Source organism: Megalops cyprinoides, chromosome 22 (assembly GCF_013368585.1).
Source record: "Megalops cyprinoides isolate fMegCyp1 chromosome 22, fMegCyp1.pri, whole genome shotgun sequence".
Classification (NCBI taxonomy): domain Eukaryota; kingdom Metazoa; phylum Chordata; class Actinopteri; order Elopiformes; family Megalopidae; genus Megalops; species Megalops cyprinoides.
In genome coordinates this window covers 7,192,299-7,264,387 of record NC_050604.1, presented here as the reverse complement: position 1 = coordinate 7,264,387, position 72,089 = coordinate 7,192,299, and the positions used below count along the sequence as shown (strand labels likewise).

Sequence of the window (72,089 nt, the reverse complement as noted above, 5' to 3'; positions counted from 1 at the left end):
CTCAGTACCTCTATGATTAAGACTGTGCCATCCACTTCTGGTCAAAATCAATGGACCAGTCATGACGTCTTTTAGAAAGAAGGCACCATCTGGTTATGAAGAAAGCATATCTCTTCTGCAACATTCAGGTGCAATACATGGCAAAAACAGAAATCTCTCCAATATTCTTGTTGCGCAATATGGATGATTCTTTGACATGAATTGTGGTCAAAGAACGTCTTTTGTTGTTGGTTCTGACCTATGTGGGATGTATAGGATACGTGACAAGGGTGGTAATACTTTTGCCTAGGCATTTTAAAAGCACATGTTCATGTCAATTGTGTCTTCTAGATGCGCAAATGATTGTAAAGTGAGTGATGAATGGTAGGAAGGTACATTAAATTTGTGCTACAGATGGTTCTGACGTCGCCTTCTGCACCAGCACGCTGCAACTCTTGTTACTATAGGAAAATTAGATTTCGCTTTGAGGAAATCAATAGTGACATGAATCCCTTCTGTTGACTTCAATTAAGGAATTGAATGCATATGAAAACACAAAGTTAAGTGCTGATACACAATACCCATGGCCTGCCAAGGTGGGTGGCGGGTGAGGGTGTGACAAGACCCAGCTGCAGGCAGTTAAGATGAGGTGAATCATAAGGTGGGTACGAATAGGTGTTGCTGGGAGAGGAGGTGTATGCATCTATATCTAAAAAAAGATAAATGAAAGACAGTGAATGCAGTGGGAAAGGACTGTACTCTGCAAGCAGAGAGACGGACACCAGGAGAGGGAGAGGTCAGCTCTGGCCACCTCCGCATGCTCTGTCTGTTCAAATCAGCAGAAGGTTTCAGGAACAGAGCTGAAGCTGGGCAGAAACAGAGCCAAAAGAGGGTGGAAGCAGGGTCCAAGGAGCAAAGAAACTGAGCAAAACGGACCTGGAAGAAGACAGAAGCAGAGCTGAAGCTCAACACAGCAAAAAACTGGAACAGAAACAAAGCACAGCAAAAACTAAAAATCCAAAATTGTGCAAAACTGTACAAAAGCAGCGCAGACACATCTGAAAAAGAACTGAAATGTGGCAGAAACAGAAATGGAGAAACGGAGATGCAGAAGTGGAGCTCGAATAGTGTGGAAACAGCTGGAACAGCCAAAGGAGGGACATGAACAGCTGAAATAGGACTTAAACAAGTGGTAATGAGGGCAAATGAGACAGAGCTGAAGCAGATCTGAAACAGGGCAACGATGTCCTGTCTTGAGACAAGGACCACATGCCACGGTCAGACCCAGTACACCGGTCATTTTAGGCAAAGTAATGGGATCCTACACTTAGACTGGCTCACTGCCCTGCAGCACATACCCTGCTGGCCTCAGAGGACAAGTCCACAACGTTTGCATAGCAACCATTCACTCTTTGCTTTGGGAATGTCTGCACACAGTGTCCCAGCCTTTCAACTCTTGCTACAGTAGTTATCACTCATTGTCCTCTCTTGGTAGAACTGTTTCAGTGTGAATCAATCAGTTCCCTACAGGGGAAGCAAAGTGTAGCAGGGTTTTTTTTTTTTTTGGGGGGGGGGGGTTTGGGGGGATTAACTGGTAAAAAATGTTGGAGAATCAGTCAGTAGTCGAGGGCCAATTGTGTTTGATGACCTCAATACCCTGAGGTTTATTACACTTTTATTACACACCTGAGAATGAGGCTGTGCGGTTAATCATTGCAATTTTCTCAGACAGCTGACAGAATGTTTATGCTTTTACATACAAAAAAAAAAAATCATTCTCGACTAACACGGCTGCTTCCAGTCAAGAACCCTTGTGCTTTACTAAGGCAATTACTCAGTTTGGTGCTTGCATAAAATATGGCATCGTTTAGCAGGTCCGACCTTGTTATTTTCCATCACAAAAAAGAGGTGCACAAAAAGAATTCCCTTTCCCCTTACTGCAACAAAAAGTCAACTTTTTTAGTTTTTTAGTTTGTTTTCGCCATTGATATTAAAATGACATAGTCAACCTTACATGGCATTATATCTGTAATAACGCCCAAATCAGTTTTCAGTGCAGAAATTGTGATATGTGCTCTGCTATGATGGCAATACTATACATTATCCATTGTCTTAAGCATGCACAACAACATCAGTGTTACTGAATTCTGATCATTTTCATGTATTGTTATGTCCAGAGGCCAGTTACTGTATCTTAATAACTTGCTTACAACCACACATGTCCAAGTTATTCAATTTTAATGAGGATACCATAATAGTGTCCTTTTATGTATCATTGTAATTGTATGCCAGTCAGGGAGAGAATTTCATGTGTGAGTTTTCATCTTTAATGGCAGATACCAAAGGGCCAAAAACCCTGACAGCATACAGTTTAATGCACCACTAAACACCGATGTATCCGTTTCCATCAAATACAATGTTCAAGTTTTATACATGCACCCCACTTTTAGACTAATTGTTACTACTTTTTTAGAAATACTATATCTATGCAAATGTAGGTTAAGTAAGAAATCAATATATAATTCTTGATGTTGAAGATAGCATGTAGCTAATATAGCTTAGAGGGTCACTCATCTGCCTATAGACGACTCATATTGTGGTGTGCAACTGTTTGAAGGTTACACAAAGAAACCTTCAGAACATACCGCAAGTCAATTCCATTTCCTCTTCTTCTTCATCGTCTTCTTTTCCTTCTCATCTATATAGCACCTTTTTTTAGAGTGCACTTCTGGTACTACTTGTCTGTGGTCGATGGTAAAGTGCCATGCTGCACTTTGCTGGAGCAGTATAACTTTTTAAAGGTCTGGCTGCACCCATTACAGCACCCAGACGCAACACATGGGGAGTGTGAGCCTGAACTTGGAATCGTGTCACCATGGCTAATATTGTGGAAAAAGAACATAGTTATTTCCCAGTTGCTGCAGCTGTCTTGGTGGCGAGCTCTACTTCATATTCTTCTGCGTCTTTTTTAGCCACTACAATCGTACGGGCATAAACTGTAAATAGGATAAGGTTTATATTATGAAGATGTGGTCAGTGCAGTTCTGTAACCACTAATGAATTTGTTTACTCGGAACAGAGCCATACCCTCAGCTGCTTAACAATTTGATGCACAAGCCAACTTCATGTCTAATGAGTCAAGACAAATGTAGCGTTGCGTCAGTTCCACATCCTGGGAGTTAACACAAATGTGACATTGCATCAGAAATGCTTTCTGAGGGACATTTCTGCTGGACATTGAATTCGATCCCTGAGCCCGTACTCCTGAACAGCAGCGGTAATTATGAAACAGCTGCTTCCTTTTAAAATACACCCTGTACATTCTGCCCAGAATCAGCTTAACAGATGGCTGTTAATCCATTGTAGAGTCTAAATTTCCCGGGGAAGAAAAAAAAAAAAAAACAAGAGAAATAAGTGGAGAGGCCATAAAGCAATAATAGCCATTTGTTTTGAAGACTCTTTGGCACAGCAGGAAAGCTCAGTTAGCAACAATACATAATAATGAGTGGTATTTAATTTAAAATGTATTATTTAATAAACACTGTTGATAAGAAACTGTTGCTGTGAAACTTTTTTTTTATATACCTTACATTTAATGACCAAATCGATTTATTGTGGTTAAATCCATGAACAGGAACCATATGACATAGAGTGATAGCTAATCCTGTGGTGAATAGGAACAAACTCATACCGCGTCAGGAGGAATAACAGTTTTCTTTCCATATGAAAGTTGAAGTAGGATATTGTGCCACTTGCAGTAAGCAGGTTTTAAACCTAGAGTTTAGATATATGAGGTTAGGGACAGATGTTCCCATTTTAAAAGGGTTTGGCAGTCCAGTGGTAAGAGCATGAAGTATACTGTATATTCCTGTGTGGTATATTTTTGTGTGTGTGTGTGTACACAATTCATACACTTATGATGGCAGGACATACTCTCAATGGAAGGAGCTTAGACAAAGTCAAGATCAGTTAAAACGAATATGTCAACAGAGAAGTGAAACTAGAGGGAGCGCATCATGACCAAGCAAGCCATTGTACATGGTCTGGTACACACCAGAAAACCAGTGGGACCAGGTGGCTCCCACAATGAAAAGCAAAGGGGGAGGCGCACTATAAGACCTGCGGAGTCTGAGGGAAAGATCCTGGGGGGTTCCGCAGATGACGGGGAACTCCGCTTTGGTACTGAGCTTAGCAGAAGGAGCCTTCAGCAGACCTGTTCGACTCGGAGCTGGAGGGGTTTTAGCGTGGGGCGATGCTTCGTGCCGAGTGGGCCGCCTGCGACTGAGGCGAGTGTGGGAGGGGACTGTGACTCAGACCTCCTTAGCGGACGCTGGTTAGACCGGGAACCGAGTGGGCTGGAGCACGGAGGTCCTACAGCTGAATCAGAGTGGGGAGTCTGACCAGCGTGAAACAGAGCAGACACAAGCGATGTAAAGGGCCTGCTGCTGCATCAGAGCAGGGAATCTGACCGGCGTGAAACAGAACAGACACCCGCAATTTAAAGGGCCTGCTGTTCAACCAGAGAGGTGAGTCTGACCTGTGAGAAACAGAGCCGACACACCAGATGTAAAGGGCCTGCTGCTGTCAGCGCATGCATTCAGTCCTTGCTTGAACATTATATACGTAGTTAGGGTCACACCTTTGAAAGAACACGCATGTTCTGAAATAAAGAAAACATTCCACAAGGAGTTGAACAAAGGAATATTAAATATTCCATGGTCTCACTTGACTCCACAGCTCTGGAATATTTTAAAGAATTCTTAGTGCCATCAGGTTTTTCTGTTTAAATCCTTAATGCCTAAGTGTTCGGGAGCCATTTTGGGTGTGTGTATGTGTGTATATGTGTGTGTGTGTGTGTGTGTGTGTGTGCGTCTGTGTGCATGTATGTGCATGCGCTGATGCTTTAGACAATGAGTACTATAAATTTACTAAACCTTTGAGAGGGGTTTAATTCCCCCAAATCCATCATCTCGCACAAGAGAGGGCCTGAGTGTATTCAGCCACCACGGTTTTCTGCTGCATGTGCCCTTTGGGGAGCACAGTATGCTAATAAACGCGATGGAAAAGCCTGATGTGATTTTTCAAGACCAGGAGCGATTGCAGCCGAGGTCACGGCGTGTGCACTCTAACACCTGGGGGAAGCAGGTGTTAACACAGGTTCAGGCGCTAGAACATTGTCCTGACCGCTCAGGCATGAGAGTGTGAGAGTGTCGTCCAGGCCTCTTTAATTGTAGCGAGAGGTAGGCAAGCTATCAGCGAGAGAGGGAGAATACAACTGCAAAAGGCAGAGGGCGTCCTCCATTATCTGAATATCCGTCTTAGAGATGTCTGAACGAAACAAAATCAAAAGGGGTCAGCTGGCAGGGCACGCTATGCTAGGGGGATTGAATGAGATCAGAGGTGATGTGCCCTTTCCCCTCTGATGCCCCAGTAGCGCCCAAACGGAGAGTCCCGAAGAGCCAAAGATTTATAAGAACCTGTCCGGGGATCTATAAAAAAGCTTATTTTTACTGCCTCATATGATTGCCACACTATCTTCCAATTTCATAATGTGGGGCAGGAAGCGATAAAGCTATTCATTTGTCTAGACGTTATTTTTTACGTGTGACTGCAGCTGAGAAGATAAGCTCCATCCTGCAGAGGAAGCTATTGACATGCTTCTCAGATATTAGAGTTAACAGATTCGGCTGTACCTATCGAGGAGATATTGCATCATGAATATTTGATGCAGGCACTCCATGCTAGACTGATTAGCTGGCTGTTTGAAAATAGGATTTGGCACTGAATGAACAAGTGTGGCCAAATATTTACCGTACATGAATCGACTTCTGACATCTCTGGGTGTGTCTGATTCTTTTGTTGGACCTGAGCACAATTTGGAGTGTAATGTAAATAGCCTTGGTGATAGCATATCCACTTCTTTCCAGCCATTCTACTGCTCAGAGGACATTCAAATGACATTTGCACCACTTAATGCTTAGTATCTTTGGCTGGCATAGTGGGTTTGATTAATATTTTCATTTGTTGAGCAAGTAATGAATGACATGGTATTTCTGACAAAAGTGATTTTCCCTAATCTTTTTCAATGATTACATGTACAAGTTTTGAAAGAGAATGTCACCTTGGATGCTGTTTCCGTGGATAAATAGGTGTAACCAAACTACAGTTCCACAGGGAGGGTGTGACACGTGCTCAACCAGAAATGTAGCTGATGGAAAAAAAAACAAAACAATATTTACCTTGGCTTTGCCATTTGGAGAGGGACCCATTTCACGACTGAGAAACTGTTTGCTCATGCCCCGAGAGTATTTTTAACTGGCTTCTCTTACACTTCTTAAAACATTTATATCTTGCTGCAAAGACAGAAACAGAGAAAAAAACAATGGAAATAATACATACACTTCTTCTCTTGCAGGACTCTTAGGTTTATTTTTATATGATTGCCTTTGCCATTTTCTAAATAGCACAAAGATCAAATGCAGTGTTTCCAGAGCACCAGAGGGACTGTGACCTGCTTAAAGGCCCAACTTGCCTGTAGACTTTATGTAAAGGTTTCCAAGGTGATGCTCAGGTTTTCCATGAGAGAGGCCTGCTGTTTCCCCAGCAGGTTGAGAATTTGTGCTGCCCGCCTGACTCCGGATCAGCCTCACAGGGGAGCTCAGAATGCAAAGAGCTTTCCGACACCCCGCTCCAGGCCCGAATTTCCCACCTCCCCACCAGTGTAGGCCAAGCCCTGGGGCCCGTGAACGAGACGCTGTGGGCGGAATACTGACTGAGGATTCTCTCCCCAAGGTAAAAATCCCTCATGAGTAGAGGAACGCAATTATCAGAGTGATGCCTCGCGAAGATCTGGGTTCCACCTACGACAGTGGAGATGTCAGCAGGTAGCTGGCTCATCGCAAGCTTCCTCCATTTCAGATCAGAGCAGATATCACAGAGACCTGGGAAACAGACCCACCAGGGCAAACAGTTAATGTTCCTCACCATCTCTTGCTTTGTTCAGTATCGTGTCACAGACGTCTGTTCGGACCCAATACAATACAAGTGACTCTCTTTCACAACAAAACAACTGACTTGAAAACAGGACACCGCATTCCAGTCAAGAAACACCAAACATAAAACATTTTTTTGGTAATTCTTTCCCTCTGTAGCTCTGGTGTGGTGGGAAATATTCATAAATCATTATTCTATTTTACTGGATCGCATTTTACTGTCCAACAATGTCTGTACAGTATATCCACAGCAGCTTTCATTACAGAGCCCTTGTGTGCACTCAGCCCCACAAAGCAATACATTAAAAACAGATGGAGAAAGAAGGGGCCGGGGGTTCATTTAAACAGGGACACAGAGAGTCCGATCCTGTGCTGGCTCAACAGTACACCGGCGGTATTGCTTACATTACATTTATTTATTTGCTGAGCCAGACTCCCTTATCCATGGCAGCTTAAAAAGCTTGCATTTTTCACATTACACATTTTGTACATCTGGATATTTACTCTAGTAATTCACATATCGTGCTTAAGGTCACAGCTAGAGAGCATCAGACCCTACAGCTTTACAACTACAAGCCTAGCATTTTAGACCCAAGTTTAGGCCCAAGTACTACTGATACTCTGAACCAGGCTGGCTCATCATACCCTTTTCCACTGTCCATCTGAAACCAGGTTAACTCATTATACCCATTTTCCATAGAGGTGGAAATAGGCTGGATTGTTATACCACTTTTATAGTGTAGAGCTGAACCAGCCTGGTTCATTATACCCCTTTAGCACTCTTTGTTTTTGATATAGGCATATAAGCATAAGGGAGAAAGAAGCATGCTGACATACAGTAGTTCACAGCAAGTAATGATAAGAATATAGTAATAATATGGAGTATATTAGTTGCTTTTTGGCTGACAGTCAGGTCAGCCAGCTTTAGCTTCAGCTCATGCCAGAAGTATAAATGAAAGAGGTATTAGTGGTACTGATCCAGACCAGACCAGCACAGGGGAGTTCTTGCCCTGGTATGCCAGGTGAGCTATACTTCCCCACCTGTCTGACGCCAATCTCTGGACCTTTATTTTCACCACGCAGCCATGCGCGGGTTCTCTTATTAGCAATTTTACGGCTCAGCACCCACGACAAGCCAACAGCGTGCCAGGAGGCTCGGCCCGTCAGCCAATGGCTATGGCCTGTGAGGCATGGCAGATGTTCTGCCCGTCGTTTGCGGGCAGTAAGGGCAAGACGGGGCTCCGGGAAGGAAATGGCAGATGGCAGCTCCATGAATAATGAGGCACGTTTGAACGTTTTGATATATGGCTTGCTGTCAGCCACAAACCTCCGTCAGCATCAGGGACAAGCGGTCGCGTCCATGAGGTCGGCACGATCCGAGGGGATGCGCACCCCATCTGAGGAGGGGTCAGTAATGAAAATTACCTCCAATAAAAATTCACCAAGCCTCCCCGCAATGCAAAACTGCACACGCAAACAGTGTGACTTTCGCACAGAGTGATATGACTTGGGGAGGAATTTATGCTGCTTGATTTCTATCGATCCCTGGTTTAAGTCTGCGGCAGCATTCAGCTATTAGTAGTAGGACGTGTGAAGTGCTGTCCTAGCATCATTTGTATGATGCGCAAGTATGATGCACTGGCATTAATGCATGAAGCCCTGAATGTAATTACATGCTGCAGTACTCTTGAATTTGATTACAGGCCCCGTGATGATGGCTACCTACAGTGAAGCAATTACCCATGATTCACTGGGTCCCCTTTGCCTTGACATTTTATGTAAGACCTGCATTATTAAGCCAGCCCACTGCATATGCAAGAGCCGCAATCAAACCAATTTCTGGGCTCTCTCGGCGCTGATGTGGTTGAACACGCACCTTTCACTCAGAGAGGCATTCGGGTGGAAACTCTGCTGTGTGTTTTATTTAGATGGTTAAGTCTTGGTCCATGTCAAGGGTAGCAGCTGAATAGAGATGCATCGGGTGAAAGCAGCTGGGGGTGATTATGACATCACATTTGAGCTATGACACGGCCTTTTGATACTGAAGTGAGGCTATCAAATCTGGCAATGGGGGGAGGTTTGAATGCCTGTGAATCACTTTATTTTTACACTGGTAAATAGGTGAGGTCACACAGACACAGCCGGTTTCAGTGAGGCCACAAGGGGAGCCAAGCATTGTTCTGATGGTGGGGGCACAGTGGGCAGGGCCAATGCAGATCAAAGAGATATCTCCCTCTACCGCAGTAAACACCTGGATGTGGGCTGTCCATCAAATCTGCTGTCATGCCAACCACAGCACTGGCTTAGTGACATCTGGTAACCACTGTGACTCGGTGCATGCTTTATGCAGGGTGCTCTAGGTGCTCAGATGAGATGGCAGGAGCACAGCATAGTCAACAGATCTGTATCAAATAGGATAGGCCAATAGATGTGTGCTTACAGAAACTCTGGTGCTTACAGATGTGTGCTTACAGAAACTCTGGTGCTCACAGATATGTGCTTACAGAAACACTGGTGCTTACAGATGTATGCTTACAGAGATGCTGTGGTAGACAAAGCTTGTTCAGATTGCATTCATGAAGGGTTCCTTATTACAAAATGCATGATAGAAAAAAAGCAGATAAACAAAGAAATATAACATTCATGAAGACAAAAGCAGCTTGTGGGGCCACAACAGAGACAGCCTATTCTGGAGCAGTGGAGGGAAAACCAGGGGAGACAGAGCTGGCTCAAACAACCCACAACCCAGGCCAACACGGAACACATTCTCAAGAACACAAGCATGAATGTGGAATGCCTTTTGCCGAAACGACATTAATCGTTAAGTTTTATTTTTAGTATTTTCCTTTTATGAATTTAATTTTTTGAGGAGTGGCATGCATTGCATTGTGGTTTGACATTTAATGTTAATGTTTAATGGAATGCTTTGGTATTTAATGTTAAGGTTTAATGGAATGGTTGGGTATTTAGTGATAATATTTTTCTTTGAATGGTTTTTATCCTGATCCTTACGGTTTGTCTAATCCTCAGTTATGCTGACTGCGTTCTTTGTCATAACTAATTTTCAGCGGAAAAAAAGATGAAAAATAACTGGAGAAGCATTTTGTCTTTAGCTTCATCTGAAAATACCATTGGAATAAATCAAAACTGTCTTCCTGCACACAGATATATCTCTGTATACCATGTTTATTTTAAATATTCCCCCAGGATCAAAGTCACAGGTCAAATGTGACCCAGAAATATTTCCCAGGCTTAAGTCACAACAGACAAAAAAGGGTGACACACAAGATTCTGTCTGTAGAGTTTGGGTAGGTGTCTGAAACAGGTCTCCCTGATTAAACATTTAATGCTGTGGCATTAAGGCACAGATTTGAAAATGGCAATAATAGCAAAAATACACCAAGTTTAATAAATATAAATCTGATGGGTGGACATTTGTCATTTCACAGGTCAAAACCAACAACAACAGGACATCCCAAGTGCAAGTTACTCTCAGACTCAAAACAATCCCACATCCCAACATTTTAAAATGTTTTAACGCAGGCTTTTCTGTTTAAAAAAGTGACAGCATTGGAAATCAAAATATTACATATGTTACTCCATAATCTGGAACACTGAATCTTTCTGGTGATGGTCAAAAGTGATCTTTCATGACCGTTCTGCCGTGGGGATGATTGTAAAAAATGCAATCTTGTACACCCTGCTTCAACAGATGCAGTGCTGGTGTTCCTTGGCTGTGCATAGCTAGCATGCCACAGATGGGGCAGATAAAGAGCGAGCTCTGCTCAGTCTCTGTGGTGTCAGTGTGCTAGATATGCTGCTGTGTCCCACCACTCCCCAGTGACCTCTTGCTCCGCATTCATGTACCACAATGATGCCACCCGATAATTTCTTGCGGTCAGCCGGCCCAGACGCCGAGCCAATAAGAAGCCCCGCCCTGCACAGCAAACACAAAATTAGAATTAATGGATGTGGTTTTGCTCGGAATGGCACCAAAGATTTGAATTTCTGAAATTGCACCCTGCGCATATTATCTGTCATTTATTACTGTGGCTGGGGAATTTATTTAAAAGATTTATGCATTTTTATTAAGATTATTAAGTTATTTACACATTACTTTTTTTTTTCAGGCCACTCTTTCCTTTGGAAAAGGCAGTGCGTTTTCAATGCTGGGATTCTTCTTTATCTTTAAGTACCCCGTTCCCAACGTGACGTTGGCCAGCCTGGCTCTCCATCCTCAGGAAAGGTGGACGTCAGCCTGTCATGGGAGCGGGGCCAGCGTTCTTACATATGGGAAGAGCTCACATTTCACCTTGACAGTAAATCAATAGCTTGAGATAATATTGCAGCATAAAAAAGGGAAAGAACCTGCTCTCGGACAACCTTTGCCTTTTTCAGTTCTGCTGGGATGTTTGGGCTGCGAGTGAGCACGCCGTCATTTGATTGTCAAAAAGAAGCTTCTGTGGAGAAAGTTTTTGATGGTGATTTTGATGGTGATTGCCACCATCAAAATCTGTCAGTCTCTGTCCCCGTTCCCAGAGAGTCTGTGCTGTCATGAGTGATGGTCCGCATTTAAACATGAGATCCATGGGTTACACATACCATTCCTGACTAACATTCAAGTGGAGAACAGTGTGCCCAGTATTTGAAACAAGGAATTATAACAAGTGAAATAAAGTAATTCAAATAAATAATTACACCATTCCTCTCATGAGAAAACAGCCCATGGTGGAAATGCCTGCAGGTGGTATGAGCTACACCTCCAATACGTGCAAGACAGTATCACACATTGCATTACACCACCTTATATTAATATTCTCCCTCTCTCTGCCGGTTGGCTTGTCCCTCATCAATCTCCTTCAGCCTGGAACAGGGCCCCTCTGGCGGTAAGGAGGCATCTGTAGTGATGTCACTGCCTTTGGCTGTATTCAGGAGGTACGGACCACACCTACATGTTGATCACACGCTTACTGTAAGAGCACTCATTACAAGAACACGTCTGACTGAACGCAGAATTTAAAGAAAGGAGGCGATTAGCAGAAGCAGAGGCAGGCTTGGTCTTGGCGTGTTAGACAGTGCGCTGGAGACAGCAGAGGGGATGACTCAGTGAATGCTGGGTGGATTCTCTGCTGGCTTGCAGGACATGAATGTCAAGGAACTGAAACACTGAAGAAAAACAGGAGGAGAAAATAATGGATACACTTATGTTCTATTGTGCTGGGAATTGCTCTGGACAAGAGCGTCTGCTAAATGAATGTAATGTAATGTAATGAGATGGGAAGGAGGATGCAGGCATTGCAACACAAGAAAAAGCATACAAATATTCCTGGATTCAATCAAATTCTGTCCTTCACTTCGCAGACAACTAAATGAGAGTGCTGCCAGCTTTTTTCTTTGCAAATGTAGCAGAGCTGAAGTGATTAGCTCGTGTGAGTCCTGCGTAAAGCCTTAGGTAGCGGGTAGCAGGTAGCCGAGTGGTTGCAGCGGCTACGTCACTCCCCCTGAGACCTGGTTAAGTAGCGTTGTCGCCGACAGGCTAACGGCAATTTGCCTTTAGCTCAACTGGCAACGACGCTGGCTTTAAGGGGTTGGCAGCGAGCAGTAAGAACCTCGGTTCGAAACTCGCTCGCTCGCCGACCCACGTAACATCACATTAAATCTAATACACAACGCAGTAAGAGACCACCCGTTACATTGGTGCCGTGACTCGGATCACTGGCTAAAGCACAGCTTGGCCGCCAGTGGTCGCTGAGGAGTCAGAGGAGGTCAAAGGGGGGTGAGTGTAGCAGAGCTGAAGTGATTAGCTCGTGTGAGTCCTGCGTAAAGCCTTAGGTAGCGGGTAGCAGGTAGCCGAGTGGTTGCAGCGGCTACGTCACTCCCCCTGAGACCTGGTTAAGTAGCGTTGTCGCCGACAGGCTAACGGCAATTTGCCTTTAGCTCAACTGGCAACGACGCTGGCTTTAAGGGGTTGGCAGCGAGCAGTAAGAACCTCGGTTCGAAACTCGCTCGCTCGCCGACCCACGTAACATCACATTAAATCTAATACACAACGCAGTAAGAGACCACCCGTTACACAAACACTTTGGAAAGATCAGCAATCACCAAGTTAACAGGAAACAAAACTGTGTTAAAAAACACCCAAATGTATGTCAAAGTTAAGGACATATGTTACTTGACTCTGGGGGAAAAGTGTCCTTATCAGAAAGAAAATATTTCCTACAGGATTAGAAGTTAATCACTCTGTGTGTGTGCCTCAGATCGATGTGCGCTTATCTCAGTACCTGTCCTCCTGTTCTCACGGCTCGTACAATATGCACTGCATGCATCTCGCAACGACGGCCTTGAGAGTCGCTGTGGGTAAGACCGCCTGCCAAATAAATAAGAGATGACAGCAAATGCCAAAGGTTCTGTTTTACGCTAGTATTGATCGCTATAGGGGTGGAGCGGACGCACGGCCCCTCTGAACTTCTGCTGTACGTTCATAAGTTATCGCAAGGCCCGGGCTCGGGAGACTTGGGTCATCTGCCAAGTTGGGTTGTCATAGGTTCTGAAGGGCACTGTGTGTGGGTAGATGCCCGATGGAGAGCCAGGCACGACTTTTATTTTATGTAGTTTTATTTATTTACTTATTTTTTCTGTCTGTCCTTCCCATTAAGCCCCATGTGAGAAGCAAGTAAGACCGCGTGCTTAGGTCACGCGCAGGCGTGCGGTCCTCGTTGCTGCAGATGGCCAACCTAACGAGGTGTCTCTCCCCCCCTCCCTCGAGGCAGGCCGCACGTCCTCTCCCCGGCGACTACCCACGTCTCCCTTCTCTGCCTTCCCATCAGCTCCGCCATCACGAGACGGTCTCTCTGCTAGAGTTAATTACCCTCCTCCTGCCTCTGAATTCCAGAATATTGTTTTACGATTTATGCACCATACCATCAACCCCTCCCTTTTTTTCTGACTCTTCTGCCCCATTTCTCTGGCACGTGCTCTTTGGCACCGTTGTACAAGGATGAAGACCATGTTCCTTCGCTTCTCATGACTGTGAAACAATGTGTTGTTAGTGTATAATGGAGGATGAACAAAAGCTGCATAAATGTCACTGTGGACCTTGTAGAACTGGACCCAGTACACATCCATAATACATTCATTGTATCAAAGGCATAGTAGATGTCAGTTCAAAAAATGTCAGACAAAAAATGAAACAGTCGAGTAATGGTTCTGGTGGGAAGAAGACCAGAGATGGAGTATTGACATTAATCTGAAATTTATGAGTTGCGCAACATGTCCAGTGCTGTAACGTGTTAGAGCGTACTTTAGAGTGTTGAGACATTTTCAAGGTTTTGCTGATAACTCAATATCTCTGGGACAAGTGGGTGGCCATCAGCCTGCATCTCATTTTATTTTGCACATTTGATGTCGGTTCTTTGGAGACTGTGAACCGAGCCTGAAAACAGCAGTGTCAAACTGTGGAAGAGCTGTGCTTTGGAGGAAGACTTGTCAGACCCTTCTAAGAAACTTCTGCATCAATAAAACTCAGTTCATCAAACGTTTCAAAATCGCATCTAAAAACCACAAAGGCAGTACAGTATTGAACAAACTGTCGGAGGAAATCTGTTTGCGATGAGTAAGCATTTTACAGAAAAAGTGAGCAAAACCGACAATACAGCAAGTTTTTCTGAACTTTTAGCCTGGTGTTTTTCACCCAGTTGATAATAATGGAGCAAACTTTAAAAATGTGGCACAGCAGAGTGCACCTACAATCAGTATACAGGATGCTGGATCAAATCCCAGATTGGTGTATTTCTGCTGTAACCCTTGCACAAGGTAACTTTCTTGTAATAAATCTACAAATGGATAAATAATTAATATATACAAGTCTTGTAAGTTGCTATATAAGCCCCAGATAAGAATAACTTAAGTATCACTCAAAAATAGACTCTTTCCTCATAACATACCTTCTGTCTTGCAGTTCACACATATGGCATTGTAGGAACTTTGCATGAGTATATTACAAACATTGGAGGAAACTCCCTTGGCTTCACTTCCATCACAAAAAATGTAAAAGTGCACACAGGCCAGAACTTTTTTTTCTCAGATATCTCTCTCTCTCTCTCTGGTGAATTCAGGAGGTCACTGAGTTAGATGTGTAATGCGTAAGTTTCTCTTGAGCCTGTTGCGCTGACTCTCAAGGGCTGGCTCTTGTAAGCTTAATGACACCATGGCCACTGACTGGGTTAAGGACAGGGTCTGGACAGGGGAAGAGAGGGGTGCTCACTGAGAAACCAAACCAAATTTGCAGCACTAACATGGCACCTGTTTTGTGAGGAAATGTACATTCCTATGATGTCACAAACACTTACTGAGGGGACTGAATGATCTACAACCTATTTTGGCACCCTGTTATTGCTTTGATGGGCACTTTAATATAAGAAGAGATGGCTTTATATAATCTGATCTTTGTCATAGGCTCACCCACAAGTCAAGTCACTGTGTGCCTGACATTAAATGAATACATTTTGACTTTTCTTTAGATTCCACAATATAATGTGTCAGGAAGGGCTGCACGATATAGCCATCGTGATATATCGAATAGCTATTTTTAGTGCAATAACAGCTATACCCGGTATGTGGCATTTGGTTTCTTCCTGTATTTTTTCCCTTTAGTCATACCTGATGTGGGAATGCACCCCCAAAGTTCAGTGAAATGCTTCCAGGTCAGAAAAATCTCACTTGTATCTATATGTTGGTTAACTTACCTACTAGCTTTGAAAAACACATAGCATATGTTTTCACTCTTTATCTTTGTAGCCATGTGTTTCTATCTACCACATGGAAGCAGCATAGTGCTGTTGCTGTGATATCAACATTGAATAGATATGAGTGGCGTTTTTCCCCCGGAAGCATTTCACGTGAAAATCCCCTGATATAGGAGTGTGCTCCCATGTCAGGTATGACAAAAAGGGAAAAAATACGGGAAGAAACTTAACGCCACATACCGGGGATAGCTGTTATTTTGCTAAAAATAGCTATTTGATATATGGTGCCAGCTATGTCGTGCAGCCCTAGTGTCAGGCAGTCAATCAATAAAGAAAATAAAATGGGATAAACAACAACAGCAACAAAGAAAGCACAGCAATTGCTTTGGATCCACAAGTGCATTGTGGGTAGATCAAATCTACACTTCTGCTTCTCATTTGAAGGTGCAGGAGCCTTCTCTGCAATAATTTGAAAAAAAAAAAACAATAGGCCTCCGCCACTACTGTATGAAATCAGATCAGTCTTAGCTAGAACACCTGTGATGTCTTGAGGTGCGTAACCTGACAGCCGCAGGTATACGGTGCAGATTCATGGGAGATATACCTGGCAGTTACGGCAGATCCGTCACATACACTTATCCCAAGATGACACATCTACATCCCCCATGCTGCCTCCCACGGTTATTTTAATTTGCTCCAAGAATTACCGACAGCCGGGGCCTGCCCGCGTCTCATTAATTCCAGTCTGCAATTTGCCCTCCTTCATAAGAGAGATCTCTGATTGCGGCTGTAATTTCAGGAATGAACGCCGCTCTCCAGAAACATACAATTTCGCACACCTGGCAAAGCTGCAGCACCTTGTTTAGGCCATAATTGTATGGGGGGGACTGCTAGTGGTGGAGGTGGGGTGGGGTGGGGGGGGGCATGATGCGCTGCACCGATATTTAAAACTAAAAGCCACCGGGGTGGTAATGATGGGCTAGGGAGAAGGCTTGCTTTGTGTGGTCGAGCTGCGCGAAACTGCGGCCTTCGACTTTACATACCTTTTTATGTACTTCCCCAGTGCGGCGGTCTGTGGTTACGGCTTCACTTCGAGCGGCCGGCAGGGGTTTAATTATTAGCGTGGCCGGTGTGGCACGTTGCTGGATGCTGCTCAGCGGTGGAAGGAGGAGTTAATGAATGCAGTCTGGCTTAATCTTGAATCTTAAGCTCTACAGTCATGGAAACTTGGGGCTAACGCCATCCTTTTTCAGAGGAGGTCCCCCTGACTGTTACAGTGCAAAAGATTTTAAAATACCTTCACTGTATAATACATCCATTTTCAGTAGGCAAGGGATAAGACAAGAAACATGAGAAGGATAATGTAGGAGCCGAAATGCAGTTTATTGATAAAATGTAAAATATAAATATTTGACTAATTAGCATGCAATAATTTAAGTTCATATGTAAAACAACAGTAATTTACATGGTTCATTGATTTAGAAGGAGTTAGAAGGAATATTTACAGTATTTACAGGTTGATTTATTTACAGTTTATATTTACAGTAATGCAATAAGTTAATTGTTTGATTCCTTGCACTTAAAAGGTGTGTGAATGATTTAAAATGCATAAGATCTCATTTATGTTACATTTGTAATATTTGGGAATAGGTGACTATGATTGTGGCTTCCTAATAACTACACGCACCTTTAATTGCCTTTTGATACTCTCGCGAGGAGAGTTGGGGTAAGAATCGGTATGGAGTCAGGCAAGAAGAGACTGGAGCCACACAGTTTTTGACATCTCGGTATCTTTCTCAATGACTATTCCCGCTAACAGACAATTGTTCTGTAACAAATATTTCTTGTGTCAAAGTAAACAGTTCAGCTTTACCACATGGTCCTATGGATATTTTCTTGATGTGAGTTTGGACGAGGGGAGTCGTTAGAGCGTCAAGCTAAGGCTTCACACATTTCATCTAAGACAATGGTAAAATTGTTAAATTTTGTATGTTAATTAAATGTACATAAGAACATAAGAACATAAGAACATATGATGACGAGAACAGGCCATTCGGCCCAACTAAGCTCGCCATTTCTTAATTAAAGAGTATCCAAAACTGCATCAAGTCTAGACTTGAACACAGCAAGGGTCTCTGCCTCAACTACATGACCTGGCAACCTATTCCATGTATTGATAACTCTTTGTGTAAAATAATATTTCCTTACATCAGTGCGGAACTTACTCTTAACTAGTTTCCATTTATGTCCTCTTGTTTTACAGACTGAACTCACCCTAAAGAGTCTATTATAGTTAACCTTATTGATTCCTTTTATAAATTTAAATACCTCAATTAAATCACCCCTAAGCCTCCTCTCTCTTAGTCTAAATAGGTTAAGTAACTTGAGTCTTTCCTCATAGCATTTATATTTCATGCCAGGAACTAATTTAGTTGCCCTTCTTTGAACCTTTTCTAAAGCTTCGGTATCTTTTTTATAGTGCGGTGCCCAGAACTGCACACAGTATTCCAGGTGCGGTCTGACTAAGGCATTGTATAATTTCAATATAACCTCTTTAGATTTATACTCCATACTTTTGGCTATATATCCCAGCATCCTGTTGGCCTTTTTTACTGCTACAGCACACTGCCTAGATCCTGTTAAGCTTGGGTCAACCATTACTCCCAAGTCCTTTTCAAATTGAGCACATTCTAGTTTTTTTCCACCCATGAAGTAGTCTTGTCTAAGGTTCTTATTTCCTACATGCAAGACTTTACATTTATCTAAATTGAAAGTCATCTGCCAGGTATCTGCCCACTTTTGGATGCTGTTTAGGTCTTCCTGTATTACCTTAGTTGATTCTATACTGTTGGCTAGACCCCCTAGTTTTGTGTCATCTGCAAATTTTACTATTTTACTTCTAACCTCTGCATCAAGATCATTTATGTATATAAGAAATAGCAAAGGCCCCAACACCGATCCCTGCGGGACTCCACTTCTTACAGGACCCTGCTCTGATACAATTCATCCCACAGTTACAGTCTGCTTTCTATTAGACAACCAACTTCGAACCCGCAGATGTCATTTTCAATATGAGCCCCCCGTGCGGAACTTTGTCAAATGCCTTTTGAAAGTCCAAATAGATAATATCATAAGCTTGGTTTGAGTCCAGACATGCTGTAGCTTCCTCAAAGAAGTCCAGGAGGTTTGTTAAGCATGACCTCCCTCTGCGAAAACCGTGTTGGCTATCATTTAGAACACCATTTCGTTCCAGGAATAATTCCAAATTATCCCTAATGATGGATTCCAGTATTTTGCATGCGATACAAGTTAAGCTGACAGGCCTATAATTTCCTGGTTCAGTCCGGTCTCCTTTCTTGTAGATAGGTACTACACTGCCATGTTTCCAGTCATCTGGTATTTCTCCAGTTTTAAGGGATTGCTTAAAAATAACTGTCAGAGGCTTGTAAACCACCTCTGCTAGTTCTCTGAGAACTCTTGGATATATTCCATCAGGGCCTGCTGCCTTATTTGTTTTAAGTTTTTGAAGTTTATCTAGTAATGTAATTAAACAAGAACACTGAAAAAACAACAGCTTTTTACCAATGTCCATAACACAAAGAGTGCAGTAACTTCTTGGGAACAGAAAACTGATGCTCCTCCCATGAATTTTTTTTCTCATGAAACCAAGAAAATGCCATTTCAAGCAGATTTGCAAATGGCCACCCCAGCTGTCTGGAGTGCTGTGCTATGGACTGATTAAATTTACTGCAATTACACTAAATAAGCACTGCCATGTGTTCAACAAGACTATATTAGTCATATGCTCTGTGAAACAGCAGCACTACTGTAGAGGGAGCTAAATAAAAAATAATATCAATCAATGCCTGCCTTTGGCCTTAATGACTGTTTCAGTGTGCTGTGGAAGACTACTAACTTCTAGTTGCAAGCTGGTGCCATTGTACTCCTCTCCTTCTTCAATGCATTTGTAAGCTTCACGACTGAGGAGGGCCTTCTTGGCCTTGCCCTAATTCTGAGTTCCAATTCATGATGTTTTATCAGGTTGAGGTTGGGAGTCTGTACTGGCCATTGCAATATAATGATATCACTCTCTGTAGACCACATGTAGTAACGCCCATAAACAAACCCATTTTACTGCTATCAGATGGGGTTTCCCATGTCTGCTTGGTGGGATAGTGTAGATTATTTGACCCAACTATTAATCAAAATTCTGACAAGCCAGGGGCTCACAGGGCATGTGCTGTGTGATGATGAAAGTTGTCCAGAGTAGTCCAGAGCTGGCTTAAACTCCATCTCCCATCAGCACCTGCAACATTTCACTTAATGAACTTGCTCCTTGCACTGTGAGTGTTTTGCTTTTTTTCCAGTTTTTGAGAGCTATGCCCCTGTTTTAATTATGCCAATGTCAAGGTTTTGTGAATCTCAGCCTTAGATTAATTTAGTATGTTTACTGTCAAAACAATCACAACCGTGTGATCCAATCAGTGCAACTCAATCCGCAGCCTGAAATACTTTGTAACCTACCAGCACCTATATCTCAAGTATTTGTAATCATTCTCTAGTAGAGGAAGCTTTTTAATTGAGCAGCAGGCTTTTATGTGTGTACTCTACTAATGATACTTCAATTTAATGTACCACATCTAAGCTGATTCATTATTAAATCATACTATTGAACACCTGAGAATGGTGATTAACAGGCATAGAGAGACAGGGGGACTCCAGTTGAATAAGTTATAATAGAGGGAACATTTGATTATGCATAGTTCAATTTGTCACTGTCTTGACCTCAGCTGCCTTAATTCTGCATCTGAAATGAAAAAGCAAAACCAGTTTGGCAGCGTGGATGAAGAATGCATGAGGTAAAACTGAGCTGCTGGATAAGATTTTGTTCAAAGGATTTTATACCTCTGGAATCTGCTGAAATTTTCACAGAAGAATGGCGGATGAAAGAAGTCCAACGCGTGAATCATTATTTGACGCAGTAATTGTTCTGTTTGTTTACTTAAAAGCTGGAGTGTGTAGGCACCGGAAAATTAGATTCGCTCTCAGCGATGTGACCTTCGGCCCTGTAATATGCGCGGCCAGAAACTGCTGTCCAGTGGAAAGAGGTTAACTGGAGAATGCAAAAGGTCCAACAGCCTCAGGACAGACCAACGTGAGGAGAAGCATTTCACTCACTGACTCGGCCAACATTCACAGGAAGTTGTCGCTAAATCAAAAGGGCACCCTGCTGAGAGATGACCATCAAATTTAAATGGATTTTTTTGTCAGCTTGCTGCTCTGCTGTTCCTCAAACACAACCTGCTATTTGCAATCCATTTATGGCTGATGGCTATGGCTTGTGGAACCTTAAACTGTCTTTTTTCTTGAAGTTTCTGGATCCCATCATGTCCTTGCCTTTCTGCACAGAGCCTGTGTTTGAACTCCTCCTCTAGCTCCTGAATAGACATTAATGCAGCATGTTTGTTAATGTTGACTTTATTCAAGACTGTTGTAATACATCACTTGTGACCAGGCCTAGTCTGTCTTCCTTGACAATACCCAACTTCAGAAAACTAAAAGGACAGCAGATTGGTCCATTTAGCCTCATGTTAAAGAGCGTGGAAGGCCAGTGTGCTGTGAGAATTCCGTCACTGCTGTTTAATTAAAGTGTGGTTCTGATAGCACAGTCAGTCTTCACTACTGCCTAGAATGGGTCTGCCCACCCATTCTAAAGCCTTTAGTCAATCAGTATGAGGCCTGTGTCTTAACATGATTAAGGTGACAAAGTCCAGCTTGACTGAAATGCTATGTTTTATATTTACATTTCTTCCTTTGGCAGTCACCCTTATCAGGAGCAACTTATAATACAGTTAGGCAGTTAACTGCACACATACTGAATCATTAGCACCATCCGTTAAATGTAGTGCCATGGTGGGAAATATTGTCATAATGGCAGTAAGTGCTGTCAAAGGGAGCATAACCTTAACCTAATTCTGCTCATTTCCAGCCAGAAGTAAAAGTACACCAGAGGAGCAAATGCCAAACGGAAGATAGGTGGATTTCCCTGACATCATCTGAGCGACTCAAGTGCTTAGTGAGCCAGGATGGTGAGACAATGAACCTGGGTGGTCAAAATCCTCAACCCCCCCCCACCTCCATTGCAGCAGAATGGGGCCAATTGTGTCATGCCGCTGTGGACTCCTGGTCACTGTTGGCTAATAATAGAGCTCAGACTTGAACCCTTCACACAGGACTTATCACTGTGAAGGGACACAGAAGATGTGGAGCCAATGGCTCTGACTTCTGTAGTGTGTATGAGGAAAGACTTTCTACTCGTTTCCTGTTCTTCGCTTCCTCTGTTTTTAGGTCATCCCTCAGGGGTTGCCTTCTATGCAAAGGAACCATGGGAAAATCCTCCACAGTGCTTGAAGTGCGGGACGACAGAATTCCTGGGCCTGCTGCTCAGACCCGCAGCCTGTCTCAAACAACATTTGCCTTGCGCTTCACAAGGGAGCGAGGGTGTGTGTCGATGGAAGAGATCCTTCGTCGCTGTGAAAGGAGAGAATGACAATACACCCATACCTCCACAATGCATCGGCATTGTTCCTTACCTTTTGTTCTCACTTCCTGTTTGTTCGACTTCAGTGTCACAGTCCGGGACCGTAGTCTCGGTTAACAATGGTCCAGCAGAATGTTGAGAAACATCTCTTTTGTGTCACTGAAGTAAAAACCCATCTCCTCTGAACCACAGTTTTGATAACAGAATATAAAAATGCAGTCTAATTACATCGGTTTCAACGAAGTGTGGATAACACTGTTACGTAAGGGTAATATTGAGAAAAAAACTGAAGTTGTTTCATGGGAGAAGCTTCCTTTAAAAATGGAGTAGCAGACACAATAAATCCCTCACATTGTCTGGAGCCACACGGCCCAGTAACAACTGTTAATCAATTATTTAAGCTTACATTGTTTTACACTGAATACAAATCAATTATCTGCTGGAATTCCTACGACAACAGGCATTTCTGTTATTTTAGGCATAATTATTTATTGATGTATTTACTAACAAATATTGGCCATGCATTATGAATGCATTTTAGAGCCTTCATCAACCCTCATAAAAGCATTTGTTAAAATACAGTGCACTTTGCGCAGCTTGAATAATCTATGCTTTATAAAGATTAAAATGCTTTGGACTTCTGTGAGTTGACCAAGTTTACTTCAGTAAGAAACTGAACAGAGGGAGATAATTAGACAGACATATATATATATATATATATATATATATATATATATATATATATATTATCTCCCTCTGTTCAGTTTCTTACTGAAGTAAACTTGGTCAACTCACAGAAGTCCAAAGCATTTTAATCTTTATAAAGCATAGAGTGGTTCTATATATATATATATATATATATATAGAGAGAGAGAGAACCACTATGCTACACTGCATAGTGGTTAAGGAGCAGGACTTGTAACCGAAAGGTTGCCAGTTCGATCCCCGCTGGGACACTGCTACTGTACCCTTGGGCAAGGTACTTAACCCACAGTTGCCTTAGTAAATATCCAGCTGTATAAATGGATAACATTGTAAAGAACTGTAACCTATGTAAGTTGCTTTGGATAAAAGCGTCTGCCAAATGAATAAATGTAAATATATTATTAGGGCCACAGCATGTAAATATATTTCTGTGTTTCATACCTGAATCCGCTTTCCCCTTCAAAGGTTAACAAATTTAAAATATAATATAATCAAAAAGTTTACATGTATATCAATATAATATCATCATTCCAGCTAGGAAAATATCTAGGCATATTAACCTTTCACAGGGGAAAGCACCTTCCAGTCTAGATTGAATCTGATGCGTTAAAATTTCCAGGATGACTAGCACAGTGTACATTTACACAGCTGGATATTTGATTAAGCAATGAAGATTAAACCATCTTTCTCTCTGTGGAGAAGAACACTTGCCAAATAGATAAATAAATAAAAGGACCCAAACCATTAGGTTCCATTTCCACAGCACTAGACTGCCACCTTCACTCTTCCTTTGTCTCTGTCTCTCTCTCTTTCTCTCTCCAATGTATCAGATATGTGGGTTTATACTTACTGTGGGACATGCTGTTGAGCTGAAGAGGCATGAATATTTCAAGGAGAACCAGTGATTTCTAGTCTACTCGGGGTTCCATTGAAAAATAGCTAACGGTGCAGATGGTCTGTGATGAATGAGATCAGGCATAGCCTATGGATAGGTCAATGATGCTGAGAGTAAAACACAAATAGCAGCACACTATTCACAGGTGATAAAATGGCTGCCAAAATACAAAATCTAACAGTTTTCATTTAAAATGAAAATATGAAGTTATTTTCCAACATTTTCAGATGACAAAGTTAAACTCAAAAAGGCCATATATCCCTTTATTGACCAAAACTTTGTTGTCTCATAAATTATTCATGTTTATCTAAAATACAAACAAGGCATGAAAAATGACCTTTTCTCATGTATTTACAATTCAGATGACAGCATTACACAAGCGAACAAACTGAGTTTAACCTCAAAAGCACATTGTACTCGTTTTGTGACAGATGTGACATAAGCTGTTTTATTGTGTCATGCAAGAAATCGGTCCAGTTTTTGACACAACGCTGCCAGCATAGGAATTGTCATAAATCAAATTTCATACAGTAGAAACACTGTATGTCAGAGCTGAGGAAGAGGAATGATGTGAACAAGGAAATACGAAACACTTGCACACTTTTCTAAGTCAAAGTGAGGGAAAGAGCCCAGACTGAGAGGTTGAATTCCCTCTCTAGTACGCTGACATACTTCTGTATAGACTTTGGATCTGAGCCTTTGTAATTACACTGCAGTCATTAAACAGAGCTTTCATTTTCAAACATTTTCTTCTCCATGGTGTCTTTTATGTAAGTCAGTATTGCTATCCATAATAACCTATCTGTATCTCTAAGTTATTTCAGCAAATAAGCAGAAAAAAACCCTCTGTGATTGCCTTCTATAAATCTATGACAACCTGCCGCCTGTGTTCCTTTTATGATGGTTAGCATTTAGAGGAGAATCACGTTTTAGTCATCAAGGGCTCAGCTCTCCAGCTAGGCCTTTGTTCGTGGGCATACCTGCTGCTTGGACAGCTGATTGGCAATTGGACTTCAGATGCTGTTTGCACAAAAAGAGATGCAGCATTCTCAGTTGGGAAAGGGGACAGGAAAGCTGCCGAGAGCCAAGAGATTAACTGAACTTTCATTAAAGGTGTCATTTTGCATGCATCACCTGTATGCTCGGGTTCCTTTCCGATTAAGAAAAAAAGAAGAAAAAAAAGAGATATTGCTTGTGGAATTCACATTGGCAGCATGTACATTAATTTGCTGTTGACTGATGATGAATTGGCCTGGATTCACCGTGTGAAAATGTGAGGCCTGTGAATATGATGTGATCACCTTTGCCTGCCACTCAATGCCGAAAGGGAGTTTCCCAACGCTATGAGACCCAGGCCTGGATTCAATCCTGTGACATTGTGGTTTGTGCTCAAGGTTTAGTTACAAATTAAATGTCTAAAATTTTGTTGTTCCTTTCCCAACATTGTCATCAACTGCTGTCACCAACAAACACATGACATTGTGCAAGTAATAATAAAGGTCAGTGTGACATACCTTAAGGAAGGAGCGCTCCACAGTTAAACTGCGCTGAGGACACAATGCTGTAATTTATTTAGACTGTATATCCATCAATTAAGTAAGCTTCACTGAGTCAATGAACAATCTGTATTTCTCATTGGGTCAATTACTGTCTTTAGCAGATACCAAACAAAGCGAGAGCTCTGTAAAAATTAACATACGCAAATAGGCCAATTATTATTATTTAGTTACTTAGCAGATGTCCTTGATAGGTTAAGTAACCTGAGCAAGTGCACAACAGCAAGAGCCTACCCACGATCTGAACGCCCAGCCTACTGGTCATGAAATCCTGAGTCTTTACAACTGACTGCTGCTGCAGTTTTGGGCTATGAAGTTAGTATATATTCATGAATATAAGACTGCAAATCACTGCTCTTCACATCATAGTTCGGGTCCCATATTTCCATAATTTCATGGTGCAAGCATTTTAGATCTGCATCATGTGTGACATCAGCTTGGTATTTTGTCATACTAATTTGCCATGTAGTCCTTTTTTCAAGTGCATTATATTTGACTTTTGAAACACACTGTAATTCACTTTCCTGTATGCTCCAACTTGTCTTGTAATAAATCCATTTCCCTGTGGTGAATGGCTCAGACATTGTTGCCGTATGGAAAATCCATATTTTCAGCCTTTGTGGTGTAACAGAGAAGTCCATAAGGAACAGTGCAGTGGGTTTGCCCCAGCAGCTACTTTATTTCATTGCAATGACTTCCCTCTCTCCACTGGTTTTTGATGGACATCATTGTGAACACTCTTTATATTTGTGCATGCCAAAGAGGGACCATATCAATACAGCACACATTACCACTAGTGACCCACTGACCCAGAATCTCGGGTCCTTAGGGGCTCAGCCAAACTGTTCTACAGATGCCCGCTGCCTGCATTCGTAACCTACTTTGTAAAAGACAACTGGAAGCCATGCTGGGCCCATCTAAGAAACCAAATGTATAGTAAAGCACAAGAGGCATCGAGATAACTGATCTTTGGTAGTAGAAATGGGATCACATGATACTTTGAGAAAATGACAACCCGCACCCTGAGCTTTTGGGAACATTTTCTGGATTTTTTTCTGCCACGACTGCTCAAGATGAAGTGATAGCAATAGTCAAAAAGAAGTGATAGAAATAGTCAAAATAATACAGTGATAAATTGCTGTTACCTGAGCTTTCTCCCTGGACTGTTTGTATTATTACACAGAGGCAAAGAGGGAATTAACAGCCACACTGAAATCAATTCATATTGGAGCACCAGAGTAAAAGTTCTGACATCCAAATGCATGTAACACATGCGCACATTCTCCACGTGTGTTGCCACTAACACTACCTGTAACTTCACATAATGTAACACACAATGATTTCCAAAAAGGGCCCTGTGGCAATTTTGCATTTCCACAATGCCCTGTTAATGACCGCGCCTCCCAGTGATTCCTAAACTCCGTCGGGTTTCATGGGCTGAGATTTTGCCAGCCGGTATTTAGCCAGCAAAAAAGAGGAGAAAAATGCGGCGATTATCCAGATTTGCTTGATTTGCTCGGCGGGGCAGCGTTGAGCGGTGCTGGCGGTGTGCCGCTTTAGCACCCACTCGAAATGGGCACGGCCCCAAAGGAAACCCGAAGCGAGCCCGGACGAAGAGCCTTGGCTAATTTTAAAAACAGGAATGCTCCAGGAATGTTAATGGCAACCGTAGGAAGCAGCAAAGGTACCAGATTCGTGCGTGTTGCGATGCCTACTGCGATTCTAACGGTTTGTAATTAAACAAATGTACCGCAGCAAACTGCTAACTAGACTGGTGCGACAGCACGAAAAATCATCACAATAAATGTGTTTATCTCTCCTAGTGTTCTCATGACAACTACAAGACAGCAGTGGTAAAGTAGCTTGCAGTAGGTTCCAGAGTTGTCCAGCTGCAAAAATGGACAATGTGTAAAGGTCTTTAAGTCATTACGACTAAGGATTGGGGATGTGTCTGCCTAACAAATCGGTGATGATAAATATCATAAAAAATACAGGAAATACATCATTGTTTCGTTATACATACTTTGACTTAAACAAAAAAGAACACACACAAACACGTTTGATGATAGTGTGGTCTGTGATGAATTATTTGGATCATATTCTCAATATAGTTTATATAATAAATGTTGTAGTTACAATTTAATGAATCTTCATATATTGTTAATGATTTAACGAAAATTATTTATACTTGAATATAATATTTCAGTCCGAATAAATTTAAGCACATTTTTGGTCTATGATGTTGTGTCTTTGCCCTTTTGGCCATGAAGTGCAAGGCACCAAATTTGTTGCCATGAAGCTGCCTTGCAATAATAAACAAAACACAACAACCTTACTAGCCTATCCTTTCCTGTGTCGTCTATTTCTGCTTTTATATGATGTTTTTAGTGTGTCAAAAAGGCAAAATTCTCATATTTGAACAGCTGATATGAGATTTTTCAAAGAGACAGCGCTCTATTTACAGCTGGCAAAAGGCACACTCCCCTCGGCCGGTCTAATATTTAAAGTGAGAAAAAGGCCTTACATCAATCAGACTCATCAGATGTGAGTGTGGTCACCTAGCAATGATGAGCAGCCAGTTTACATTAAAGATTTATTAGGCTTAAGGACTGCCAAGGAAGACATTACAGTCCCATTCTCTAATGGAGATACAGATCAATACCAAACTGAGCACTGGGCAAACTGAATTTAAATGTGAAACACACACTGGGTTTAGTGCACTCCCCATGAAGTTGTATTTTTCATCATTACAAATGGGCAAAGTGGAAATATAAGTAGGTATTTTCGTTCTACTTTTGCTGATGGGCAAACCTTGCCTTGACAATTGATTTTGCCCGTGTTTAGATCACAACATGTAAATGTCACATAAACCCACAGTAAAGTATACAGAAATATATAGTCCCAAATATATAAGGATTATACATGGCTACTTTAAAATTCCATTGTATTCTATTTTATTTTATACCCAGTTTTTCAGAAGTACCTAGAACCTGCTCTAAATACTTTTGCATTCCAAAGTGCTTTCATAATGTTCACCTGTTGTATTGTGGTTTTAAACTCTGGGCCCTGGTTGTGGAGAATACATTTGCATATCCTGTGAGGATCCTATGAATAGTCTCAATTATTTATCTTTTGAAAGGGAATTATTCTAGTTTTATTTGACATTCGCATGGGGTATTTCAAACCTGATATATGACAAAATTACATTATTAACAAAAGGGATTGATTTATTCTTTGATTGGGGAAAAAACCCTTAATAACAGTTGAGATTGTGGTGCAGAATTTCCTTTTTTTCTGTTCTAATATTTTCTGTGTGCATAATTCTGGTCTCGGTTACATACGACATGTATAACACATCCTGACATTCAGGTCAATAATAATACCTTTTTAATGCTAATGTCAATGCAGACCTGGGATATGGAACGTTTTACGTGCTAGTCAACAGACAACGCATACAATATTATTTTTTGATTTCTGTATTTCCAGGAAATTGCTGATTATGCTCAAAATGAAAATCAGTGGTTTATGATCCTCCTTAAATGATGTAATCCGTATTCCACTGTCCTAAATCTGAATTTTCCCTTTAGTCACATTGCTGTTCTTCCTGCTGTCCAAACCGTTTAGGGAAAATAATGTAAAAACCCTAAGTTTACACACAACTTAATTGGAAGCAGGATATGACCTCTAACCATTGATAATGAGCCTCAAAAGTCATTATACACTGCAGTGAGTCGGGGAAGTAGAGGGCCCGGGGGAGGGGGATGAGTGGTGGGGGGGGCACTCAGAAATGGGGCCAGGAAGAGGCTAAACTCAATGGATGTGCAAGTAAGTGCTACTACTTAACAGCAAAGAGTCACTTCCTCCTCCTTTCAGGTCAAAATGCTTTCTTCTCTTGACATTTTAATGGGTTCTCAAGGAACCGTGCACAACACATACACACACACACACACACACACACACACACACACACACACACACACAGCTGACATATCCTTAGGGTTGAGCTGATTTGGATTTATTGTATAATCACTATGCAGTCATATGGTAGAAATAGATGATGTAGCGTATACTGTATTTAACTAAGTTCTTTGGAATAAGGATTTTGGCCTGTCTGCTTATAAAGATGTGTAATGCACTGTACTTGTCTTGCTAATGCCTGTGAGCAACTCAGACAACAAGACAACAATTTTTTATAAAATGATTCTACAGTATGTGGCTCACTGTGCATCTATCAGCTGTGCAAAACTGTGACTATTTTATATATATATATATATATATATATATATATATATATATATATATATATATATATATATATATACACACACAATGATTTTGTGGAGTACTGGCTAGTACAAAAAAAGGGGGGTGGTACCACCACTGGACTATACCAGACAATCACCTACATAGCACATTGTCTTTAATTGACTACAGTTAAAATTACTTCTACATACCTACATCATACATACTGGAAACATATACGGATACTATTATTAACAGTTTATTGTTATTACAGTTTGTGGCATTTCTATTCAAGATCTTAATTTCAACTTAAATTATGCAGCCTAGCTATTGACACATAATATATTTTGTTGTTAATTGAAAATGCTTTAGATTCTTTTAAGCATATTTGAAAAAGAAAGAATTCTGTGAATATGGAAAATATTCCTCCGAACGTGAAAAATATGAAGGCATATTTGTGGAAAACTTCAACTCCCAGAGTACCAGGCGTCTGTTCTGCGTGTGTTCTGTATGCAGGGAACTGCTTTGCTTTGAATGTTTGAAGGAGGAGAACTCGCTTAGTGCGGGGCTGCGTCGGCTGGCAGGAGGAGCTCCGGCGGTATGAGAAACGAGGGGGGAAGAGGCGAGCAGACGGACTAAAACGGAGAAATCGTGGCTGCATCTGGAACTGCGGAGCAAAGAACGGTATCGCTTCCTTTGACAAGGGAAAAAACAGTGGAATGAAGGGAGACAAAGCACATGCAGACCGGGCTGCTGGATCAAACGAAAGACGAGCCAGCCTGCTAGCTATTTACTTCACTCCACATTAATAGACCATGCACAAGAAAAAAAGGGGAGATCAGCCACGGTGCGAGAGGTGAGAACGGTTTGCTAAATATTTTATCCAGAAAGTGCAGGAAAACACTTAACGAGCTTGCTGTACACACGCACGCACACACACCCACACAAAGGGCTAGTGAGTATTTGACGAGAGTAATGATTAGTGCAATGCACCCGAAAACATGAGACTATATTTTTTGCGAATTTGCTCTTAAAACTAGCTAGCTAGGATAGCTAAGAAAGCCCATAAGAGGTATTAGTGAAATGTTATCCAAGTACATAAATATAAAATGGGTGAGGTCGCTGCCTGTACAGATTACAGAGTAAATGTCAAAATATTTCATTGTCGTGTGCAAGCAAGGTAGTGCAATTACAAATTGCATTTTAGTAAGCAAGCTATGTGCAACGCCTTCACTTTGTGATGCAAATTAGTCGGATAATGTTAGTTAGCTGAGTGGCATTTACGAATGTTTATTTCCAGCAGGGCAGCTATAACATTTATTATGACATAGTGATTTCAATATTCAGTATAGCTAGTCAGCACATTTGCAGCGGCTATCGCGTTAGACCATTTGCATTTAGCTCGGGTGAGTTTTTGGGAAGACTGTTAGCTGGCTAGTTAGTTCATGCAACTTGACTGCATTAGTCAGCTAACTTGGCGTAGCAGAAGAATACACCTTTACCTAGCCAGTTCGTTAAAAACGAGTTCACTGAGTGAACGTTTCCTAGATATAGCTGTAATTGACCACCACACTGTCAGCTTCAGCATCCATTTATTACCGCTATTATTGCAAGCTAGCAAATAAAAGACAAGCCTGCTCGTTAGCTAGCTTGATACTCTAGTTACAGGCTACGTAGGCGGTGGTAGGGGCTCCCTTTTGTAGCGTTAGTTTGGCCGTGCAGGACGGATGTGCAGCCTTTGCGATTTAAAGCCCTGTAGGAAGGAAGCGAGATCAGTGTGGAGAGAAAGGGGGTGAAACCCAGCCAAGAAATCTCTCGCCGCATGTGATGAATGAACAAGAAGCTGAAGGTAGCGGATGTCAGATCCAATTTGATTACTTGCTAAACTGTGCGCTGTGTGTCGGGCGCTACACTAGCCAGATAGCCACAGCTTTTTGTTTGCAATCCTGATTCATCGAGCTAGCCGGTTGAGCATCAGCCGGCAGTTCACTTCTAGCCTACATCTGACAGTGACTTTGTTTTTTGCAGTGAAGTGGATTTCTCTGGCCGCGGTCGAGTCGACGAGTTCGTCTTAGAAATATGAGCATGACAGACAGAGCAGCACGGAGGAGAGTGAAACAGCGTTTACTCAGATGTCAGCGTGGGGAGAGTCGCCGACGCGTTGGCCGGAATTTCATACACTAAACCATTTAAGGCGCCCCGTATCACGTTTTCTAAGCCATAATGAAGACAGTATTCCCGTTTTCTGCTTTGCCTGCAGCTGTGCCATACTTGCAGATCTAATAAATACGGACTCGCAAGGCAGGATTGAATCGAATTTGAACGTTTAGCCGACTGCTTAAATGTTTTGGCACTGGGCGGTAGAATCGACATGACAACGTGTCCAGATGTTCACTGTGTCATGTAAACGCTGAATCCTGCCTGGAATAACGTTTAACTTTCAGAGCACCGCCAGTGTGATATGGGAAAGCCGTGGAACTGCGGAAGCCATAAAAACTGAGCAAAGTGTTGGAATAAGCTTTGTTTGTGAGTACTCTGCCAATAAGGCGACACCGCCACGTCCAAGAAACGGCGATGCGCTTTAATAGCCTTACACCATTCACTAAGAGGGACCCAGTAACTCCGCGCACTGGGATGAACTAAGATCTAAAGCAACGCACAGTGGACGAAACCGGCAACAGTCAAGCTTGAATTGAGCGTACCCATGGAGATACCGTGAGCAGCTCGGGATGCAGGAGTGAAACCAGAGCAGCACCACCCTAGCACGAGGATGAAGAGAAGCGCATGAGCCACATCGCTGGAAAGGCAGGTCTTCGCCATGGCGCAAACCAGTCTGCTGCAGGGGAAGCGCTTTTACTGCAGGGAGTGGGTCTTCCACAAGCTCCAGCACTGCCTGCAGGAGAAGGCTAGCACCCTGCTCGGGGCGTCTGTCACCCCGAGCAAGCAGGGCACAGCTGGTACCGTCGGTCCTGGGGCGGGAGGGTCAGCACCCCCGTCGGGGAAGGGGGCGGCTTGGGGGGTGCTTCTGGTGGGGGGTCCAGGGAGTGGGAAGACGGCCCTCTGCACAGAGCTGCTGTGGCCCAGCTCCCCCCAGGGGTCGCACCGGGGCCTGCACCGGCAGGGCCTGGCCTTCCACTTCTGCCGGGCTGAAGACTCGGACACCCTCTGCGTCAGTGGCTTCATTCGGGGGCTGGTGGCCCAGATCTGCCGCAGCGGGCTGGTCCCGGGATACGAGGAGAGAGTTCGGGACCCCGCCGTGCAGAGCGCCTTGCAGCCAGGGGAGTGCGAAAGGAACCCCGCTGAGGCCTTCAAAAGGTACGTCTCTACACGCCCCCCCATCCGCCCACATCTGCTCAGGGGTCATCCCCTCTGATTTTTATGATGTGAGTCACTGTGTATATTTGTCCTTTTCTCTGGGTGATGGAACTTCCACACTGTGTAGCCATTGCTGTTTTCCATACTACCCCTCTCCCCTCCTGTCAGTACGTAACTTGGTTTGAATCAACCCAGCATGGTTTGTGTCAACCTGCCCCTGAATTCACTCTAGTTATGCGTCTGACTGTTAGACTGTGAACTTTGGTCTGCAGGCTAAGGATTGGCCCTTGGATGTCCTGGTTAGGAAGAGGTCCATTTGTTGAAGAAGCACCCAGATGGTCCTCATTAAGTCAGCTCCATGTGTGACAGGCTTGATGAACAGACCCATGGCCTTGTATGTAATATGATCAAGACTATGACTCTTCACTCAAACACAGATGCAATGAAGTGGGGCATCTAGGGCAGTTCTCTGACAAATTATCAACAGATCACCCTGCTGTTGTTATTTAAGTGTGCATTATATGATTTATTTTGAGAAGACTGAAATTATGTAAAAGAAATTCTTGGAAAGAAACAAGGGAATCTTTCTAGGGAATCCTAGAAGTGTTTGGTCACCTAGATTTCCCTTAAAAGGCTGATTCATGAATTCTTTCCAACAAAACATTCTTTTCCTCAGTTTAATTTTTTTCCAGAGCGAGCCCTTGGTGGCCTTTAAAAGGATTTAACCTACTTTAGCAGCACCAGTGTTTGTTCTAGGAACTGGCGTAACTTGTTTGGGCTTTGATCGGTCTGTGGAGTGTGGAATGCAGGGCCCGAAAAAACAAATGTCTCAGTGCCTGTCCATCTGTCGTGGTTGTACACAGGGAAAGTAGGTCAAACGTTCAGTTAGGTAAATCTTTAGAAACAGCGGGACCAAGGCCATCGAGGATTTGAATGCTTCTCAAATGAGTGGGGCCCCTGGGTGTTGGCGTGGGGGGGAGCGGGCGGGGTTTGGCTGATCTAACAGCCAGTCAAAATAAAGCAGGGAAGCGAATAGCAACATGCAACACATTTTGTTTGGACTTCTTAGAACTGTACGGCCATCAACCTTTTTGACTGTGCATGGAGGAAGACATGCTGGACCGATGGTGTGTTTAATGGTTTAACGGGTACAAACATAAATGCGTTCTCTTGTGTCCAGACCATATCTGCCCTCAGCCAGGCCAGTGTAAATTTGAGGAGTAGACAGAGATCCCGCCCGTTTGCCAAACGAAAACATTTGCTTTCGCACATGGTTATGCTCTGAGGCGGGTGCTTTGAGTATCAACGGTCATCTGTTACAGAGCAGCCGGAAGTCTAGCCATCACTGAAACATTAGTGTTAGTGAGCGTGGGCTGGGGGGTAAAGCAAATGCACTTTGTGCTGCTTTCCAAGAGTGTGCAGTCATTATTAGGACTACAGTGTTCAAGTCATCTTTGCTAATGTCAGCTGTCAAGAATGTACAAGTGCTGGCAATCCTGCCAGGCTGTCTGCAAGGTGCCATTGAATTTGGAATGTAGGAATAACAAGGCTCCAACCACACCAAGGTCTCGTCCCCTGTGAGAGTCGACCTTGGAATTTGCAGGTAGCCAAAACAAGGCCAATCGATTGACAGCACACATGGTTTACTCCATGGTCTGCTTTATCTGAGAGTGGAATCAGTGAGGGGCTGTTAGGATTGCAGCTGGACTACAGGGACCCTGCTTTTTGATTTTGGTTTTTAAAAACCTGAACGCATGTCAGTGGTGGCGTGAGCTGGTGGCTGACGGTGTTGAGAGAGTGAGCTGGTCCTTGAGGATGGGGGTAAGCACTAACTTAGCAACACTGTGTTTCACACACCTTAGTTTCTCACATACCTACTTTTTTGCATTCCTTTAGCCTTAGCTCACAGGTGGGTCAGCTATCTTAATTTATTCCCTAGACAACACAGTTTCACAGATTTTGGTTCGAAGCTACAGGCTGCACCATTACAGGTGCAAAGGGAGAAGGCTGGCTTCACAGGCAGTCACGTCCACAAATATGAGTTTCTGCAACTAGCAGTTTGTCATCATCAGAGAATCATCAGAAATGTGGAACCACCTCTGCCATTGGGGAACCAGTTGAAGTCGGTTTAAGTGTGTTGGTAATTTTCATGTTTCTGTTTTGGAGAACAGATTTGGTCTGTCTAATCTGGTCCTGATAAAAAAGGGAGAACCATTCTGTGACACTGTAGTTAAGCATCTTTGCTTGTAACTAGCGGGTCACCGTTCAGATCCCATGTCAGGGTACAGTTGTATCCATGATAAAGGGTCTTAATCTGAATCGCTTTTGCAGGTAGACAATATGTGAACATGGCCACTGGTTGCCAAGTTGCCGTGGACATGGGTTGTTTGTCAAGCAAGTAATATTTAAACACAGATTATGATTCATGTTTAATGAGGAGCTGCTCTCATGTCAGTATCCCTGTGGAAGCACGTCTCACCTCATCTGGATTACAACATTGTTAAAGTTGGTGAGGGAGTCAGCTATGTTAGTCTGGGCAAGTACAGCGATTTGAACACCTGAACTGTAGCAGTGTTTGTCTTCCAGCATATCCAGCATTGTCAGGCCATTAAGCAGGGATCAACAATTCGCTTTAGGTACTTTTGGTACACATTTTGCTGTAACCGTTCCACCCCTCCCCTATCAAATGTGCCTTTTCTCGGCATTAGCGGGATTACATCTGCATTATTAGATTGCATATACAGACCCAGGCTTTAATTGCTGAGTGGGCATACTTTGAAGCTTTGTCAGAAAGCGTGCTGATGGCTATGAAGCTCCTTGGGTCCACCCAAAGATGTTTTGGCTACAGCGCTAACGGGTGGAATTAATTTACCTTGAAGGTCATGCCTTAGGCGCGTGAAGCACTCAAACGGCAGCTCCCCTGTAAGTGAGCATGTTCTCGCCTCGTGGGACAAGCATGCTCCCCCGCATGGGGGCACGGCCCAGTTCAGGCGGGCGCACAGCATGCGGGAGGCACTGGCTGATTCTGGAGCCATCACACGCCAGGCGGTCGCTGGGAATTTTGAGGAGAGAGCACATTATTATTGGTGTTCGGCCTTATCTTTCAGATTAACAACGGTAACAGTTTCTTTTCCTGCGAAGTATTCACCCTAACAACTATTCATTATTTCAACACGTATCCTTCCCTAAGGTTTGTATTCATTCTGAAAGCAGTGTTTAAGAGTGAAAATTGGACCTTAACATATGGAAAGGCAATTCGGAATGTAGTTTTTTTTCTCTTTTTTAAAATGCTTTATGTAATCCTGTTTTGGAATTGTCAGTTGTACGTAAGGCTCGTCTCCCTGTGACAACCTGTACTGGCACAGACAGGCCGAGGTGACACGAATGCAATCCTCAAATGTACTTGCATGCCACCAACAGCTGTTCTTCACACTGCAAGTCACTCGGTAGAGTGGGTGCTCATTGGAGGATAGGTACTACTCCACTGATGTCATCCTTGCAACTCGCAGTCACTTGACAAATCACTGGCTGCCTGAGAGCGTTGAACCCAGGAGTCCACCACTGCTTCTAACACCCCCGTCCACAACATGGCTGGTTTTGAACCCCTTGTAGGCTGTGCCATTCGGCATTTAACACTTTTTTTTGTGTGAATTTCTGTGAATGCCAAGCTCATAATATGGATGAAGAAATTGGAACATGTTAATTTGTCACTGCAAGCCACTAAAAGGACAAAGAACATTGTGGCAAGACTGAAGAGAGTGTTTTTGTTTTGTTAGTTTATTTATTTGTTTGCTGAAAGGTGTCTGAGGGGCATTGCGTTCCCTCCGAGCCGTGCCCTTTAACAGCAGCTAAGAGAAAGGAATGAAGTGTGTGGGCTTTTTTACCCACAACCCCCTGCAGGCAGCAGTTGTTTGCGGGGGCCATTACGGAGGCGTGGCCGAGGGGATGTACACAGAGGATCAAAGTCGCACACAGCCTTCATCTGGAACACAGCTGCAGAAGATTCACCCTGGATTAGGTCGCTCTGGAGACGCCGCCGCTGCGACGGGCTTGACACAAAGAACCACAGCGTGCCCGACTTGCCCGCAGGAGAGCGCATGGGGGTAGGGGTGGGGGGGCGCAGGGTGTGAGCCCAAAAAACGAAAGGCCCGCCTCTTTGCACTTTCACCAGGTGAATAAGAGCTGAGTTGTTGGTGGATTGGGGCTAAGATTCTGCTGAGGGGGTGTGGTGGGAAAGAGGCCACTTGCAGGAGCTGATTGGTCCTTTGCACTGCTTCTTGGGCAGGCTGTTTCCTGTGTGGTTGTGCGTGTGTGTGCGCGCGCGTGTGTGCTGTCCGAGGGGTATTTGCCCGTCTGTGATGTACACATACTGTGCACTATTCATTTGTTGGTGGATTGTGTGCATATCTGTTTGCCTACTTTGTGTGTGCACATGCATATTGTGTGCATGTGAGTGTACTTTGCTTTTGTGTGTCTGCTCTGTGTGCATGTGCATGTGCGTCTGTGCACTGTGTGTATAGATGAGTGTGTGTGTGTGTGTGTATGCGCCCGTGTACACTGTGTGTTATGGGTGTGTGAGTTGGTGCGCACTGTGTGTGTTCAGAGATTAAGCATGTTGTGCTGCAGTCTCTCCTGCTGAAGTCTGCCGAGTCAGAGGGGCAGCACTGAGCACCCCCACAAGCCCACATAAAGACCTGTTTGTTCAGCGTAAGCACGAGACGCTGAAGAGCAGCCATTGTCCTGACAGGGCACGTCTCCCAGGAGCACGCGTGTGCATCTGTGGGCGTCCCAGGGTCAGCTTTCAGCCGACATTAAAAGAGGAGGAAGGCTGCAGGGCTACAGGGCTGGCTGTGGTGCAAGACAGCAGTTTCTGTGGATGCCACAGTGTTAAATGGATCTTATGTATTACTTGTAATTTAGTCTCGTCTGTAAATATTTTAATGTTGGTTCCTCTTATGTGATGGTATCTTCCACCCTGCACCCTTCTCTGCACCCTGCATTTTGCACATCCTTACTGTACTGGGTCTCTGGTTCATAAGGTGATGTCATGTGATGCTGCAAGTCAAGGGAAGAGGTTTTGATTCTGCACCATATTAGTATGATGTTTGAATGTGATACCACGTCAATAAGAAATGTTTTCGAAAGGAGGGTAACAAACATGTAGGGGAAATTGCGTCTGTGCATCACGGTGAGACACGTTTCAGGCAGGCCAACCCAAGAGGGAAAGCAATAAACAAAATGCCCTTTTTTCAGTTAAGTCTGAATGACTTATTTTTTTAATCCAGCGTTTATCCCTTGTCCTCAAGAACACTGAGACTTGTGAGGTCGTTCACTTCTTAAAAATGAACTGTAAAGCTGTCTCCGGCGGTCGAGAGGCGGCTTGTTTGAGCGATTACCAATGTTAGTGAGAGTTAACGCCTGAGGGGGTTTAGGGACAGGCTTGGAGGTTGATGCCTTATGGGGCAACAATGTCAAGGAAATGGTTTTAAAAGGTCTCCTCTCTCCCCTGGTCTGTCTCTGACCGAGAGGAAAGGGGTTTTAAATGGTTTCCTCTCCTCCTCGGTCTGTCTGTGACTGAGAGGGAAGGGGTTTTAAATGGCTTCCTTTTCCCCCCGGTCTGTCTCAGTGAGTCAGAGGAAGGGGTTTTAAACAGCCTCTTCTCTCCCCCAGTCTGTCACTGTGACTGAAAGGAAACAGGTTTTGTGTGTAGGTGCGAAATAAGGATCAAGCTGCTTTATGCCTGGGGAGACGCTCCTAAAACCACACTCCCCACTGCTAGATAAAGCGTTTGGGCATTGCGATAAGCTGCGGTTGTTTTTGAGAACTCCGTGTTGTTCCATTGCTCCATTGCTTTCCACTGCACAGGTTGAGGTTGTGTGTTGCTCTTGCGCTGTGAACACTTACTACTGTGACGCCACTTTTCAAGGTCCATCTGCGCCCTGTCCCTTTCCAGAACAGACATGTGCTCAAGGGGTTTTGGGTTTGTGACATCAGTTTCATCACTGGCACTGTTTTTGGGCGCCAATGCGACAATGCCATAAAAGTCACAGTAGTCAGTGACAGAGGCGACACAGAAACTGAACTTGTCTGTCAGTGAGGTTTAGCAAGCTCTGCCTCCGTGTTTCGGCTGTACCCTCTAGTGACAGACATAGTGAAAACTGGAGCCGCGCTCCCAATCTGGGCTACTTGCCCAATCGCCACGCCACACTATTCAGAAACACGCCTTGCCCTGGATTGTCGTCCCCAGGAACAAGGGCCAGGGAAGAGTCTGGCTGCATAATCACATTATTCCTGCACCGCTGTTTTCGTAACACCACAGAGTCCTCTGCATTGCTTTCACATTTCCAGCAATGCCACCAAAGCTAGAGAGAAACCACCTCTCTGCATGCTGCACTGCCAGTGTCACTGGAGGGGAAAATGGGACTGGATTGTGCCAAAACGTTGATATTTTTCCCTGTATTTTTCCCCCGTTGAGTTTGGTAAAATTTTCTCATGGAAGTATGAGGCTTCTTATTTTTCCATTATTTCCATTCATTGATGTGATGGAGCCAAGACTCTGACTGGGCCAGCATGTGCCTCTTATGTAAACCCCAAAAGTTTATTCTGCTCTGAAGCGCAGACACGGTCCGTGCCCTTTTTGAGTGGGGCGTTCTGTAAACCATGGGCCTGGTAGTGCTGTAAATGGAAAATCATGATCGGCCATTACTGCTGAGCCAAAGCTCTTCTCGTTTGCGTGTGACAGGATCATGGCGGTGCCTTGGGTTAGTCCACGAGTGCAGTATATTCAGACCCCTGTAGGGGTGAGAACAGCAGAAGTCAGCCCCAGCTGGGAAACCTGGGATTGGTTTCGACTGTAACATGCTGCCGTTTAGTTGTGCAATTTTCGTGGCGAAAATTTGCATGTTGTTGTGGCTTCCCTGTGATGTCACTTCTTCCAAAGCTCTAGACAGCACTGCCTTTAAAGTAGTTTTGTGTGTGTGTGTGTGTGTGTGCGCGTGCGCGTAATTTCAAAAGGGTCGAGGAACGATGAAAACAAACGAATGTCACCCGTTTAGAAATGAAAACGGAGCGATAATGTTAACGAATAACACAAATGACAGTAGAATTCAACTAGCATTTTCTATTGGTTTTTTCCCAATTTAATATCAAATACTGTCTCTTAACAAAGGCAGTAGCGTGCAACCAAATGGCCAGGAGCTGCTTGGGCAGGGTTTGCAAAGAAGCGCGGCCGGATGGTCGCACCATTCGCCCATCCAGCGACAGAATGCAGTCTCTGCGGGACCCCCACGCTGGCGTCCTGCCATGGCCCTTGCTGCCCGTGGTGGGCGAGCCTCAGGCCGGCCCGTTTCTACCACATAAACCCCATCCCTGTAGGGCTCGGCGTTTGGGCCCGTTGCTCCAGGAGGAAAATTAAGCCCGCCGACTGCGTCTATTGAACATTGCTGTGAAAAACCTGTTCTGAGTCACACGGTCCGCTGTGAGAGGTGTCGGCCGGCTGTGGCCTCAACAGATGGCCCTGTGTGCTTGACACACTTTTTTTGCTATTCCCCTGCCCTTGCCCCCCCATTACTCAGTAATGAAGCAGTGTTGTAGGTGAAGAGACATTGCAGTTAAACAGGTTGAGTGCTGTCCGGAGCATGCAGGGTCTGAGTGCGGTAACCAGCTGTTTCCATTCGCATATGGATTCATATTCGCACCAAGTCTGAAATGGTCTTTGTCGCTTTAGATGCGATTTTTGAAACAGACCGCAAGGAAATCAAAGGGTCTTTGGACTCTGGACATGTTCTTTTCTCGGCCCGCATTTAAGAGCAAGGAGGGACCGGGCATGTCAGAACTCGTCACGCTTTTCGTAACGTGAAACGAGATTCTTTGTACAGTGGCGGAGGCCAGTTCATCTGAGGGCATTTTTTGGCTTGTTAAATCTTCAATTGCCACTAAATAAAAGGCTTCGTCTCACCGGGGGTCCCGAATCTCATTTTATTTTACGGTCCCGTCACTCGTTTCTTCGGTTGATAAATGCAAGCAGCAGACCAAATCTTCCATTTCCCAGACAGGCTACGGCCGATTCTTGCCCTGAGACTTCGACTCTTTTGTTGTTGTCTTTTTTTTGTGTGTGAGACAGCTGAGGGCGAACAAATCCGTCTGGCTCGATGTGGCCCGGCATGCCAAAAACTCATCGTCTCCGTTGCAGGTCCCTTCTGGTACCCTCAGCCCCACACGGACTGAGGCTCTGACACATTCTGCCCGCTCGAATTGCCTCGACGCCCCCTCCTCGATCCCCACAGCCCTCTCCGCGGTGGGACGAGGGCGATTTATTGCCTTTGAGCGAATGCGGTTTGAATGCGCCTGACTATCAGGGGAGGAGGAATGCCGCTTTGTTTCTATAGCGAGGCAGCGGTGCTGTCAGAGGAAATTTAGCTGCTGAGAGGCAGCCACCCTGTCGCTCGGCATTACCATGTCAACAGGGGCTCCAGGGCCAATGGAAGCGTTCCTCTGGGGGTGTCGGGGGGAACGCGTGTCCCATAGGATCTGGCACAGATACCACTTTATCGAGTCCCTCAGGAACAGAACAGTGCGGTAATTGTTAGCATCGCCTTTTGTGTGTTTCACCCAGCAGTATTTAAAGGGCGAGAAATGAAGTCTTCTGTAGAAATGAGGGTCACGGTGGGTTTGAACCTTACCTGAATCTGTCTTATTTTCAGAGCAGTGTGCTCTATGAAGTGCCACTCAGTTTGCCCCATTGTAACATCTAGAGTCCTATAGAGTTGATCAAAGTAGCTTCTTGCCCGACATTCTGAAGTCTTTATTTACGGGGAGGAAAATGGGTGAGGATTATTAAAATAAAGAAATGAATAAATTCCTAACTGTTATAACATTTCTACTCCAAACACATAAATGAGATTTTTCCTTGTTCAGTGTTGAAAGCCCTGGACACTTTGAGAACAATAACAGTATGTATAATTGACCTTGTAAGTTGCTCAAGTTCCATTAATTGGAACTTGCCATGCCACCTATAGTGTTAACCTTGAACTGTGATACCTATTGGAGGAATTGCTTTTGAATGTATTTTTACATAGCGTTACAGGGAAAAAAAAAATACCTTGCCAGTTTGTGCCATTTAAAAAGTAATTCAAGGGCTGTGAAAGAAACTGCCCAACAGGTGTGCTGAATGAATTATATTATATTGTATCAAATTCAATAAAATTGTATATAGGTGTCATTCTGGGTTATAGCTCTGTTGTCGTTATAGAACTTGATGTGACTAGGCAGAAAAAAGTGCCACAGTCTTTTGACGATGGTTAGTAGATGGTTAGTAGCACTGCTGGCATTTAGAAAGTTGTAGCTTAATCAGAATGTCTGTATAAAAAAATGGTATTGCGGATGGATTCGATTGGCTGATTGCAACTGTCAGTCAAGAAGTTTGGCATCAATTGGGAGAAGGCTGTTCCGGAAACGTGTGTGGGTGGTTTGGTGAGCTTCCAAAGCAAAAGGGCCTTCGTAGTAGGAGCAGACAGTGTTGGGACTCTGTCTGCGTGTTTAACACAGACTTTCTGTGAGATGGCCCAGTGCACATGCATTTGTTGTTAGGCCTAGGGGACCCATTTTGGCTACATTTGAAACAGTAAGCAGGTCTGAGACAAATAAGTCTGGTATTTTTGTCGTGTGTAATTTGTGGATGTTCTGTGGATACAGTGCTGTGCTGATACAGTATGTAAGTGGTCATGTGTTGCCTGTTGTATTTTTTTTGTTGTTTGGAAGGGGGTGTTGAACAACTGTTTTTGCTTCAATCTACAATGGATTGTTTAATGAATGGCATATTTGTAGCCTGGAAAGTTTGTGTCAGGAGTTTATTTGACAGTAAATTAGGTTTAGCCACCTAAACTGGCAAGCTGCTCAAATATCTTTCCTGTCATAGTTTGGGGACATTTAATAATGTTCACAGTTTTCCAGTACCCAATGTCCAGTGTCAGCAGTACTTGTACTCCAGTAAGCTAATATTGCGTGGGATTCAGTCCTTATGTAAATTATGCTGCAAAAGGCTGCTGGTCAGAGTGTACCTGGAAAGTGGCTTACACACCTTCCGTGTGTAAACAAGCTTCCTGTTTGTGGCTTCAGTGGATGCCCTTTGGTTGGCCCTTATTACCACACTTCATACAGGAATGCCAACATCCTGTTTTTCTGAAGGGTTCTGAAGTGCTTACATGGCATCCAGAGTCTAAAATAGCTGCAGAACATCCAAGCGTGTAACATTAGGCTACCATTTCCAGGTAATGCTTCTTTAGAAATGACTCGTTAATCTTGCACATACACTGTTCTGTTTTCAGCTGTAGCCACCATCTCCCACTGATGAGTCCTCTCTCTTCCTCTCACATTCCCTCTCTCCTTCTTTCTTTCTCTTCTTTCCCTCTCACCTCTCAATCTCACGCTCTGTCACATTCCTCCTCTCCCACTCTCTCTCTCCTCCCCTCACTTCTTCTCTCCATCCCACTATTTCTTCCTGTCTCTCTCCACCCTCCTGTCTACTTCCTTCCATCTCCCTCTCTATCCAATTCTCCCATGTTCTCCCCTCCACTTGCTCCCTCCCTTTCTCTCCCCCACTCTTTCTTCCTCTCTTTCTCTTCCTCTCCCTTCCTCCCTCTTCCCCTCTCTCTCCCTGTCTCTCTCCCTCCCTCTCACCCTCTCTCTTTCTCCCCCCTCTATTCGGCAGGTGCGTGCTCCTCCCCCTCCTGGGTGTCCAGGCCCCCCAGCAGTCCCTCTTCCTTCTGGTGGACTCCATCGATGAGGGCTGCCAGCTGGGCGAGGCGGAGCCGAGGCCCACCCCGGGCTCCTGCAGAACCATCGCCGAGTTGCTGGCCGGCCACTACGAGTTCCTGCCCCCCTGGCTGCTCCTCATCTGCTCTGCCCGCCGCCAGAACAAAGCCGTCACCAAGCTCTTCACAGGTAAGAGTGACCCATCACCCGTGCCCTGGATAGGAGGGAGCTGATCAGTCCAAATCCTCATTAAATGGCCCTTACGCCTGTTATACAAGAGAATAAAACCCAGGGAAAACACCTAGTTGGATGTTTCTACCGTTTCTCACTGATAGGGGAATTGGCTTGCTGTGTGGTGGGGTCATCCAACAAAACACACTCCCTGTGGCTCATGTTCAAATATTTGTTGACAAAAATCATTTCAAGCTCCAGGTAGATGCACTGTAGCTTGTAATCATAAATTCAGCTGCTGTTGCTGTTTTTCCAGAGAACGGTTCTGTAGAATAGGGCCATTGTTGACAAGTGTGATCAGATGCTGTGGTATCCACAACATCACCGCAGTCAACGGCAGGTGTTTCATCATTGCTGTGGAATAGAAATGGAATATTTAAAAAAAAAAAAACAATCATCCAGGTAAATGTTGTGGATCTAAAAGGTGACACTGATGTCAGAGGATATGAAATGCACAGTTATCTTGCCTTTGCAGTCAGTTCCTTTTTTCCACCATTCCCCAACACTGGTAGTTCTGGTAATTGTGGGCCTTTTCTCCATTTGGAAATGAAGTGCACATTGCGCTCACCCTGTATTCAGCCTTAAAAACGTACCTTGAGAGTCTGTCTGAGTGTTGAGGCAGATGGAACACCGTGACAGTGCTCAATAGGCTCTCAGCGCTGCTCTGTGAGAAATATAACCCAGGGAAAGCTCTTGGGCAGCTGTACCGTAAAATTGCATATCTGCTTTGTAAGGCCCATCCATCAAGCCCTTTCCCTGGGTTTCATATTCAAACACATGGCTTTTTTTTTTCTTCTTCTAGAAAGCCTCAGAAAATGTCACGTGGCAGCTAGGTACGCATATTAAATGATAACTGTAAAGTAAATAACAGAGGATTCTGGGGAGGTGCCCTACATGGGTGTAAAGTTTGGGGCTGGCGTGTGAACGGTGTGTGGGCGGGGGGACTGGGGCAGGCAGGAGCAGGTGGGGCTCGGTGGGGCACAAGCCCATGCTCCTGCACTGAGCCACTGCACTGACAGAGCGTTACTCATGCCACACGCTTCCGTGGCTGACCTCCTAATCTGACCCTGCCCTCCTCACGCCGCTCTTTCTGTGGCCCGCCAATCAGCCCACAACCCATAGACCCCCTGGGGATCACACTCGCTCCGCTTATGCCGAACGCGAACACGGTCCCAGGCTCGACCCTCCACAAGGTCATTCCAAGCAGCCGCTCAGCTGCACCCTGCTCCTAGCCATTTTTGAGCAATTTTTGTAATCCTGTTTTTGGTTTTTCATTTTACAATGTTGTACCTTGCTGCATGGTCTTACGGGATAAAAGTACACAGAAATGATTGTTTGGAGCCAAAGGGGGGCTGGATGCTGAATTAAAAAATCTTTTTGCTTCTCTTTTCTCTGCTGGTTATGACAGCGCCCAACATGATTCATTCTAAAGAGCTCCTGAATATTCTGTGTTGTTGGTTACATGTCTGCATTTTAATCAGCATAAGAGCCCCTGTGCATTTTGAACAGGCTTTCTTTTGTGTTTTGATTCAATCACAACTCACTTTTCATCATGTTATGACCTCGCATTATTAATAATTCATCTAAAAAAATAATCATAGAGACCTGTTGCAGTTCAGAATTTATGATAATTAATGTTACTCTTCTGTAATTTAGTGTTGTTACAGAGGTTTATTTGTCCACTGGTGATGAAAGAATATCATTTGTAATTATGCTAAGACACTCAGAGAGCAGATAGCCAAGGGCAGTCAGTCTGTACAGGACAGCTGACGAAAGCTCCGGGTGGATTTGGCTGTAACGTGGTGAAATTGTTGGCTCTGGGACTGAGCAGAAATGATTTGATCGTTGCACTGCTATGTCAGCTGTTCGAGGTGGTGGAGGTCTCCGCTTTACCAAATGGCATCGCTTATTTCCAGCTTTCGCTCGGAGGCAGCAGGCACGCCGAGGGCCACGTCGTTAACCACACATCTGACAGAACAGGATTGTGGGAGTTTAATTTGAGAAGAGATTGGCTGATCCTCATGGACGTTGGAATATGTTTGTCATGTCTTGGCGGGCAGTACATAGAGGTTTTGAGAAGAAAAGGGGAAAAAAATTGGAGCAACAGATTGCCTGTTATTCCTTTTTCTTGTGTCTTCTCTGCCAATGGGAGGTTCTTGCTGTGTGAGCATTGCTCAGCCCTGAGATTGATAGCAAGAGAAAGCAGCAGCTACTGTGTAAGCTGAATTGGTGCTGCATGTGGGAAGAGTGTGGGAAGGGGGTGGGTTTACTTAAAAATGTAACCACTGTTGCAGTGATGAAGCTCAGGAGAAACCCTCCATCAAGACGGGAGTTTAGAGGTTAGGGTTTCTGCAGGTCAGACAAAAAAACCAAATCCAATAAAAACTTTCCCCTGTGTAGCTAATTGCTATTTCCAAAATACTTCAGAAAGAGGTTCTTCATATACCTCAGGAGGTGCTGCTCAGTCTCAAAGGACCCCATTGGGGTGTAGGTGTGCCATTTTTCATCGTGTGGGTTGCACCGTACACCGTTAGCTAATACCAGTCACCGCTTGCAGATTGTGTTGTTAATTAAGGTGATTGGATCTTTTAGTGGAGTTGATTTTTTTTGTTTCACTGGGAATATTACTCATGGTGCAGATGAACAGTAGCATTAGGATTTGGGAGGTATTGCAGTTGACATTTCATTTTGTGATTTTCATTGGAACGTTGGTATTTGCAGTTTGTGTTCTCTGTCGGTCTGTCAAAGTTGGTTATGTTCTGCAACTCTTGAATGCGGAGGGGAACCTCAAGCGTTATAAATGTTTAATTGCAAGGTATTTTATTTCCCTGTGTTCTGTTAAGACGCTCATCCTCGTGAGACTTGAGTTCATTACACTGGATATGAGAGCTGCTACAGGCTCCCACTGAGAGCTGTCACCGCGTTTGGCCCAAGAGCGCCTAATCCCCTGCCCCTGGTGGCTTTGTCAGCGCCAGCCGCGGGTGCTTTCTGCAGCTAGTGAATCACGGCACAGGGAGGCGTCTGCTTCGCGTCAACGTTGCGACACCTGGCTGCGGACTCGCCGGCATGACTGGGATTAGCGTCCTGGGACCGGGCGAGAGGGAATGCAGAATTTTAGCGAGCTTGACAATTTTGCCTGACTCGGGTGGAGTCAAAGAGGATGTTCTCCTGCCTGGTGATGTCAGTTCAGTGACAATCGTTCACAGTTGCGATGGCAAGGACAACGCAAGAAAAACAAACTTGCGCTTTGATGAATTTGAAATTGGTTTCTGCTGTGGTTAAAGAGGTTTTGTACAATTCCTTTGCTGTGGCTTTTTAATGGATCGTCATTGCATGTTTGGTGCGTGCCATGGAAACTTCATAACAGAGGGATTGAATAGTTACAGATTAGGCCTTGCACAAGTCACGCACTGTTGTAAACACACTGTATTTTTCCTGAAACACTTGCACAATTTTTGACTGCTGTATTTTAGTTATTCTGATAGCTACCTCTGATTATGCTTTATGCCGGAGTTGTTTTAAGTGGATAAGATGATTTGAAGTTGCTATTTAGACAGTGATTTGCCATAAGTATTATGCTTGCTATCAGAACTGTATTTTTTTAAGGCTCTGCAAGTTTCCGTGGATGTGGGTCAAATCCACAAATGGTTGCATTAGCCTGTTCCTGAACAATCCTGTACAACAACATGCAGTTACAGATAAGTGAAAGCTGTCAGATGTTTCTCAAACACTGTGTACTGTTGTAATCATTTTGCTGCACATTTTGAAATCAATGAAATGAAACCATTTGAAATTTGGGATACTAGATTAAAATATGTGTCACAGTATGACCATACTGCAATACAGTATGCATTACAGTACATACAGTTCGCTCTCTGTCTGTTTGGTTGAGGCTACTGTCTTCTGCTCGTCTGGCAGGCAAGCCCCCGTCATTTTATCAGAGGAATACCAGGCGCAGGGCAGACGGGAGGGAATGGATTTCGCCAGTCTGCTGCTAATGGAAATGCAACGCCCACTGGAGGCTCGCAAGACTCACGGCTGTTCCCTTCATCATTCAGCCAACAGGGCACGCTCCTCATTCTATGGCATGGTGTAGTGGTTAGCAAGTCCAGTTATCAGGAGATGGAATGCTAATGTACCTTTGAGCAAGGTGCTTAACCTAAATCACTTTCGTAAACATTCGGCTGTGTAAAGTGGATAATATGGAGTATAAGGCCACCTGCTTTTTAAATAAATGATGTAATGGTATTACATCTCACTGGTGCATAAACTCCAGGTGAGGTCAGTTCTTACTTGAGATGTTTACCATGCAGCCCTCGTTTATCAGCTGTATGTAAACAAGGAATGAATTGCCTGGTACCTCTAACCAATGACTTTCCCTGGGGTTTTGTGTTCTCATAGAGCTGCCTTTATCTTCTCTTGAGCTCCCATTTACTTTGCCTAGTGACAGTGATTGCTTGGCCTACTGTGAAACAAGATAATGTTATAACTTTGATGTTAAATACGGTTGAAGTCTTGCTGGTACTGATTTCAGCTGCAATTCCACACATGACGGTTTGAACCCAGGCAGGGAAAAACAGCGCTACACATTATAGTGTGAGAATGGCCACAGCTCTGTTATGGGACCCAGAAATAGATGAAGCAGTGGCACTTAGAGGCCAAGTGTTTGCTAAAAATATGGGCCGTATTGTTCACAAGGCCAGTTTATTTTGGCACTGACAGAGTCGCGGTCTGCGTGGAGCCGACCGCTCCTCACGGCACTGAAAGTTCACGTGTGGGTGGAGCAGGCTCTCGCTTGTGGTTTTGAGGCTGTGGTAGCACTGCGGTCAGAGTGGAAGACCGCATGGAGTAGCGGTCAGGCCTTCAGAGTTCCGACCTAAGGATTAGGTGCCCGAGATTCTAAAGGAAACAAGGCAGCATTATCAAATTAACTCTGATTGGCTAATTGCTTAAGGGTGTCTGAAACCAATGAAAACTATAAGTAAAGGAACACGTGCAATCACTTTTTAATCAGGACAAATACAAAATGTCTTCCTCCATTTTCTTTATACTTCATTATTTTTAAGGAAGTACAAGGATAATTATGTATCATCATTAAATCTCTGATTTTATAAAAAATAAAGAATAAAATGTTTTTGTCCTCATTACAAAGTAGTGTGAACCAGTTATTTATACCATTAGCATTCTGAAATGACATAAAGTAAATGTCAGAAGAGGTTTCCTTAGTACAAGGAAAACGATACTCCCTGTAAACAGCCCAGGGAAAAAAAGAATCTAACTTATCAAAGTTGTTTAATTCACATGAACAGTTTCTATACTGCTTTGCACTGATCTGCTGATACTAGCAGTTTTGAAGCCCATTGACAGAGAATATATCAGTATATTAAGTTTTATTTGTTTTAATGGACTTGGAATGTTTAGTTAGTTCTATGACAAAGAACGAGTGAGGCTGAATTTACATAGGATTGTTTTGATTGATATTCCTTTGCATCATTTTTCCAGACAGGGGAAGCACTGATGATTTGAAAAGTCCTAAGTTTCAGTAATTTTAGATGAAGTGCATTGTTCCCCCTCCCAGTTTCAAAGAGGATATCACACTTCAAGAAGCTGAGACACTTTTGAGGTCATTCTAAAAATTCCACCAGTTTAACCATCTGTGCGCCACATACAAGACTCAACTGACACTCGCCTCACTGACCACATTAGTCTAAGCTTTGAGCATAATCTGCGTACCACTTAAGTGGATGTCAGAATACCTTTGAGGTACGGGGAGCAGTGGTAGAAATGAGTTAAAGTTTGCTTTGGCCGCATTATGAGCCTGCACAAATAATGGGTGCTGGTTTTTTACCTTTATCTGGGGCTGGCATCAGATAGCAGGCGTGAGAGCATTCAAAACCAAACTGCCTTGGAACGAACTGTAGGAACCGGGAGCACGGGAAAACAGAGGGCGGAGATTAACACAGCATTTACCATGTGATTGTTGGCCACAGTCATGGTTCTGTATCTGTGCTTGACTCCTTTGGTTTAAAGGGTTCATATTTATTCACTTGTTTTCTGACTAGGCCTTCATATTACTGTATTGTACTCAAAATGCTATACTTTATATTCTTTGTATTGTATTTTGTGTTATTTTGTTTTGCTGCTCAGCCATTACTGAGGAAGTGAAAGAGGAGAGCAGAGCTGAGCCAGTGACAGTGGTTTTCAGCAGTGCGGAGACAGTGCCAATTTAACCAGGCCTCGAGCGAAATGGGACAAGCAGGGGAGGAAAGCCAATTTAAGGACCTAAAGGAGCAGAGGCCTCTGAAACAGAAATGGCTGCCTGTAAATTCTTGCCTACCCTGTATATTTCCTGACCTCTGCATGTTGTTAAACCCTCTTGGTGTTTTCTTTTTTTTTTCTGATGGGAGTGCGTTTGTCAGTCTGCCCAAAATTGCTTCTGTCCTACTTACAAAGCTACATGCCAGCAGAAGAACTCTGTCAACCATGTAGCTTATACAAATTTCAAAATGAAATCATGCATAGGTGATCCATGAATATTTTGAAATATATGGATCTGCTTTTAAGTTGTAGACAAGAAAAACAGGATGAAGGAGACAAATTGAGTGGGATACATGTAGAAAGTGCAGCTCCAAAGCAAGAGAGATGAAGGCAAGGGAGAGACTAGAGAACTGATGCGTAATGTAAAAGCAAATGAATCTTGATGTGAAAGGTGTTGTGCTCGCAAGTGCAGTTAGCCTAGGTCTTGGCTACAATGCCAGCTACGTCAGGGCTCTTGGGTCAGATCGTCTGCTAAGAAAATAAACAGTGCAATCTGACACATTCTTGCTTGCTGCATTTCTGTTTATTGAAGATGAATGGTCTTCACAAAAAGACACATAGCAGGAAAAACAACAATAGAATGAACTACTGCTCAGCCGATTTGTTTGAAGTGACCCAACTATGACTGACTGTGTTGCTTTTACACTCTTGATTAACCAGGTGAAGGGTGTTTTTTTTTTCTTTTTTTTTTTTCTTTCTTTTCAAATGACTGGCTTTGTAATCCATTCAGGCAGACATGAGTCATTTCTGAGGTCATTAATCTTCGGATTATTTGCCCAAGGTTCATTTTAGATTATTATTTTTTCCAAAAAGCAAACAGTTACTTGTTGAGGTTCTCAGAATGAACTGTTGAAACACAATCTGCCCATTAGCTGAGATAAACTGTCTCTCCCTGCAGACACATGAGCAGGCTTCCTTGGTCTATGTATAGAAACTGTAATTAAGACAAAAATATTTCCATTTTTCTCTGAGGAAGGGTGGGGCGAAGTGTAGCAGGTTGTTTTAAATGTGTTTTTGTCTGGCTCATGTTCTAGCACTGTGAAAAAACACTTCTCCCCTTGCTGTTTGCATCCCAAAGTAACCGAACCCTGACATAGGATTGAAATGACGTAGTATATTTATTGCTTCTAATTCTGCAACATTAGAATCTGTTGTTTACTGGTCTTCCATCTTGGAATTCGACACTGTTTTTCTTGTGTTGCACATTTTTTATTATACAGTAAACCGCATCATGATGGATAAGTAAAGCTATAGGGCAAAGGCTTTGTAGTGATTGCTAGGCTACAGGTTACAGGGTACAGGCTTTATACTGCATGTAACGAGCTACAGGGCAAAGATTTTGTATTGATTCTGACTAGGCTATACAACGAAGGCCTTGTGCTGATTGTAACTAGGCTACAGGGAAAAGGCTTTGCACTGTGTGCAGTTAAGCTATAGGACAAAGACCTTGTGCTGAATGCAACAAACCCACAGGGCAATGGCGCTGTGCTGAATGTAACTAACCTAAAAAAGGCATTGGTATCCTCCTGCTAAAAGGCTATGTGTTGCACGTGGCCCTCTGCCTCACCTGACCGTGAATCTGTCACCACCCTTCCCCTCCAGCCCCTCCATCCACCTTTCTCTTTTAACCTGTCGTCACTTAGCGATAGCACGCACTCTCCACCGCTGATCAGAAAAGAAAACAGCGGGCCTGTTTGTGCAGCAGGCCATAGCGTGCATACGGAACTTGCCCAGCAGCTGATGGCAACCCTGGCCTGAGGATGGCTGCGAAGGTTAGAGCGTTCCATACCCCTATCCTGGCTCCCCAATTTTAGGATATTAAAGGATATTACATATTTCACTGGCTCCTATTCTGAAGATTTTGGTTGTTTTTTCACATCGTTGAATCTGAAGGGTGTTGTTCAGCACTGACCAGCAGTCATGTCTTTAAGTTGGTCATTGGCTGGCTCAGTATCTCCATCATACAGGCCTACCTCCCTTACTTTACCCTATGTTTATGTCGCTGGTAGGTCATATGTAGTTGGTAGTTTCACAAACAAATCATTGGTTATGTTTGCGGTTTTACTTTGCAAACTTGACTTGGGTGGGATGGACTCATGTAAAGCTTGTTTCTCTCCCTGAGTACACAAAGATAAAGGGGATAAAGGGATGTGTTGTGGGGAAGGTGCACAGGTGGCATCCAGAGTAAAAACACTGCTTTATAATGAGAAAAGCTGGCCGTCCAGCCTGTCGTGACTCCTCCTATGCCTGCCCTAGATCTAACATTCCAAACTTTGCACTCTACATGTGCTCATGGAGGTGCGTCACTGTGAAAAGAAGTTATTAAAGCTAGTTTTTTCAACACATTTCGCTAATGTATGCCCCTTGAAAATCAGTGCAGCTGTCTCAGCTAAGCTTAATTAGTTGTTCAATGTTGTGCTCTTGGCCCCTTTGAACAACTAATTACTCATAATCCATGTCGCAAGTAATTCATATAAGGGGATCAAATAAAGGGAAATAATTAATTGCAGTAAAGTTACTTGCATCATTGTGTAAGAACGGATACATTTCCAGAAGACCCATATCTGTAACAGAGAACTTGAAGCCGATACTTGCTGCTTAATGATGTCATATCCAGAGCGGTGTTCAGTGAAGGGCCCAATCAAGTGTAATTAATGGAGAGCTGAGCCTGAATGAAAGCCTGTGTAGTGTGCTCTCAGGATAAGCCCTGAGAAAGGCGTGGTGCGGTAGTCGTGTGTGATGCAGTCATCCTTCTTGAATGAAATAATTCACTGATAAGTATTGCTGCAGAGTGATAATCTCACTTCACTTGAATTCAGCAAATAGGATATGGGAGATAACATTGACAAAATAAATGAAGTATTGCACAGAAAACATCATTCCATCTGCTGACATATTTTCTAGAGAACAGAATTATTTTGGCCTCCAAACATATTCCAGTTTCTCTTATGAAGAGGATGTCATGTTTATTTGAAGTTTCCACGTGGCTAATAAGATGCGTTTGTCACGCAAGGCCGAGAACTTCACAGCACCGCTTCCCAACGTCCTGAAAAGTGGCCCGGCTTCACTCCTGGTTCGAGTGCTCAGCAGAGGGGGGGGGAATTTTAAGATCGCCCCAAGAGAGGTCACCTAGGGGTGAGCTTCAGCCATGGCAGAAGATATCATTCATCCTGAGACTGGGGAGTGTTACGAGCAGTGATGGGGGTCAGATAACCTAGACGGGCAGTACGCTGAGATCACAGTACCTTTTTATTTTGTGGGGTGGGGGGGTAGGATTAACAAACGCATGTTGGATGACGCCATTTTTTTCCCTTTCAACCATTACCCTGCAGTCAAGCTCAGCCAAGAGCTTTCTGTCCTCCCGTCTTCAGAAGGGCTGTTAAAATTGATAGCTCTGTGAGAGTGCGGTTGGCTGCAGGTGCTAGCTCACGGTTCTCACAGAGACTGACGGCCCCCCGGTGCAGCTGTGCCGCATCACGGCATCTCGTATCGCGATGACACGCGGTGACCCGCCATTAGTCACGCTGCTGGGATCGCGCTGCAGGTGTGCTGCTCTGTAAGCTAATCAGGCTGGTACACCTTTACCTGCCGTGTACCGCGAGTGTTAACAGACAAGGGCCCTGTCGGCACAAGCTTGTTCTTCTTGGCCGTGGAACTTTCACACGCAGCATTCATAGTCTGCTTTTTGCAAAGCATGGCAGCTTATACTACTTTTAAAACAACAAGTGCTGTTCTCTGTAAAACATAAAACAAGGGGAGCTGCTTGCTTGGGCGTATCATGCATCTGTCAAACCCTCACAGATGTCCATCAAAGATTATGAATATGTGCATCTAACGAATGACGTCCCTGTTTAATTTACCCTTACACTAACCCACCCCACCCCACCCCCACCACTCCTCCAGTCGTTTTCTGTTTACGCCAAGAATTTCATTTTAAGCATCAATTTGATGACCATATTAGTAGATAGGTTAATACTTTCACAGAACAAACTTACAGTACTTATTTAGTTATTTCTCCTATAAAGCAATAAGTAAATAAAGGGTGATGTTCTGTGCAGTACAAAAGGAAACAGGTTGAGTGTTTCACTCTACTTTGTAACAGCAGAGGTTTATTCATCCCTGCTGCGCTCGCCGCTGCGGTGCTAAATATAAGTCTGTCAGCGGCTCTCTCTGGTCTAGCAGGGCGCTCCTGCCCCTTGAAGCTGGTATTTCAGAAGTCAGCTCGGGACATGTCTGGACAGGTTCGGACACGACCGTCTGCTTTTAAAAAGCCGGGACTGCGCGGGGCCCAGGGCGCTGCACATCCAAAGCACGGCATATCTTTTATCGCCATCCGAGAAGCCCGCACTCAGAGCTTTTGTGTGATGAAACCACAGATACAATAACTTTAATTTTTTTTTTTAAATATATATGCCTATCTGGGATGTGTGCGCCTCTGACTCAAAAGATGAAAGCATTGCCATGTGTGCCATCAGTAAAAACAAGCGCGTGTCTAAAAACGACAGGTTAATACGAACAAAAGCCGTGGCTCTCACAGCACAGTCGGGTCTTTGTTGCGTTTTTTTGTCACGGTTAGTCAGAGCAGAGTGCTCGGATGACTGTCATCTTGACGATGGCGAGCTTGGAAAAGAAAGTCACGCTTTTGTTCCTGTGAATGGTGAGCCCCTTTTTAAAATCACTCACAGAAAATGTGTCCCTGTCGGTTGAAAACCGTGACATTTGTTCACGACAGATTGGGCTCTTGTCGAAATTGGCGGGATCAAACACGGCCACCCATCTCCATTCGCTCGGCCATCAGGAAGCATACGGGCCTTGTCCGCCGCAGTGGTGGCAGGTGATTGTTACCGTGGTGAGATCGGTGAACCGGAAGCCCGTAGCATCTACAAGTAGTTAAAAGGTGCCGTGGAAAACAGATGGGAGCCGAAACCTATCTACGTTTGCTCTTATCGCCAGTGACTCCCTTTTTGATATATTTTGGAAAGCGGATGGATCCAGCTGTCGGGGGAGGCCATGGCAGCGGGGTTACAGGGGATTAGTGCAGGGTGGCTTGGGTTTCTGTTTTTTTTTTTCCTACATACATCACTCATCTCGTACGAGGCGAGGGAGGGATCAAACTACGGTCACACACATGGGCACCGTGTAACCACAGCCCACAAAGAAAAGAACTAAACATTACTTACCGGCAAAAAGGAGTTTCTACCAGCTGAGTGGGGTTAATTTAAGAGAGAGGGACGTGGGGTTAATTTAAGAGAGGTGGATGCAGGATTCTGTCTGCTACAGACAGGGCCTTGTGTCTCATAACGAGTTGCAGCTGGTTGTGATCAGTTGGCCCTGTGATGACTTGTAGCGTAGGGAGTCAGGAGGAACGTCCCTCACACTGCAAACGCGTCAGCTGTTTCGTTTCTGCATTAGCCGACAACACAGGCCCCGGCTCCTCCGTTGCACCTCTTCAGGGTAATGCAAGCTGTCCTTACTCAGAGGCCCTGAACAGGAGAGTTTGTTTCCAAGAAAGTCCCCACAAGAACTGGAAAAAAAGAAAGATTGATTCTTTTAATGGTTGATTTCTGGTTGCTTTAAATTATGGGGAGTAGGGGGTCAAAAACCGCTTTGATATGAGATGCACGGCAAATCAGCTCACAGACTCGAGGGTCATCACGCTTGTGGTCAGATCCCTTCCGAATTGCTCCCGGGGGGGCGAGGGTCTCATTAGATACTGGAGATTCGTCGGCCAGCTCATATTGCCTGCGTCACAAGACCAAAACCATGGGATGATTGCAGAGTGCGTAGCCAGATACCGAGGATAATAAGGATTCCTGATGACACCAGTGGAAAGTGCTACTCAGACTCATTGCCTGGCTGTAGTTTACTGAAAGGTCTGCTTGTGTTCAAATACAGGCCCTCGCTCTGGCAAAATTCAGTTCATTGTTTTATTTTCCTCCTCAAAGTCAGACTTTAGTGGTCCAGTAAGAGTTAGTTCTTCCATTGAGATGGTTCAGGGTAAGGAGCAGTTTTGCCTGAAATGTTTCACTTCATCTTTTCTCTAAAACTCGACTCTTCAAGGTCCGACAGAAGGCACCAAACTTAGGGGACTTAGGCCCACAAGCACACGTGAGTACTTGTCTGGGATTTGAGCTGCAGTCCCCGAATACTTCACAGTAGAACCAAAGAAAAACCGCAGACGTGGGGCAGGTTGTAATTGAAACAGGATGAGCTGTGGTGCACAGAGACAATAGCTCATGGACCGTAACTACCAGCACCAGCCCAGCTCTGAGTTTTTTTATGCAGAGTGCGCAGCAGGGCGTTTACATGAAGTCCGACACGCATAGCTGATAAATTCAATTTAGAATCCATTGAACGCACCCCCCCCATCCTCCCCCACCCCTCTCCGCCAGCTCCGCCTCCTCCTCCCTCCCTCTCCCAGCCGGTCTGTTTCCGGGCCTGTCTGGACCGGACCCAGCCGTAGACTGCTGCAGGAGTATGAGGTCATTGGGATTGGGAGGAAAAGCCAGGGGTCTGCTGGGAACAGTGATGGAAAATACCTTGCCATGATAAAAAGGCTGACGTGACTACTCTCGGAGGCTGTTAAAATGATTCACACATCTTACTGCCTTTAAAAGTCAGGTTTTACACTGCAGGCACGGTATGCAGACTTTGTTCATTCATTGGCTCTTTTTATTCGGTTGTGTGTGTCATTGTTTAGCGTCCAGATTTCTAGCAGTGTTGTCTATTATTTTTTTGCGGTGCGTTTGTTTGCATTCTGCAGGACAATGGTCGTCATCAGTAGAATTGCATCCAGGGATTGAGAGGATGTTCCTGCACTGTTTTCTCTCGAGATAAGATTGGATTATTTTCCACCGAGTTAAGACTTGTTTTCATCAGCACAAACACCCAGAATTGGCTTAAGAGAGTTAGACTGAATTTTGCAAATGAGTTGCATGGTCATGTCATGTTATTGATAGACAGTTGCATGCTGTGAAACAAATGGATGTTTGATCATAGAACCCACAATTGATGGACTTTTTTACTTAACTTAACCAAAATGAGCCTTAAATTTGGACGCCTAGAGGAGCATATATAATGAGGCAGTTTAAACAGTTCCCCTGATCGTTGCATAGGTGGTCTTAAAGGAACCTTTCTCGTTGGAAATGCAGATCCGGATCCCCTTATTGAAAGTACCGTGGATGTGGCTGTTTTTCAGGAAATGTAATTGGAATCACATTATTTTTAATGAAGCAACATCTTGATATTCTGGAAGGACTGAGTACATTTGGGAAATATGTGAACAATGCCTGACCAGTGCCTCTCTCCACCTGTCCACATGGTCTGAGAAAAGTAAAGCTGTGCATCAATACCCCCCCCCCCCCCAAAAGACAATGTAGAGTGGTTTAAATGGAGTATCATTTCCTGTGTCTAATGTGAATTTTGGGGCAAAGAAGACCAAACAAGTCATTTCTGCCCTCTGGGTCTTAATAGCTCCAGACAATGCCAGAGGAAAGTCTAAATGTCAGATAATTGAGGTGGCCATTGTCTGCGAACATCCAACTTATGTCTGATGCCAACCCTGTGACAGTGAGAAAAATGGCAACAGAAAGGGCAGATGGGAAATTATAGTGTCTTATAGCAAAGTCGGCTGTCGTGGTGGAAGCGATAGCTGTAATCGCAATCTGATTTTTTTTAATTGAGCTTTTCCTCTGTTAGTGCATTTAAAAATATCTCCTGAAAAATTATTTGTATTTTTATGTTTTATTAATATGTTGTCCTGGGTGTCAAACGATACACCCTTAAGAGAAAAAACTGAAATTGAATCACTAGTACTTCTCTCTGTTGAAATGTTTTCAAATGAAGTATAAAGTTGGGAAGCTGCTATGATTTTTTCCTCCAGCCTTTTTTGACATATTCCAAGACACACACCAAGGTTAATGTCCCAGTGGCTGGCTACTCAAATATAATGGTTACTTAAATGAGTTACAAAGTAATGCTATGCATGCCAATGTAAATTGCACTGCTGTTTTGAACATTCAGAGTTTGTGGTCATAAATTCCATAAACTCCAGTTTTCCTTGAAGTGTCGTGATTCTGGCAATTTATCCAGGTTATGAACTGTCTTTCCATGAAGCCATTAGTCTCCGGCTGCTAATGGTATGAGACAGTATAACTACGTATTTCCTCACACTGGTACAGATGTAATTCGTCCTTCCTTTCAAGACACAATATTCGTTCTCTTCATATGAAGCCAGTGCAGCTCTGAGATGCACACAGAGCAGCTTTTATGAAACCCCCTTATCAGTTTAAGGTTGTCCATGTCAGTTTTTGCTTTGGTGCCAATAATGTATTTTGGATAACTGCCAGCTAACAGTTATGCAAATGGGATTTGTATTTCCTTTTGAATGCACTTGATTTTTATGGCCTATGATGCATATTCTGGGAATTGTACGCTGACATAGTGTGTGCCATTTATGGCCAAGGGGAAGTGACAGCATATATTCTCATGAGGGTGAGGGAGCCTTTCTGTTTGCCTTGGCTCCCCCACAAATGATCAGTTCCATTGAGTAGTTTATTGTTTCATGTGTTGAAAAAAAAATCAAATTGACCAGCGCCTAACTTCTTCCAAATCTGCGCTTGTTAAATTTCCATGGGTAAAATCTGTTTTGAACTACCACTGTGCAAAAACAGATCAGCTAACACGTAGGAAAATGTGTTTCTTTCGAAGGTGTTCTGTGCCATGAAAAAATGTGTAATATGTTAATACATACCAGAAAAAATCTTTTCTGTATCGCTCTGCATTCCATAGTGAAAATACATCATATACGTAATAGTCTACATTTACTCGAATAATATATTCCATGTCAGAAGGAAGTAAAAACTAAAGAGCAGTTGTAAATTTGATGTATGACGTATATTTGGTCTGTATCACTAAAGCATTTCAGTATTATCCCAGTGACATTTAACTGATTTAAGATTTTCTTTTCTTTGTCTTCTTCCTACAGGTTTTCGCAAAATCAGCCTGGATGACCTCCGCAAGGCGTACATTGTGAAGGACGTGCAGCAGTACATCCTACACCGGCTGGACCAGGAGGAGGCGCTCAGGCAGCACCTCACCAAGGAGACGGCCGAGATGCTCAACCAGCTGCACATCAAGAGCAGCGGCTGCTTCCTGTACCTGGAGCGCGTGCTGGACGGCGTGGTGGAGAACTTCATCATGCTCCGCGAGATCCGCGACATCCCGGGCACGCTCAACGGCCTCTACCTGTGGCTTTGCCAGAGGCTCTTCGTCAGGAAGCAGTTCGCTAAGGTCCAGCCCATCCTCAATGTGATGCTGGCCGCCTGCCGGCCCCTCACGGTCAAGGAGCTGTACCACGCGGTCTGGACCAAGAATATGGCACTGACCATGGAGGAGTTCCAGAAGAAGATGGACATCCTGTCCAAGCTCCTGGTCAAGGGCCTCGGGAGCACCAGGATCCTCTTCCACTACAGCTTTGCGGAGTGGCTACTGGATGTCAAGCACTGCACCCAGAAGTACCTGTGCAATGCAGCTGAGGGCCACAGGATGATGGCCATGAGCTACACCTGCAGGGCCAAGGAGCTCAACCCGCTGGAGGTACAGGAGTTTGCTCTGCACCTCATCAGCTCCAACCTGCAGATCGAGCCCTACAACCTCGCCCTCTGGATGGTGTGGAATGGAACGCCGGCCAAGGACTCCCTGACGACCTCCATCCCCAAAGAGCAGGAGGTGCTGCAGCTCCTGGTCAAGGCCGGCGCCCACGTCAACAGCGAGGACGACCGCGCCTCCTGCATCGTGCAGCAGGCCCTAGAGAGGGAGGACTCCATCCGGACGCTGCTTGACAACGGGGCCTCGGTAAACCAGAGCGACTCCGGCGGCAGGACTTTGCTGGCCAACGCTGCATACAGCGGCAACCTGGACGTGGCCAACCTGCTCATCGGCCGGGGCGCAGACCTGGAGCTGGCCGACAGCCACGGGCAGACAGCACTGACACTGGCGGCGCGGCAGGGCCACACCAAGGTGGTGAACTGCCTCATCGGCTGCGGCGCCAACATCAACCACAGCGACCACGATGGGTGGACGGCGCTGCGGTCTGCCGCCTGGGGGGGCCACTCAGAGGTGGTGTCCGCCCTCCTGTACGCTGGCGCCAAGGTCGACTGTGCCGACATGGACAGCAGGACTGCGCTCCGGGCGGCTGCCTGGGGGGGACACGAGGACATTGTCCTGAATCTGCTCCAGCACGGCGCCGAGGTCAACAAGGCCGACAACGAGGGGAGGACGGCGCTCATCGCAGCAGCGTACATGGGCCACCGGGAGATCGTAGAGCACCTCCTGGACCACGGGGCGGAGGTGAACCACAAGGATGTGGACGGGAGAACCGCCCTCTCCGTTGCTGCCCTCTGCGTGCCCGCCAGCAAAGGCCACGCCTCCGTGGTCAGCCTCCTCATCGACCGGGGTGCGGAGGTAGACCACTGCGACAAGGACGGCATGACCCCGCTGCTGGTGGCGGCCTACGAGGGGCACGTGGACGTGGTCGACCTGCTGCTGGAGGGCGGGGCGGATGTGGACCACGCAGACAACAACGGCCGGACCCCGCTCCTCGCGGCGGCCTCCATGGGCCACGCCTCCGTGGTCAACACCCTGCTGTTCTGGGGTGCGGCGGTGGACAGCATCGACGGAGAGGGGAGGACGGTGCTGAGCATTGCGTCCGCTCAGGGGAACGTGGAGGTCGTTCGCACCCTGCTGGACAGAGGGCTCGACGAAAACCACAGGGACGACGCCGGCTGGACCCCGCTGCACATGGCCGCCTTCGAGGGCCACCGGCTGGTGTGCGACGCCCTCATCGAGCAGGGTGCCCGCTGTACGGAGGTGGACAATGACGGCCGCATCCCGCTGATCCTAGCCGCTCAAGAGGGCCACTATGACTGTGTGCAGATACTGCTCGAGGACAAGTCGAGCATCGATCAGCGGGGCTATGATGGAAGGAACGCTCTCCGAGTGGCCGCCCTGGAAGGCCACAGAGACATTGTGGAGCTGCTCCTCAGTCACGGCGCAGACATAGACTATAAAGACGCTGACGGCCGCCCCACCCTCTACATCCTGGCACTTGAGAATCAGCTGGCCATGGCAGAGTATTTCCTGGAAAACGGTGCCAACGTTGAGGTCAGCGACCCCGAGGGGAGAACAGCCCTCCACGTGTCCTGCTGGCAGGGGCATGTGGAGATGGTGCGGATGCTGGTCAGCTACCACGCGGACGTCAACTCGAGCGACAATGAACGGCGCTCCGCCCTGCAGTCTGCCGCCTGGCAGGGCCACATCAGGGTCGTCCGCCTTCTGATCGAGAGCAGCACGCACGTCGACCACACGTGCAACCAGGGCGCCACTGCACTCTGCATCGCCGCCCAGGAGGGCCATGTCGACGTGGTGCAGGCCCTGCTGGACCACGGCGCCGACCCCAACCACGCCGACCAGTTCGGCCGCACCCCCATGAGGGTGGCGGCCAAGGGGGGCCACGCGCAGATCATCAAGCTTCTGGAGAAGTACGGCGCCTCCACTCTTAACGGCTGCACCCCTTCTCCCGTGCACCCCATGGAGCAGAAGGGTCCCGCATCCGTGACGGGAAAGACGCCCTCCCTCACCAACAAGTCCAACAGCTCCGGGAGCACAGGTCCCGGCGACCTCCAGCCGTCAGGGCGCGGCCCTGCCAACGGGCCGGCCCACGCCTTCAGCTCCCCGTCCGAGTCGCCCGACTCCACCGTCGACCGGCAGAAGTCCTCCCTCTCCAACAACTCCCTGAAGAGCTCCAAGAACTCCTCCCTGAGGACCACCTCGTCCACCGCCACCGCCCAGACCGTGCCCATAGACAGCTTCCACGGGCTGACCTTCACCGAGCAGATCCAGCAGCACTCCCTGCCCCGCAGCCGGAGCCGGCAGTCCATAGCATCCCCCTCCTCCACCACCAAGTCCGTAGGGCAGCAGCCCAGCTCCCCATCCAGTGAGTTTGAGTGGAGCCAAGTCAAGCCCAGCCTGAAGTCAACAAAAGGGAGCAAAGGTGGAAATGGCACCTCCAACAGCAAGGGCGGATCAGGTGAGAAGAAGAAGGCCCGCAACGGAGGCTCGTCCCAGGGCCAGGTGCTGGAGTACGAGATGACCCAGTTCGACAAAAGGATCGCGCTCGCCAAGCCGGTGTCCAACGTCGCCCTGAAAGACCCGCCCTGTAAGATCTTGACCCCGCCTTTGGTGCACCAGGACGTGGGCCGCTCCCAGCAGCAATTCCTCATCCAGCAGCAGGGGGGCGCCGAAAAGAAAAGGAACGGCATCATGACAAACCCCAAGTATCACTTGCAGGGCAATCAGGTGTTCCTTGGCAGAGTGTCTGTGCCCAGAACTGTGCAGGACCGAGGGCACCAGGAAGTTCTGGAGGGCTACCCAATAGGAGAAACTGAACTAAGCCTTAAACAAGCCCTCAAACTGCAGATTGAAGGATCAGATCCTGCTTTTAACTATAAAAAGGAGACACCCTTATAGCTGGTAAGTTGCCATAAGCAAGTCCTGTAGTGATCATATGTTTGTGTTTGTTGAGTTTGTCCCAACTGGTCAGTGTTGTACGTATTCAATCCAAAACAAAATTTTGACAGATTAAGATTTTTTTTTTTGTCATGAATCAGCAACAGAATAAAGGGAAGGATTTATCTTGAGTAATTATTTAAATAACAACGGAAGTTAAATGTTAAATATTGGAAACATGGTTCCACTGGGGCGCCTGAGGTTGTGATGAAGCAAATAGTTGATAAAATGTATTACAGTATTTGGGAAATATCACATTTGGGTCATTTTAGGTTCATAACCTAATTTCCAGTAAATATCCTAGTTCCTCTTATGGAGAAATACCACAAAACATTTTACAATTTCATTGTCCAAATTGAATTTTGATTGGTGAAACATCTTTGCCATACCAATTGCACTGTTAGCTTCTCTGATATTAAATTGAACTAGGATGTCTAGCAAACTAATTTGAGAGTAAAGTGATAGGCAGTGTCGTTACTCCGTAATATTTCAGTCAGTTACTCCTTATGTCAGTGTCTGGTTTTAAAATTCTACATATAATGCAGCAGATATCAACTGTTGAGTTGACTTGTCTAAGATGACTTAATTCCTGCAAAGGTTTTAATGGGAATCGCAAAGTCATCGAAAATCCTATCTAGCTACTTTTTGTTTTTGTTTTGTTTTCAATCCTCTCAAATTGTTCTCTTCTAAAATGTAAAATTCTCCTTGTCCCTTGTGATGAGTCCTTTCTTGATAAAAGGCTTTCTTTGACAGCGTCATTATCGCCAAGCCAAATTGCAGAAATTTAACTGGCCATCAATTATGCTGTCACTAAGAAAATGCAGAAGCTAAGAAACATGGCCTCAGTCAGTATCCTTGTCAACAAGGGACAAAGCTTTCCAGCCACTAAATCCTGTCATTTGTTGCCGTTTCAGATGTCTGGAGTCGCGTTCAACGCCCAGACGTGGGAGAGTGTGTGCCAAAGAGGGCTGTTTCACCCAAACAGAACTGAGTAGGGCCGACCCTGTTCTCCGTGGGGGGGCTGGTGGAGGGTGGCGGTTGGGGGTGCTCAAAATGTTTCGAAAGCACGGAGGAGAATGTTCTTACCGCACACGGATTACACGACTGATACTGCGACGTGCCTATGTTTGTGATGGCCTTCTTAGCGTAACCCTGCACGCTTTTTTTATTATTTTATTTAAAATGTATCAATATTTAATGCGCAGAGTATGCACTTTTTTTTTTAAAGAAAAAACTTTTTTTCTCCCTCTTTTTGTTCTTTAACAAAGCAATTGTTGAAAATGTGCTAAGTGCTATTTTATGTTTACCATTATAATTTTGTGTGCTTATTATTATTTTGTTTTTTCTTATTGTTATTTTTAATTTTCTTGCCTGCAAATGTACTTGTCTTTTATGTCTCTGGATAATTTCTCTTCATGCACTGGTTCTCTGCCTCTCTCATAACTCGAATTTGGAGTATCAACCTGAAAGTGTTCCTCTTGTAACACAAAACATTTCAGAGTGTACACAAAACTTTGTGTGTTATATGTTATTCGCGATCATTTACAGTGTGGGTATGACCTATTTATTGCAGAAAAAGCCACTTGCATTCATATCATACCCTCTTACCATGGTGCTGCGTTCTTATTATTGAAGTACATGTATGTAGGATTGCTTCCCTGGTGACATTTTTATTTTTGCCAGCTCTGTTGTAGTATTATCTGGGCTGGTGACAAAGGCAGATGTTGAAAACTCAAAGTTAGTTGCTTTAATTTTCTCATCGCAGGGCTTGTTTTCCATTTTGGCTACAGAAGTGATCATCTTAATTACACAAAGGTTTATTGTGAACTTAGGAGTTTGGTGCTAAATGCTAACATGAACCCCATGACAGAAGCATCTTCTCTCAGCTCTGCAGTGTAAAGAAAAAACAGAACAAAAAAAGAAATGCAAGTCTCAATTTTCATTTTCAAAGGACCTTTCCCCCCAGCATGAGTGTTGACTGTGTTTTTGTTAACTCAGCATAGCTTGTGGCAGCCACAATGGAGCCCTCGGGTTTGCCGATGGCTGACCTTCCACGACCCCATCCGCCCCCTTCCCCAGCTAGCAGACTTCAATAATATTTTGGTTTTGAAGTGTTGTTTGAAATTGTATACTTGTCGTGCATCTGAAGGTCAGACAAAACTAAGCTGCAGGAGCGGATTGGTTGCAGGGGCTGTCCGTCACGTCCCAAAGCATTGGCTTTCAGTGCAGAGAGGGGGAGGGGCTTGTAAGTAGCACACAAGTGGTTGTGGGACTGTGAACATCTGTTTCTCATGGACCGGCAGAAGGCATGCCAATGCTTCATGTGCAGTGTCATATTTTTGCTGGCTTTTCACATCTCTAAACATTGGCTATCACTAGACCACTCCTCTTCTCAAGAGAGAAAGAAAAATCAAGTAGTGCAAAACCATTGTAATGTATGCACAGCTAGATTTAACAGAAAGAATGCTACACAGGACTGTCTTATGAGTAAAGCAATCAGTCAAGGGTTTTTTGTTGTGTTTTTACTTAGATGAAGAGGTAACGAAGGTTTGTGGAATTTGAATAGGAAGAAGGGCTCTTTGAAGACGTCCCAGACAGTATTCATAATCGTTAAGCCATTTTGTTAATCATTCACCTCTTTCTGGGACAAATGTTTTTCTCATGTTTGTTTTGAATTGCATTGAAACCATTTGTTTGTACAGTAAATACCCTACAATGTACATTGAACTTCTCATTTAAAAATGTCTTGTATTATATTGAGCTGGAATCCCCAATGTATATTAAAGTGCTTAATAAATATATTTGCTTTACTGCACGTACGATGACTACTTTGCCTTTTTCCTTCCAATGATCCAGTTTAGGTACACAATTTACACGTGTTTTACAATGCATAGAAATTGTAGGATTCACAATACACACTTTTGTCACATTGAGGACTTTCCCCTCGATTAACCAAGGCTGCTTCTCTCCTGACATGCACTTACAGCAATAGCTTTGAACTTTGGGTTTCAACTAACTTTTTAGTTACATTTTTGATTTTAATAATGAAAGTTGTATTCATATTTATACATTTTAAAAAAAAAAAATTGACAGTTACAGTTCCAGTTCCAAGTTCCTCCAGGTAGGCCCATGTTTGGCTTTGAGGAACCATGGAGAATCAAACCGATCACGGGCTGGTTAAACTGCACTATGTGGATGGCTAAATTGAGTGCACCGCTTACTCTGACATCAGTCGAGGATTTGGAGGCCCTGCCAACCTTCACTCTGACACCTCAAACAGGGAGGAAGCCGTCTCCTCCCAAGTCCATGGTGACAGCCTCTCATATCAAGCAGACCAGTTGCACATTTCCCAGTTTAGTCTGATTTTAAACTCATGTCTGTGGGCTGTTCTCCTTCTCCTTAAGAACTTAAGTTTGCTGCCTGTGACAACATACCCATCTTTCCTATACAAGTGCAACTTTTTCTCTCCGTAGTGCGTATAGTTGTCTAAAATAACTGTCACTGCCATGCTCAGATAGTAGCATGCAGGTGGTTTAAAATAGCCCTTAATATTGCAGAAATTTCACTTAAATGAAACCATGAATTGCATGGAAGCAATTGCATGGTTTACATGGCTAGAGCTCTTGCTCCTCCATCTCTTTTTCTGACTAGGGGGGCCATTATTTTGCTCCCAGGAGCTCAAGTCCCAGTCACGCTGAAGTAATGTGGCTTTCAAAAGTGTTTAGAAAGAGACCCCGGGCCTAGAGGAAGCTCGCTTTGTGGCTACCTTCAGTAACGGAATGTCGGCCAGTGTTACTGGGTTCCAAACTGCAGCCTGAGGTTTCACCTTCGCTGGTCTGTGTAGTTCGCCCAGCATCTGGCTGAGGCGATTGTGCTCTCCAGTCCTGACATGGTGGGACTCTAACCCCTCTTTTTTTGTGTGGGTGTGTTGGGGGGTGGTTGCTGAGTCATGTGTTTCATCTCCACTGACTCAGGCCATTAACCTTTCACCCAGAGACTCAGCCATGCATGGCCCCGGGCTGCTGGATTTGGGAATCTGTAAATGTAGGCTGGCAGAGTGGAGCAACAGCTAATTGGGCCAGGAGGACAACACAAAATCGAAAGAGAGACAGTTCCTCAACTACACATGAATGGAAGCTGGAGACAAAAATTTCAAAACCTCTCTGATACCTAGAGCACATATATACCGAGAGGCATTAGAATTTCAGCAAATGACTCTAATGCACCTAATTCCCACTAAAAAAAATAATAAATAAACAGAGTGCTTTATTTCTCAAGCAGAAAACAACACATACTGCACGTAATAATGGGGCACTTGTGATGCACAACCAGCGTGTAATGACAAGACTTCCATTTGGGACCTCCTGCTCTAAACAAATGATTTTTTTCCCTCCCAATGAACAAGTTCAGTGCCTTATGTGCTGGGTAGTTGCTGCTGTCACACACCTGACGTAGTGTCATTGTTGCAATAGCATTTCACTCCTCCAGATTTATTCTCACTTAGCAACATTAATAACACTGTGAATAATCAAGTCATTAATGTTGCACAGAGAAAACATTCCTTTTTTCTTTGACCACATGTGGATGTTGAATAGTCCTGCCATCTTTGCGCATTTGAGAAGCACCGGGAATAGTCATATGTATGACCATGCAATTTAATGATTTATGCTCATCTTAGGGTATAAGAGGCTGAAAAGATGTCTCCAGACAGTACAAACTAATGGTGCGTTGAACTGCGCTGCTCTCATTGCATCATTGGTGTTGTTTTCAGTAATGACCTTACGGCCTCTCCTCCCACAATCCTTTGCCAGCGTCATTTCTGCACTAGTCGGAGGAGACCCTGTGTCCCGACAGGAAATGGCCTGCTCCGGTGGCCTCACCCGAAATGTGATGGTAAATACATCAGCTTATTGAAACGGTCTTCCCCTGCCAGGTCAGTAGTGCAAATAAGGACATCAGTCTTTATGCTCCCAGCTGCCATTGGCCCAATTTCTTCTTTTTTCTTTGCCAATACTATGCCGGAATATCCAAAGAAACATCATGTCTACATCAATATCAGCCTCGGCATCTATGAAATGTCATGACATATGCCACTGTTTACTTAAAAATGAAATGTGAAGATTTAGAACCATTACCAACACGCATATATATCCGCATCTTAATGGCAGAATATAACACGGACATGGTTCAGCTCTCGTGCTGTACACTTATTTTGGATTATGTTGCACTGAGCATTCATTACACAGGCTGAAGTGGACTCAAAAGAACCGATGGCTATTGACGAATCCCACATTCTATTTGTAGTTCACTGTCATTCACGAAAGGGCTATATTACAGGCAATTATCTCTATTGGAGGAGACGTGTGCAATTATACCCTGTGATTGCACGTACCATTTATAGTATTAGTGTCCAGAGAGAGGTCTTGTTCAGAGTTTGCTGAGCACCCTGAGGTTGGCGGGTTGACTCTCCTCGTGTAGTATCCTGTCTGAATGCATTCCGCAAGGCCTGCCTTTTGAAGGCCGAAACAGAGGCACAGGTTATTACCCGTTATCTGCTATGAAGGGAATGGTTCAGGGCAGTATATGCTTCAGCGCAGTTGGAGCAAAGGGATTTCGTGTTGTGCTGTCCTTTTGTGCCAGTGAATCCGCCACACAATCCTAAAAGCAGCCGTCTCCATCGTTTTCAACATGAGGAGGTAGGTTTTTGACATTCTGGCCTCCTTGTCCAAGTGCACACAACGTGTGCTTGTTCTCTCTGGGCGCTCGTTAGTGTTTTTCAACTCATTTTACTGGCTTGGCCAGGGCGCCAAACATCTACGGATGTAGGACGCTGGATGTGGAGATGGGGGAATTTTTCTTATTTTCTTTGAGTGGCATTCGGCTGACTGCGTGTGTCTTCGAGTGCGGAAAACTGGGGTCTCCATTTTCCGCAATCTGAGGAGGCAAGTTGATATGCAGTTGTGGTTCATTCCGGTTCCTCTGGATGTTTTTGCAATGTAAACCAACACCTTCAGGAGGTCTGTGCTTTTAAAAGGAGCATGGAGCGTAAGAAGCTGGTGTCACGGCGGTGATGAGAAAAGCAACTGGTGCCGGTGTCCCATGTTCCTCTAAGGGAACGTCCTGCCATGCAGCATCTGCCAATAAACACATCTGGTGTTGCGCCTTACTTGTTTTAGATTACAATAACCACATTCAGGCCTACATGAGCACACATTCCTGACTTTTTAGCCTCAGTAGTGTGATGATAGAGACATTTTTCCAAATCAGAGGGAGAGGTACCATGTAATGTAGTTGTTGATGGTGCACTGAGGCCTTGGTGCATATTGGTTATCCAATCTTTGAGAGCTGGCTGGATCAAATTCAGAGGACTCAACGCCCTGGTTGAAGTCTAATTGAATGTTGTAGGTTGTAAGACTAGGTAGAATATGTGTGACTGAGTATAATTTACAAGTTTCAAATGTTTCACACATCAATCACAGTATGTTCCGAGAAACATTTTGCTTACTCGTATACTGTGCCAAGTGAATTCAAAGCAAGCCATCATGATTTGCAGACCAGAGTGAAATTACAGTGATAAAAAAACAAAACGTTCTCAACATTTTAGATCCGATTAAATGGCAGTGAGTCCTGACACTGCCTGCATGCCAGAAGGGGTAGGAATTCAATCTTCGAATGTTGTCTTTCATAAAATGGTGACTGAGGCTGAGTTTTACACAGGGCACTATAATGTGAAGGTGATTTACTGTGCCTAATGGTTTTAATTTGGCTGGTCTTTGATGGATATGTGGGCGGTAGATGAACTTTAATAAATAAATGCCCCACTACATTTATGAAGACCTCTTCTGCTCACACAGCGTGAATTATTAGTTAGCTGTATCATAATTTCTCCTTCTTGTTGTCTGACAAAAAACGATGAGAAGCCCACTGATTACCCAAAGGAAGAGGGGAAAAGTGGTAATTTTGTGAACTATTTCAGGGGATAAATCGATCCATTACATTGTGCTGTTTTCTTCCCAGACGCTGTCATCCAGAACAACACAGATTGTATGTCATCCAGTTATACAGCTGGATATTTGCTGAAGCATATTGGGTTAAGCATTTCACTCAATAGTAACAGCAGTGTCCCAAATGGGTATCAAAACTAACCATTGGCTTGTAAAGCATGCCCTTCATCACTACAGCATACTGCTCACAAATGACCTCACAAATGACCTTACCTTTTTATATATAATCTTTGGTAGATGAAAAATGTTTTATAAAAAACACTCTATAAATGATGGAGATTCCAACAAGGAAACTGTACTCATTGGTGTAAGGGTACTCATTGAGCCACTGCTCACTGCACTAGTTTTTCATCAGAAAACTTTGTGTCACTGAACATGGATAAGGTAAATCAAAGAAGGAGGGACATTCACAACCTCTCATGTTCTCCCTGTCAGATTATGTCCTGACACAGGAGACCAGCCATTTTAACAGACAAGAAATACACAATATGTTAACGAAAAATATGGTTCTTAAAATCAGTTGCTACAGATTTCTTCAGCAAAACCAAAAAGATACATAAAAAGACACGTAAAAACTACAATACAAACAATAATGCAGGTGTTTGAGAGGTACAAGACTCAAGAAAACGTGTTTGTCAACTAACCACACAAGTACACCAAACCAGGGGGTCAGAATATACCTACAGATGGCAGAAAATGAGTTTATTTGGATCCACTCAAAGGCTAGTAAATGATACCAATATACTTCACTGCAGAACTGCCCTGGAATACCCTTCCTTTGAGATAAGCTGTGGCTCTGAAGATGTGCTTACTTCCTGCAGCACCCAGTAGGAAGCCATTTCCCTGTGCAGTTTGCTGGAGAGGCTGTGGCTCTCACACTGGCAGACCTCCCAGCTGGGTCCTCGTATATCTCTCCATTCCAGGAGCAGTGAGGCGATGCAAGCAGCACGGCGCAATGAGAGGCCTGCGCTCGCCACCAGCAGCTCTATGGCATGGTGCACAGACGCTTTGCATGTGTGTGTTTCACAGAGCCTGTGTGTGTGTGTGTGTGTATCAGATAGCCTGTGTTTGTATGTGTGTGCGTTTCTTTGTGTGTCTTTTTGCACAGGCATGTATCCATGTGTCCAAGTGTGCATATGTGTGTGAGCGCACACACGTGTGTGTTCATGCCTGTGTGTTCTGGCGTATTTTTCTATGTATGCATGCATAGGGTGTGTGGTTCTGTGTGAGTTAGAGATTTCTGAAAGACCCTAAAGCAATGGCAAGGGCCTTCGATGGCATTTTGCATTGCCAGACCTGTTTGTTTTGAAACTGGAAAAAGGCAAAAAAATCAGTCATTAACCCCAACATGCCCTTTCAGTTAACTACAATGAAAGGAGTAAATGGTGCTGCTCCTAAGAGCTGATCTTTCCAATACCCTTATCAAAGACTCTACTAATGTTTCTATGTCTATTAACAGGAAGCATTTATAGTGGACAGTGTTTGATGTATAGTGAACATCAAAAATCAAAGTATCTTAACTAGCACACACACACACACACAAACACACACACACAAAATGTTGATATCAAGTTCAGTATGAGACATATCTCATATCATCATACCTTTCTGCACCCCTTTTGATTCATGGGACATTTTAAGCTTGGAGGGATATCAGATCTCTGCATGATATGCAATGGAAAAACTAAATAGGGCGGAACGGTACTCAGAATCCCAATGCCAAGTAGAAACCTTGGGAGTATGCATAAGGGTATGATATGGATTTCCATTCTATGTGTGTGTGTGCATGTGTGCGTTTCAGAGGGCCTGTGTGTATGTATGAATGGTATGTGTGTTTTATCTGTGTTTGATGGTATGTGTGTGTGTTTGTGTGTGTGTGTGTGCATGTGTGCATGGTGTGTGTGTGTGTTTTAGAGAGTCTGTGTTTGTGTGTGTGTGTGTGCGTGTGTTTAAGTGCTAATGCTAGTCTCTCTCATTTTTTAGATGCACCTTGTATTCTTCTGCAAAGTCCTGGCAGGTCTGAGGACTCTAATGGCCTCTCTATGTTTTTTCACACACCTGGGCCCGGCAGAGGGGATTGGGTTGCGGTGCGGAATCGGGGTTTTACAGAGCAACCGATGCTCTTCTGGGCCCGCTGCTTGTGGAGGCCTGGCTGTTACAGCCCGTAGGAATGTTGGCAGGGGAGGTCCTTCCCCCCGCTGCTCTCCCACAGCATTGGCGGCAGGGTTCACCTCGGGACAGCGCTGAC

General features: G+C 44.5%; 1 protein-coding gene across 1 annotated transcript; it reads left to right on the top strand.

Annotated features, from left to right (window-relative positions):
• The first annotated feature begins 30,206 nt into the window (after positions 1-30,206).
• Positions 30,207-64,036, top strand: LOC118769743 (ankyrin repeat domain-containing protein 50-like). The gene is made up of 5 exons (XM_036517034.1): positions 30,207-30,510; positions 31,683-32,969; positions 43,678-43,910; positions 59,257-62,801; positions 63,752-64,036. The coding sequence occupies exons 2-4, from the start codon at positions 32,473-32,475 to the stop codon at positions 62,796-62,798; spliced, it is 4,272 nt and encodes a 1,423-aa protein (XP_036372927.1). The 5' UTR covers positions 30,207-30,510; positions 31,683-32,472; the 3' UTR covers positions 62,799-62,801; positions 63,752-64,036.
• The last annotated feature ends 8,053 nt before the right edge of the window (positions 64,037-72,089 follow it).

Bases quoted from the DNA above. Each gene is read 5' to 3' on its own strand.
- LOC118769743 (XM_036517034.1), top strand. From the start codon at position 32,473: ATGGCGCAAACCAGTCTGCTGCAGGGGAAGCGCTTTTACTGCAGGGAG. The intron at 32,970-43,677 runs GTACGTCTCTAC...TCTATTCGGCAG, and splicing joins CCCGCTGAGGCCTTCAAAAG to GTGCGTGCTCCTCCCCCTCC. The intron at 43,911-59,256 runs GTAAGAGTGACC...TTCTTCCTACAG, and splicing joins CGTCACCAAGCTCTTCACAG to GTTTTCGCAAAATCAGCCTG.